The sequence below is a fragment of the Schistocerca piceifrons genome, chromosome 8 (assembly GCF_021461385.2).
Source record: "Schistocerca piceifrons isolate TAMUIC-IGC-003096 chromosome 8, iqSchPice1.1, whole genome shotgun sequence".
NCBI classification, from domain to species: domain Eukaryota; kingdom Metazoa; phylum Arthropoda; class Insecta; order Orthoptera; family Acrididae; genus Schistocerca; species Schistocerca piceifrons.
In genome coordinates, this window is record NC_060145.1 from 205438793 (window position 1) to 205510881 (window position 72089).

General features: G+C 43.2%; 1 protein-coding gene across 1 annotated transcript; it reads right to left on the reverse strand.

Annotated features, from left to right (window-relative positions):
• Positions 1–24135: 24135 nt before the first annotated feature.
• LOC124712051 lies at positions 24136–56765 on the reverse strand. The gene is made up of 5 exons (XM_047242343.1): positions 56713–56765; positions 48405–48623; positions 42896–42928; positions 37578–37811; positions 24136–24329 (listed from the first exon to the last, which is right to left on the reverse strand). The coding sequence occupies exons 1-5, from the start codon at positions 56758–56760 to the stop codon at positions 24231–24233; spliced, it is 633 nt and encodes a 210-aa protein (XP_047098299.1). The 5' UTR covers positions 56761–56765; the 3' UTR covers positions 24136–24230.
• Between the last annotated feature and the right edge of the window lie 15324 nt (positions 56766–72089).

Here is a 72089-nt window from a genome sequence, read left to right on the forward strand (position 1 = left end):
AGCGTTTGACTTTGTCATTGGGTGTCAGGGCTTGTAGCAATTGTAAACGGTAAGGCTTCTGCTTTAGCCTTTTCCGTAAGATTTTCCAAACCGTCGGCTGTGGTACGTTTAGCTCCCTGCTTGCTTTATCGTCGACTTCCGCGGGCTACGTGTGAAACTTGCCCGCACGCGTTCAACAGTTTCTTCGCTCACTGCAGGCTGACCCGTTGATTTCCCCTTACAGAGGCATCCAGAAGCTTTAAACTGCGCATACTATCGCCGAATGGAGTTAGCAGTTGGTGGATCTTTGTTGAACTTCGTCCTGAAGTGTCGTTGCACTGTTATGACTGACTGATGTGAGTGCATTTCAATCACGACATACGCTTTCTCGGCTCCTGTCGCCATTTTGTCTCACTGCGCTCTCGAGCGCTCTGGCGGCAGAAACCTGAAGTGCGGCTTCAGCCGAACAAAACTTTATGAGTTTTTCTACGTATCTGTAGTGTGTCGTGACCATATGTCAATGAATGGAGCTACAGTGAATTTGTGAAATCGCTTCAATCATTTGTAATAGTCCTGTATATAGAGGATTCGGAGGAGGGTTGTGAGTTTTGGAGAATTCAGTACAGCTATAGTCTATGTCGAATCTCTGTCAGTCCACGAGGCTACCCTGAATAGTTCATATAGCGAAAACATTATCTACGAAGTACAAGGGACCAGGTAATTGCTTTCCACCGTCACATAGGTACAATCTGTCAGAGCGAATACACCTATGCTTTTAATACACATCCTCCTCGTAACTTAATTCATTTATCGCAATAAGGATGTTTCTTTCAGCAATTAAATATCTAAGATATCTTTCTCATTCGAAGAAAAACGTAGAAAATTTTGGGGGTAACAGTTAAGGTACCATCTCATCTGTTTGTTTCAAGTTGATTGGTAAAATGACAGAAAACTTGAAAGTGATTAACTGATGGGAATTTGCAAGTCCTCCGTATCAGTTTGAGTCTAGGAACTTAGCCACTGTGCCGTCTCATTCGGTCTATGATAAAAAATGTTTTTTCAGAAACAGATTGTCAGAAAAATCTCTACGCATCCTAATTGTATTGTATACCATAATCTAACACATTGGTTCTCAGTCTTTCTGAGATCATATAGACACCAATACACCCCCTCCCCCTAAGAGAGTTTATACTAGAAAGAAGTTGTTTGAACTTTCCTGTTTTTAATATTACAAGAAAATACAAAATTTTCACAAGTTTTTGCAGTTGTTATATTAAAACAAGAAATAACGAAAATCAGTGACATTGTTGGTTCCAACAATCTTTTTTATATCGGTTTCGACAACGCACATCGCAAGTCATGTTTCAAGTTCAATCGCTTCCTTGCGTTCGTTTTCATTACCACCTTAGGTGTAAATCCACATCACACCTATAAGTTATGGCCACTACCATCAGTATTCTTAAGACTTTTCCTGAAAATAATTGATACTCTTAGTCAATCTTTCTTCTAGCTACTGCTAGTTTCGAGAAAACTGTTTCCTGTCCTCATGTAGTCCAAGAAATACTGCACCGACTTGAACTTCACTATTCGAAAATAGTCCTTCATTCACCGAAAACGGTCTTAAAGCCCAGCCATCTACTTACCGAGTCTCCAGTTCATAAAAACAGTTACTGATAGAATTTATTCCTACTGATAAGAGCTGAATCGCTTCTTGTATGAATGTGCATCTTTCACTGATGGTGTCGTGCGCCTGTGAAACTTGCAAATGTCTTGAATTTCAGTTCCGTGATGGTAAATCTCTAATCCACAAAGAAAACTATCAATTTTGTCTTTTGCAGCCGAAATATTCACAATATTTCCTTGCAAGACGAGGTTAAGCTCATTTATTTCTAGATAGAAATTCGCAAGTTATACCACTTTGTAAATAAATACATAATCTGTTGTTTGGCATGTAAGTCTTTGTTGTCCTCTATCCTCGTCCTTTCCAGTGACAAAGCAGTTTGTTGTCGAATCTCGACCATTGTATGCAACATGTTGCCACGTGGTCGCCATCGTACTTCTGTCTGCAATAATAGCACAGAAAATTTGAATAGCTCAGAAAATTTGGTTCCAACCTCTTTGCACAACTCTTTGATAAGTTTTTGTTCCACTATCTGGGATGCGTTTTATATTCTTCACTACCTGCGTGAGAAAATGCCACAAAATCAGGTGGAAGTGTTTTCATTGCCAAAGCATAATGGTGCTTAGTGCATTGGCTAGATGCAACTTCTATCACCATTGTGAGAGATTCAGAGCGAACGCCCATCGTGGAAGGTGCTCCCTCTGTGCAGACGTAACCAGCTTCGACCAAGACATGTCTTGGTTTTTTAACAAAATTCTTCTCTGACTCAAAAATATCTTCACCGAATGTTGTAGTGTCTAGTACTTTAAGAACAGAAACTTTCATCTTTTATGTATCGAATGTAGTCAAGCAACTGGGAACAAGAAGTAACATGTCTATTCAACTAACTGCAATGCAAAGAAATGATTTCATCTAGTTACGTTGAGTACAGTGTCCAAAAATCCAGACTCATCCCCCCGAAACGATTTCTGGTGGAGTTGTTAGGAAGAGATATCTTGTTTATCTTTTCCACATGTTGCTCTCCGTGAACTAACTTCACCACATCTAGTAAGCAAATCTCGATGGGCTCCGACCCTATTTAAGCGAAGTTTCTTGGTTTCAGCGATTCGGAGAGTCATTTGGTATGAACCTTCTAAATCAGTTTCTGTTGACTAGAGAAAGTAGCATGTTTTATCCTTACGTGGACTTCTCAGAGCAGCTTCTTTGCGTTTGAAGAATTCAATGTCTCTTCCAGCGAACTCTGCATGACTTCTTTCAAAAGCAGCCATTTAATTTGCTGGGTTTTGTAATCTCTGCTGTTAGCACTGTTCTGCGCAGAGCGTGCTTTGGTTTAGCTTCATCAGCTACCTGGTTGTCAACAATGTATTGCTTGGCAAAGGAAAGAGAACACCTGGCTAGGGTAGCAGGACCTTGTTTGCTTACGAGAAAGAAAGAGATAGATACAATAAAGCGTAGACTTCCGCCTGGGACGCATAGCTGCAATTCTTTGTCGCAGAGCTGCGTCTGAACTACAACTCATTCTAGTCTCTCATTACGTTCATATTATACCCAGGTGGTGGTGAACACAGTCCTTCAGGGTGTTATATTTTTTCCGGCAGTGTATATACTCGATCAGGCTTTCAGTAAAGGGGGTTGCAGTGACAGCATTTATGCAGGAAAATACGTGTAAAGGCTTTCATTTCGTCATTTCGATTTTTTGCATATGTTGTTAGTACTAATGACATGTGTAAGAACGACTAGGGATCGTGATGACATACTGTTGTAGGGAATGGATTGCAGACGCGAAGGTTTAAGAAGTTTTGATCCAAGAAAGGGATGCATAAACGCGGCTCGCACCGCACCGTTCGTTCGTGTATTCTTTTTTTACTTATCCTTGATTCGCTACTACAAAGGAGAGAGCGACACTTGTAGAAATTAATTCTTTTGAGAATACATTGTCGTTACTGCTGTTATAAAATAAAGTGAATATTTGTGAAACAAGTGATGTAACTAATTTTAGCGTTGTGCAATCTAGGATTGTGGGTCCGCCTTGTTGCAAAACACTTTTGTTTACATTCTTGTTCAAGCTATGCAACAATATCACTCTCATCAGTCGGTCTTTTTCTTTATTTAAATCATGTGCAGTTAGCAACGTTACAAAACATTACAAAATGTTATTAAATGTGTATTGTTTGCTTCCAGATACTGTTTTATGAGTAGTTTTTATAATACTAACTTTTTTACTTTCGAGTCACTGCATGTTTTCTGTGTTTGTTGCGTTTTTTAGGCATACAGCATGCAGACTGTAATTATGTTTCAGAGTGTGAGTGATGTTTGAAGGGTTGGTGGTTTTTATGTGTTAAGAGTTCTGAGAAAGCAAAATATTTGCTGTTACTCTTCACAGCTTTCATGTGCTCTATGTGCCTTGTTTGGAAGTTTCTGCTAGTTTGTCCTACGTACTGGGATTGACCAGAGTTCCCTATTAGTTGGTATATTCCCGCTTTGCTGAATTTGTCTCACGGTTTCCTTCCTGATCTCATCCTTCGTAGTACAGTGCTGTTTGTTCTGAATGCTATTCAGAACCCTTGCATCATCAATATATTTCCAATTCTATACGCTATTTTATTATTTGCTTCTTTTTTCTTGTATGTGCTGTGTATTCTGCTTCTGTGTTTTCAGATGCTTCGGTTGTGCACTTGATTGAGTGGCCACGATCAATATTTTTAATTTTTATTTTTACCTTGTTGATTTTTTATGGTGTCTATTTTGTACTCATTTTCAACAATTTCTCTGATTATCTTCATTTTACGTGTGTAGTTTTCAGATTTAAAATCTGTTCTATTTATCCTGTGTTGCATGCATGTGAAACTGGCATACTTACAAGTTGCTGGGTGGTTGGAGGTGCTATGGATAGCACTACTTCTGGGTGTATGTTTTCTGTAGGTGAAAAATTCTTGTTGATTGTTGTTTCTTGTAATTGTAAGGTCCAGGAAATGTAGTTTCTTATTTTCTTCGATTACCATTGTGGAGTGTATTTTTGGATGTACTACGTTGACGTTACTGTGAGGCTCTTCTCTCCTACTTTGTGTTTCAGCTATGAGACAGATTGTCATCCATATATCAGTACCAATGTATTACTTTTTACCCTGCTGTTCCATGTTGCTGTTAAACATTATGTTCTCCATATGATCCAAGAAAATCTTGCCTGGAGTGCCATTGATGGAGGACTCATGTGCAGGCCCTCTTGTTGAAAATAGAAGTTGTTAGTGAAAGTGAAATGATTTTGTTCTGTGATTAGCCTTCAGCTGGGTGAGATTTCATTTATTTGTATGTTTGGCAATTACTTGCGAAAGTTGTTCTCCAATGCTTATAGTTTCTCCTGTAAGTATATGTGGGTACATGGATGTAATAACAAAAAATAACAGTGTTGCTTTTGACAGGATGTTGATATTCTTAATTTTCGCAATTATTTCTCATGTCTTTTTGAAACTTCTGTTGTTAGTTATTTGTACTTATTCTATAGGAATGTGTGCATGTGTGTCTTTAGTAAGTAAGATGGGACCTTTCTGAAATGAGCCACTGGTCTGACGAGTATGAGCTTTGTGCCTCTTTAGAAGGCTTGTTGAGAGTGGAGCTTTAGGATTCCTTTCAGTCATTCTTTTTCTCTGGTTTTTTTTTGTGAGAGTGTGAGTGATGATTTCTAAGAGCCTTCAGGTTTTTTGGTAACTTTATGTTGGTTATTTCATTTTCTTTGAAGAATTTTTCTGTTTTCTCAATGTGTTCTTTTTCTGTAATTAAAACCAAAGAGTTCCCTTTGTCTGGCTTGGTGAAGAGTACATTATGTTGGTTTTTACGTGTACTGTTAATGGTTTTCTTGCCATATGTTTTTGTATTTGTTTTTACGGTTTGTTTGTTCTTTCTTATTATTTGTTTCATTTCTACCATCACTAGTTGTTTTGTTAGACCTGGGTTGAAGTCTGTTAACTTTTTGATGTTGTCCTATGATGCTTTCAGTAGTAAGACTTTGTATGGTCCTATGTGCTGCGTGGATGTTCAACTTGTATTTGGGGCCTTCCTCAAGTAATTGCTGTTCTTTTTTTATGAGTCTTATCTCAGTAAAATTAATCAAGCGTTTTGTGTGTGTGTGTGTGTGTGTGTGTGTGTGTGTGTGTATGTGTGTGTGTGTGTGTGTGTGCGTGTGTGTGTGTCTTAGTTTCAGATTATTTTTGTTCATGACCTTTTTTATTACTCCCGTTTCTGCTATTTTTTCTCATTGTCGATTCTGTGTGGCGATTTATTTTGTCTATTATGTCATACAGTATTGAGGAGCAAGTAGTTTTACTGGCTAGTTATAAGTGCAATTTGTATAATTTGACATTCAGTTCTTTTTTTTTTCACCTCAGGAACAAATTTCATTTTTCAGTCAGGATCTATCGTCTGTGAGCTTGGATACTGTGCTGAAAATGACATGTTTCTTTACATTAATTTTAATATAATTAGGGATGGTTTTGTTGAAGTTGATGTTCACGTTTGGTTGGTGTAGTTTCACCTGTGTTTTCTTAAGTTTAGTGAACAGCTTTGCAGGGAATTACTGGCAGAGCACAGACCAACAGAAGAGTTTCCAAAATACATTGGTTATAATGTGTTAGGTATATGATTTTTTTGTGCTTGTGGCCCTCATGTAGTCTCAGTGAGAGGTTTAAGCACTATGGTACTATAAAATCTGCACACCCCTGGTCTAGGACAAGAATTCTTGATGAAGAGAGGCAGCATCATGCGTTCTCCAGTGTTCTATATTAGTCTGACACTCTTCTCATTGGATGTTGATGACACGAGCTAAATTGTGCCCCACTGCCCCACTGCTGATGATCTTCATACATAATGAGTTATTGATAAATCCTTGTCGGGTGTGAGAAGAGGGCTGTACAAAAATTACAAGACAAATGGAGAAATGGCACATGTCAATGTATGGTGCACCTCTCCAGGGACCAATGACCTCAGCAGTTTGGTCCCATAAGACCTTACAACAAATTTCCAAATTTCCCAAATTTCCAAATTTCCCAATGAACCTCACCAAGTTTCTGTTCGTTATACAAGTCATGGTGTAGCTGTAGACCACACCACTAGGAGGACACGCATCTTAGAACATAGGGTATAATGGAGCAATGCATACGTTTTGTGTTATTTAATTCACGAACTGTTAGTCAATCAGTAGCAATTAGTACCAAATACCAGGTAATTTCTCCAACATACAAAAAGGTTCTGTGGGTGGTACAATATATTTCGTGAGACTGTATGTGTATGTGGTGCAAACTAAAAATGCCGACCAAAGCCGTCAGTAGAGAAAGTAGAGAGCATGTGGGAATCCTTCGCCAGGGGAAACTGATGATAGGTGCGAGCAGAGAACTGCAGATAACGCATTCAATTGTCTGGTGCATTCTACGCAAAAGTATGGATACAGTATGGATATAATACCATACCGGCTGCACTTTTACATGTGGTGACTCTAAGGACTAAGAACTTCGTTCTGACTTTTGCAGTGACTTACAGCGTCTACTGGAGGAATACGGTTTTTCACAGAAGTTTGTTTTTATTTGTGTCTAGAAAGATGACAATTACAGCAATACAGTGGAGACTTCATTTTCCTACGGAATAGTGCTCCACTAGATTTTCTGTCATATGTTCGTGTTTACCTTAATGCAGAGCTGCCCCAGCGTTGCACTGGAATTGCTTCCTCCTCCAGTGGTCCCCCATGGTCACTCTGACATCATTAGGTTTCTTCTTAGGGGATTATGTCAATTATCGTGTGTTTCTTCCTCCACTGCCGTTTAATTTGGAAGAGTTGCAAGGAATGACATTAATTCAATCGCATATATGTATGGCAAGAGTCTGACTATCGTATTTCCCTTACTGAGCACCTATCGCATGAGTTAAAAACTTTGAGAGATGTTCTGTCCATTGGTATGTGCCTGTTTTCTGTGCGACGTGCAGTTTACACGCTTTTGTTCTCTGAAACCCCGGAGCTGCTTACGAATAGCCCTACAGTTAAACAACAAAATTAGCTAGAATACTGCTGTCGAGAATGTCAATACCGACGTTGTGTATTAGCACAGAATACAGAGTTAAAACTCAGAAGCCATCCAGATGCTAAGCAGTCCACGCTAGTCATTCTAGGACTATTAAAGTGGAATTATCGTAATACATTCCAGCTTTAGTCATAAATGGGGCTTACATTAATATCAAAACCTCTTCCCCGTGCACCTGAGAAAGCTAGTTGTTCAAACGCTTGTAATTTCCATTGTCGATTACCGTTATTATATCCTGCAAGTGCTATCTCAGAAAAGTTTACCACGATGAATCCGTACATACGATACATACCTATGACATTCGTCATTTTGATTATATTTTACACAATATCAAGAGTTGTATCATATCTCTAACAATAAAACAAAATTAATGACCTGCCTCTTAAGCAACGACACTACCTGCTCATTTGTTTCAATACATTCTTTCTCCCATTACAACTGATTAACCTCCTTTCCCAGAAAATCTCTTCCATATTAAAAGGTTCTCATCTCAAGCACTTTAACAGAATTTCCCTTGGTTGGAACTCATCATGAGTTAATGTATCACTTTTCTGCCCGTACACACTTCCTAATAATCATTGTTGTGATTATTACTATTATTATTACTAGTATCAGTAATACAGCTACTACTACTAGTACTGCTACTATTACTAGTAGTACTGACGTTGAATATATACATCTATGTTTTTAAGTTATCCTTTCACTTCTGCTACCGTCTTTATTATTATTATTTATAATACATTGCGTTATTTAACTGAAGTATTATGAAAACTTTTTGTATACGTAAAATCGTGTTTCGATGTAATATAAGATGTAATAAAGATTACCTGTTTTATTGTTGTGAAGAAGATTTTTTGATATTGTGCCTTTTTTTATGTTTCCTTGACTGCAGAACATTTCTGATTACACGTTTTTGTTACGTTTGTATGCAACATGTCTTTTGGTGAAACGTTACCTTATTCTACAAGCCTTTTGAGTTCCTGTCCAGGTAATATGCCCTCATTTCATGAATATTGTTCAGTTTTCGACACTAATGTAGCTACATATTTCATATATCAAATGCCGTACCGACATTGAAGAAGTCAATTTACAGCTGATTAAAAAATTAGTTTCATGATGATACACACTGCACGTTTTGAGACTACATTACGTGGCAAAAGAAGTGAAGCACCCATCCTTTCTGACAAGAAAATCTTATACGGAACTGAGCAGCACTCACACTGCGAGTCCAAAAACGTGTTAACTCGAAAATTCACGACGAAAACACAGGGCGGTTTCATCACACAGAAGCGTACAGCACGTAAGTTTTCGCCTCATTTCACGTTTTAATAACTTTTAAAACTTTTTCATAAATGTTTTGGTAAAGGTCATAAGAGATAAATCTATCGAAAACTGTACCACATTTGTTAACAAAAACCTTTCTGTCTGTCCAGGGCAGCAAACCAATAACCGTTACAAAACGAGGCCCCAGCAAGGAAACAAAAAAGAAGCGTGTAACAACTATCTGAAGACGGATTTGTAAAAAATCAGAAACAGGTCACGGTATGATCCAAGTAAACCTTGATGAACCGTACTTGTGGCTAGTTGCCGTTTCAGCTATAAACCTCATCAATAATGTGAACCTCCATCTCCAGGCTGAGATACAATAAACTTTTGCATTTTCCCCGCTTTCTGCATTGCACTCCAGAAAACTTGGTTGGCAGCATTGAAAATCCTTCCCTACGCTATCAGGGCTATTTTAAGAATCGAGCTATGATAGAATGTCGGCCAGAGTTTGCACGTACCTTCTCGACTCTGTCTCCAGTAAACACATGTCACTTTGGAGATTTTGAGTGTTTGTATGAGGACGTCCTGGATTTTACCGTCTCCCTCCCGAGGTGAAGGATCTCAGAACATGTTATCTGCAACTACACCCCCCCCTTCCCCACCCCCCACCCCCTCCCCTCGCTACAACTGTGGAAAACTACGACCACTGGCCGCTATCAAAACTTTGCTCTCAGAGCTCGATCTTTGTCTCTTCAATAGTGGTGCGCCCACACATTTCAGAATGGTATATGGATAACAGTTACCGTTAATCTTTCCATTTTCAGCCCTGTTCTTCTCCCCTTCATCCACTGGAGAGTCCGTGGTAACTTGTGTGACAGCGATCATTTTCCCATCGTCCTCTCCCTTCCCTAGCATCATTCGCCTGGGCCCTCAACAATGCTGATAGGGGCAGCTTTGTCTCTACTGTCGCCGAAAGCACCCAACCATGTGGAAGTGTCGATGCGGCTGTCCAAAACAGAACTGCGTCCATTGTATTACCAGCAGAATTCCGAAATCGCCATGGGCACTAGAAATTGCAGACAGGCTCTCTGACGCCATAAGCAACATCCAACGACGGTGCGCCTCTGATGCGCCTCATGGCTTTTAAAATACTTCACCCCCAGGTCCAATACCCAATAAAAGGACAGAAACAAGAATGCTGTGAACAGTCTGTTACTACCATTGAACCGTATATTCCTCTTTCGCATTAGGTAGAGCGAATTCACATGCCTTTCACCACGTATCATAAGGATGTATATAATGCTCTGTTGAGTGGGTGGGAATTCTGCAGTAACCCAGCTCTTTGCCCTCACACGGCTCTCCGGCGACAGAACATACCCACAAGAAAATGCTCAAACAGATTTTGGTAAATTTCCAACGTTACATTCCCATCTCAGTCACGAAAGAACCTGTAAACCCTCCCTTGAGATGGACAGCTATCATCAAGTTAGTCTCATTAATGTTCTTTGTAAGTTAGTCGAACATGTGGAGAATCAACAGCTGTGCTAGTACCTTGATTCTTGGGGCTTTTTGGCTCCGTCCAAGGCCTGCCTGGCAGTTTTGTCTGCCTGAAGTCTGCTACTCAGTCAGCTTTTGCCCATTATCGCTGTCTTCATTGACATGCAAAAGACTTGTGACACCACATGCCCATGATCATATCCTAGTTATCCTACATGAGTAGGATCTCTGGGATCTGCTCCCAGTTGCTATCCAGAACTTCTCCAGTTTCAAGTTGGCCCTCGCCGCAGTACTAACATACACAAGATGATGGGGTCTGACAGGGCTCTGTATTGAGTGTGCTTATATTCCTAGTGCCTATCAATGGTCTGGCTGCAGCTGTGGGGTCTACAGTGTCGCTCCCCCTGTATCCTGATGATGTGCGCATTTAATATTGGCTCTCTTACAGTGGGTGTTGCTGAACGCCAACTGCAGATTGCCATTCAAGAGGTGCCATCGTCAGTTCTCCCATGGCTACTGGTTTTCAGCCAATGAGACTTGCATCATGCTCTTCTGTCGCCATCATACTTTCATTCTCAAAAATGGTTCAAATGGCTCTGAGCACTATGGGACTTAACTGCTGAGGTCATCAGTCCCCTAGAACTTAGAACTACTTAAACCTAACCAACCTAAGGACATCACACACATCCATGCCCGAGGCAGGATTCGAACCTGCGACCGTAGCGGTCGCGCGCTTCCAGACTGTAGCGCCTAGAACCGCTCGGCCACCTCGGCCGGCCTCTTTCATTCTCAACTTGAACTCTACCTCGACGATCAACTACTCATTGTGGTGGAGACTTATCACTTTCTTGGTATGATCTAAATGTCCAATTGACGTGGCTTCTCCATCTTCGCTATCTTAAGTGAATGTGCCTCAGTAACATCAGCTGGTGTGCACGCCCCTCTACATTTTTGCTACTCTACGATATTCTGAACCTGCCCCATCTTGATTATCGGAGTCTGACATATGACTAAGTATCGCCTTACGTATTGTGGATGTTGGACCAATAACAGCGTTGTTGGTCCTACTTGTGACAGATACTTTTCGGATGAGCACTCTGAACAGCCTACTCACAGAGGCTGGGGTCGCTCCACTACAAATCAGTCACCAACAACTGCTGCTCAGCTGTGTAATAAACCTGTGCTGTTCCCCTGAGCATCCATACTACTGTGTCCTTTCTCCTGGTAGGGAGAGCCACCTCCCACAACAGCAGCCTAGGATTGGCGTCACGATTGTAGCTCGCAGTCTCTGCTCTGAACTCCAACTTTCCCGAGTGTTGCCTCTTGTCAGGCACCAATCGTGTATGCCTTCATGGTGTGTAGCTCATTAACGGGCCTGTCTCGACCTATCCTTTGGACCGAAATCCTCCATTGATGCCAAGGTTTTTCGACGACTGTTCATGGCTGTCCTTGACGCATTTCTGAGTTGGATTCATCAGGATTCTCGCTTACATTAGCGTTTGTCAGGACTTGTCTTTTGCTCCCTTCTCTCTAAGGAGTCTTCCTAGCTTGGCAGATATAGAATGGGGGGACTGATTACCTCGTATTTTTGTCTCTTTAACCTCATCAATCTAATCCCATTTTTCACATCTGCGCATCATCCGAGATCAGGTGATGGACTCCCTGCCATCTTCTGTATCATCCCCCAGCACTGTGTGGGTGCTAGCAGCAGTTGGACTAGAGAATTACAGTCCCACGTGTAGGCTGCCGTTAACACCGCAACACAAGCGGCTGCATATAAAGTGGTTATGTGACCAGGAAGCATAGACTGCTCGTGAATAGTGTCGCATTGTTTTCAGCGATGAATCATAGTCGGCGACTGTGGGGCGACATGGGGAGGTCTCATTTATCCAATGTTTTTGAGTGCCACAGTAGTGATGCTCTTTGTGTCGTCATGTGGGGAGTCATCAGATGCTGAAAAACCCTGTAGATAGGCAGACTGCACATAGTACATTGCCGTTTGGAAAAAATTGTACCCCTTTTAAGGATCAGCATGGCGTGCTTAGAATGGAAATGTCACAATGAAACGTCCAGTTTCACAAAACTCATTGCTGTATACTTGCCTATGTAGTTGTGGCTTATCGATGGTCCAAGTTTGGATAAAGAAAAAAAAAATCTGCTCTCTGTAGGAGATTTTGTTGTAAAGCCGAAGTCATTCGAAAAGTTGGATTATTTAATTCAAGTGTTCCATCTCGTTCTAATTTTGTCATAACTACTTAACTACTACAGGGAGCATCCTCGTCAATGTATTTATCATATTCTAATCTTTGTCTGTTCAGTTTTCTTTTCAACTTCTGTCGCTATCAAACTTTACTATTTCTGAACTGGATACTAATCTGTAAGCAGTTTACACAGTCTTCTTTCTTCATCTGTTCTTTGTGGTAACTGTACTTCTAACACATTTTCATAGTCTCTTCGCATAGTCCTTCAATAGCACCACATTTAAAATGTTTTGCCGTCGTCCTTGTCTCATTGTGTTTCAGAGATACAGTTCACATACTTCTCTCTCAGCTTCAGTCACATGTGTTTTGGTGTTGCAACTGTTACTTTCTGTTGTGTTTCTATGTCGCACAGGTGATGAATCTGCTCAGTATTTGGTAAACATGTTGAAACACGTATGTTGTGTGGCGGCGATGGTGAGGCATTGCAGAGTCTCTGACCAGAGAGCCATTTATCGTGGCTAGTCTGCGCTTGACCGCGCGAGAGTTGCGAGCGGTACTCAGTCAGTAGTAGTCGTGCAGTACAGTTGCGAGCAGTGTCTGTCAGTAGCAGTAGGGCAGAGCAGTATGTCGGTAGTAGCAGCCCAGTGCAGTTGTGTGTGAGGAGTCGGCGGGCGTCGACATGGCACTCTGGTCAAGATTCAGGATGAGGTATATTATTTTTAAATGTGCTCAGCTAATAATGTAAATTAACTGTAACTAATTTGTGCAATAATCGCCCCAATAATAATTTTGGTTTTCAAAGTAATTTTTAACAAAGAATTCTTTAATGAAAGAAATATCCCCTTGATATTCCTTAAAGAAAAGCTTCCCTTAAATCCAAAATTTCTGCAATCAATTTCCTCCAAGCTATGGCAAAAATAAATAAGAGCAGATGCAGTTTAACTAAGGTAAGAATTTCAGTTTAATTAATGAACAGGGCCTAAGATCGACATTTCGAGCTGTTCGTGTTTTCATTGTCACTGAGATTTTATTATCACTGAATTGACTTTCATTTTTTTGTGAGAAACTTATACTTGGGTCAGATTGCTAATTTTTGTTTAATTGTCATTGTCATTGAATTTATTTGCTGGGAGGTTACGTTAGGTTGTATTCTTGTTAACATTCAACTATTGTGTTTCAAAATTTCTCTGGGGAGTTTACACTTAGCTCAATGTGCATTAGCATTTAAAATAAAATATCTTTAAAGTTTCTCTGGAGAGGTTACACTTGGCGACACGCAGTCCAGGATCGTATTTCGTTGAGAATCCTTTGAAAAACAGTCAGATATCTGCTCTTATTTGCTTAGATATAATTAGAATTTGGCGCAACGCTTTTACTAATATTGTGACTTTCTTTCTACAGGTCAACGGCAATTCGTTGCTCTGTTGTATTTGTTTGTTGCCTTTTTGCATTTGTGCTTATTTGTTTTGTGAATATTTATGACTATTGTAAAAATGCCGCGAAAGACTGTGAATAGTGTATCGCGAGGTATTGTGAACGAAATTACCGACTTAAACAACTTTACTGATAGTACTTGTGACACGCAGTGTAATGATGACAATCCTGCGTTCACTGACAATCAATGTGTTCCAACCACTAATGATGACTCGGTTACGTCCTCTGTTGATTTGACGACAATCGATGACGCGGGACGCTCTATTGTCATGAGCGCTGCCCAGCCTAACACAACCGGTTTACTAAATTTACGTGATGAACACACAAATTTGTCTAATGAAAATGAACAGGATACACAAAGTACGACGGATTTATTTAATTCCGAAATAGTGTCTGACAGTGTACATCCGACTGATAATCCTTTTTGTAAATTGCAGAATGACCAAATGGTCACACAAAGCGCGACAATTGCAGGTACACCACTAAACAGCACTGAGAATAGAAATGCTAATTTTGGCTCGGATCAAATTATGTCACTATTGCTGCAACGAGTTAACCAAATTATTGAAAAACAAGACAACATTAGTGAGAGTAACAAACAACTTAGTGAACAGAACAAACAGCTTAATGAAAAATTAGACAACAGTTCCAAACAGCTTAATGAAAAATTAGACAATAGTTCCAAACAGCTTAACGAAAAATTAGACAACAGTTCCAAACAGCTAAATGATAAATTAGACAACAGTTCCAGGCAGCTTAGTGAACAAATTAGAGCCGTTGCCGCGCAGTGTCATGACACTAAGGAACAGTTATACGAGGAAATTGAGGCTTGTTCAAAGAAAAATAGCGAAGAAATTAGATCTGTTGCTCAAGAATTAAGTGAAATGCAAACAGCCGCAGCAGAAACACTTAGAGCGGAAATTAGTACAGTCGCTAAACAATGCTCTGAAAAGGCTACACAATTACGTGACGAGTTTAAAACAATGACAGCAGAACTTTCGCGCGCAATGGATGAAAGGATAGACGCGAAATTCGACCAACAGAACTCTCAAATTGACGAACGCTTTAATCTTCACATACAAAATAGTGATACGCGTTTCCGCAAATTTATTCAGGACCAAAATAAAGTCAAACGTCAAGTCATGGAAACAATCACTGCTCAAAGACAAGAAGACAAACGTAAAATGAATATTACTACAGTGTCCGACAAAATTAATACCTTCGAACAGTTGAACGCGGAATTACGTGATGAAATTTCTGATCTTAAATCAAAAACAGATACACACACAGTAGATATTCAAACAGTGACAGACAGATTCGAACAATTAGAACTAACACAGGATTGCGATGTCATCAAAGCTGATGTTAAAAAACTGAGCGAAACTACACGTAAGTTGCAAAAACAGATTAATGCGTCCGATTCTAAAACCGATGATCAGGCAAAAATACTGACTGACAAATATGATGAATTAGCCAGTCGTATTGATGCTACTGAAAGTAATAATGATAATAAATCAGACGATACTGCACCGATTTCATTTAACCAAACACCTGAATTTCAAAATTTACAGCAGACAATTAATGAGATCGACTCATCTAACAACACCTTGCGTAGAAAATTGTCAAGCTTACAGCAAGAGGTAACAGAGATGAAAAATATTTCAGTTAATAATACATCACAGCAGACGCCACTTTGCGAGCATTTGTCAGACTCGCGCAGCGGGTATAATTTGGGTAATCTACAGAGAGTACGGGACTTAGATTCCGAACAATCACAGTTCAATAGATTTTCTTACAATCCTGATCCTGTTCCATCATACAGAGATGATAGTTTTGATTACAAACATTTTCTGTCAGTGAGAAAGTTTAAAGTGTTTAAAAACGACAGAACACAGATTCACCCACTGGATTGGATACAACAGTTTAGCTTTGCTTTTCCACCGACTTGGCCCGTAACACACAAACTTGAATTTATTTGCAGCTTCTTGGAAGGCGAACCGGCAACTCGTATGAGACCGATCGCGAGGCAATGTTACTCGGTAGAAGAATTTCAGAATGCCTTTCTGTCAGCGTACTGGTCGAAGACGACACAGCGCGGAATTACAGATCAATTAATTAGTTTACCAAATTATGAAAACACAAATTTTCCCAATGTGACGCAATTTTTTGAGCACATGGTCCAGCAAAATCAGTATTTAAGTGAACCGTACAGTGAATCTGCACTTATACAATTATGCATTTCCAAATTACCACGGTCATTAAGAGTGTCACTTTTAACAGGTCAGCAAAAAGAAAATATTTCAGCATTCAGAGATTTGTTACAGCTCTTGGAAGTACAACAATCTGATTATTCTTTTGTAAACAAAAATTTTTCTTATAATAACCAAGGTCAACAAAAGTACAGCAATTATGATCAGACACGTAATTTCAATAGGAAAGATAACAGACGCTTTAGGAATGACAACCACCAAAACTTTAATAACAGACAAAATACCAATTATCAATACCGACAAAATTTTGAGCAACAGGAATCACATTTTGGTAACAATAGAGGTTTTCCACCACAACAGCATGAAAATCAGCCGATTGAAATACATAACCAACAATGTAATGCACAAGGTCAACCAGGCTTTAATGTTTCGCCGCGTGCACGTATAGTCCCAGATCCAACAAATAGTAATGCACGGCAGCAAGGAAATAACTACGTACAGAAAACTCAGTATTTCAATTCCTATCGCGATGCACCGTATAGAAATGACTATTACGACAGACGTAAAAATAATGAGCACAATTATCAGCATACATTTAGTAACAGTCTATCTTATCAGCAGCAAGAACATTAACAACTACAAATAATCATGAATGAACCAGGCAATAGGTGTCATCTATAGCGTAACACGTCAGTAAGAAATAACAGAGCAGTTCAAATAGTCGAAATGCCACAGCATCCTCCCGTAAATAATAGCACGTACGACAGAATTTGACCAGACACAGTACAGGTTGCATATTCCAGTAACGTAAGCAATAATTTAGACACGCAGAATCTTGTTCACGAAAATGTTATTAATTTTGATGCCATCTGACACACGTTTGCATTAAAGACAGAATCACGACGTACGTAGACGACATTCCTATCGCAGAAGCTAACTGGTCTGAACACAATATGATTCTTGAACAACTGTTGCAAACTTTTCATGCTCAAGGACTCACAGTTAATCTCAGTAAATCGCACTTTGGCAAAACTTCCATAAAATTTCTTGGACACATAATTTCAGCAGAAGGCATTGCGCCTGATCCGGAAAAACTTCAAGCTCTACGTGACATTACTATTCCTACAACGAAAAAGCAATTACGCAGTTTTTTGGGTTTAATTAATTTTTTTCGTAAATTTATTCATCACTCCGCTTTAGACACGCCTAGGTTATGCCAATTAACAGGTAAAAACAGTATTTGGTCTTGGGATAAGCAAGCACATTCTGAATTTGTGAACCTGAAACATGCTTTGTTGAATGCTCCACTTTTGTCGCACCCAGATCTTACTAGAAATTTTTCCATTGCCACTGACGGTTCCAACACCGCTTTAGGCGTACATATTTTCCAGGAAATTGAAGAAGATGTTCAACAGTAATTAAAAACATCGCATTTGCAAGTCGCATTCTGTCACCTGCTGAACGAAATTATTCCGTTACAGAATTGGAAACATTATGTGTTGTATGGGCTTTTACGAGATTTCGGCACTTTCTTTATGGGAAACACACTACAGTTTACACAGATCACAGAGCTATACAATTTTTACTTTCGGCTAAATTCACACACGATAGATTGAGTAGATGGAAGCTATATTTACAGGAATTTAATTTTACAATTGTTCACATTCCCGGCACACAAAATGTTATAGCAGACGCACTATCGCGTTCTCTGAGCAACAATCAGCAAGACGTAGCAACCAACTTCTGCAAAGCAAATTTCAGCGTTATGTACATCCAACAAGTAGCATTTGAAAATTTTATTTCGTCGTCATTACAGGACATAGCACAAGAACAAAATAAAGGCAACGTGTGGAAAGAAATTAAACACCTTTGGCAAGATAGGAATAATGTTACGATTAGAAACCATTACACTGTACGCAATGACATTCTGTTTCGCCGCTCTCATCCTGACAGCAACAACTGGTTATTATGCATTCCTGACGAACTGGTTAACAAATTAATCTGGTACACTCATTTAAGTTACGCACATTACGGAGCACGAAAATGTTTTCTTATACTGAGACAGAACTGTTATTTTACCAACATGGAAAAACGTATACGACGAGTTTTAGCGTCTTGTAAAATTTGCCAGAAAGCTAAGTCAGACACCACTTCACATATTCCTCCTTTATATCCCATTATACCTGTTAAATTAAGACACATGGCCGCAGTAGACATTTTTGGTCCGATTCCGAGGATTAACAGAGGTTTTGCTACATCTTTGTCGCTGTTGAACTCACTTCAAAATTTGTTACTTTCACTCCGTTACGCAAAGCTACTGCTAAAGCCGTTTCGAGAGCATTTGTAAAACATTTTCTATTTCGTGTAGGGCATGTGATGAAAGTAATTTCTGACAATGGATCACAATTTCGTTCTGCTATATGGACACGCATGTTACGAGCTAGAAACATTTCTCCGATTTACATATCCAAGTACCATGCTTCTTCGAACCCCTGTGAAAGATTAATGAAAGAAATTGGTAAACTGTGTAGAATATACTGCCACAAAAGACACATTGATTGGGACACACACATATTCTCATTCCAAAATGTAATTAATTCCATTCCAAATGAATCCACTACGCTATCTCCGTCTGTTGTACTGAAAAACGTTGAACCACCAAACAAAATTAAAGAATTAGTAAGCTTCCCTAAATGTCGTCGCCTACGACACCATGAAATAATTGATATTGCGCTGAACAACATCAAACGTGCCGCAGAGCGCCGGAGAAGACAGCAAAAACAGGTTTGTACACGCCGCGACTTTCACATTGGACAGAAGATATTAGTGCGTACACACTATTTATCCAACAAAATAAAGGGTAAGTGCAGTAAATTTGAACTTCTATACGCAGGTCCATTTCGGATTCGCAGCATCCCTCACCCCAATGTTGTACACGTCGAAACTTTGAGAACCAGAAAATCGAAAGGCAACCACCATTGGTCAAATATTAAACCCTTTATTGAATGAAAACACTTTATGATTCAACACACTATGATGCCATTTACTAATGCAATTATATTCACATGACTAATTACTGATAATCATCGTATTTTTTCTTGGCAAGTGCCCGGCAAGGTAAGGTTAGCAAGTCGCTTTTCTTGTCGTTACACATCTGACTGTGCACATTTTTTCCAGAGACACTCACGTATTTTATGAATAATTATGCAATGTTATCTAATGACATGTTAATTTCGTTACATTTTTCTCCATTAAAGTCTTTAATTCTCGCCTCTATTAACTACACCACATACAAACTGAACACAATGAACGTCACATTTTTCTTTCTTATGTATGTACGATTGTTTTCATGTTTTGTTTATGTGCACTGTGAAATAGTTAAGGCATAACACACCAGTTGATTTTGACATTCTTTTTGCCCTATGACATCCCAAGATCGTGACTGTTTTACGTTTTTTGCTGCTGCATTGTATTATTCTGTGTACATTTTGGCATCTGAACACTGTCAATGTCTTTGACATATTACATTTTCTGTCATGTTATGCTGTATGGTTAATTATGTCACCTTAAACCAGTCATTATTTAGTGGGTATATGATTTAAATGCAAGACATTAATCTTTGTTCATCAATTTCAGAAAGAAATGATGCGTGTAAGAAATAAATTCAACAGAAATGGGAATTTCACCTACGGAATAAACGAAAGAAGATGCAATAACTTTATGAGGAAGAGTAAATGGATCAGGATTAACAAGCATTAACAAGAATATACTATACTCATCGTAGAATAGCAGTCTTAACTAATTTTTTCTTTCAGAATACAAGGTGATTGATGCAGGCTGTCAGACAGAACTACACATCTTAGTTTTAGTGATGAAATATGCTAGAGATAAGGAATAGTTGTGTAATGAGTAATGAAGTGATATTTTGCAGATGATAATGAATGCTGATGAATAATGATGAAGAATATGCTGCTATGAATAATGAAGGTTTTCTTTACAGGTGATGATGATAATGGAGTTTTTGATGATATGGATAACGAAGTTTTTTTCTTTGCAGATGAGGATAATGTTGAAGTTATATTTAGGCTATGTAGTTATTTAAGTATTTGTTGCAGTTCGTTTTGACAGCCAGTGTTATATTGCACAGTATAATGACTGAAGGGTTTGGAAAGGACAGCTATGGAACACATTTTTATACACATTTCACTACCTGTTAATTCGAAGTTCACTACTTTTCAGCATAAAATGCATTTCTCTTTTCAGCTTAATAATCCATTTTTATATTTTTTTTGCAGGAGAAATTATTTATGAGATTAATGTGCTATAAGCAGTTGTTCATTAAATCTATGAATGTGGTTACATATACTCTACTTGTTTCATAATCTTGCCACAGCTGACTTATGACGAATGACGTTACACATTTTTCATTTATACCAATAACCCAGAAGCAAATTCTTCTATCTTGCTTTCCCCTATAATTACCCTAAGCAATGCATTGCTAACAAAAAAAATGTATTACCAGTCCCAAAGACTAGTTTAAGAGAATTCTGAATAATACTGATCAGCTCTGAATAGTATGTCACTTCAGTAATGACTTCTTAATGATACAAAAAAAAATACAATAATGCTTTGTAACTGGCAAATAACTGCCACTGTTTATTGTAATGAGACTACTTATAATGCCCATGATTATTAATGCTATGACTGTAATTAACTGATTTTTAATCATGACTTGTTAATGGTGTGTATCACCAGTTTCAAATAATGCTACTCATTTAAGAAAGTTCTGAATAATACTGAATGATGAACAATGTTTTATAATATTCAATACTTACTGGCCACTGAGTGCCAATAATTAATCTAATTAAATGAATTATGACCTTTCATGTTTTGGTAACTGGCCAATGAGTGCCAATAATTAATGTCACTAAAAGAATTACGTTAATAATTATGCCATTAATTAGCTCCTGTTTTCAATTATGACTTTTCATGTTCTATAACTGGCCACTGAGTGCCAATAATTAATGGCACTAAATGAATTATGTTATTAATTATGCCATTAATTAGCTCTTGTTTTCAATGTTTACTTTTCATGTTTTGGTAAATGGCCAATGAGTGCCAATAATTTGTATCACTCAATGTATTATGTTAATGCTAGGCCAATAATTGACTCTTTTTTTTTTCAATGAAGACTTCTGATGAACATTATTCTGTCATACTAAATATGCTTTGTAACTGGCCAAGGACTGCCACTGTTTATTGTAATACGATTACCCATGATGCCAATAATTTAATTTTATGAACATTATTCTGTAATACTACATACTTGGTACAGAAATGTTCAATAACTGGGCTATGAATGCCGCAAACTACTACTGTAATTCTCAATGAAGCCTATTATGTGACTTAATGTCCTTCACCTTATGAGCTAATTACTCTGAATTACTGCAATATCCATTTCTCCTGACATCCTCATGATCATGGAGCACTATATTTGGTTTTTGCACTAATTCTACGTTGATGTGCCTTGTAAGAGCGTGGTGTTGACACGACATGCTGTCCACCACCGTGACCGATGAAGACGTTATTATGGTCCCACTGTTTGGTGTACCTAATGTACTGCCAAAATGAAAACATGGAACATTACTACGACAGTTCAGTGTCTTGGCTACGCTGATAAATTCTGATGGGAAATGAACTTCAAATTGTGTCACTTGGTGTTGTCCTTCTGTGGAAAGATATGGACTTTCAGAGCAGCTATGTGCAATCTAAAGTGCTACAACCATGATGCAATCCTTCCCTTTCCTATCCTAATAGTGAAGATCATTTTTTTTGGCTAACATCATTTATGTTCATGGGATATACATTTTCTCGATTTGCTGAACTCCAATGCGAGTACACTTATGTCACTTGTCGACATGATTTTTTTTTTGCCACTATGTTTATTTGTTGTGAAAATGCTAAAGACATTTTTTCGAGTTGTTCTGAAGTACAGTATATGTGCACTCTTGTCTTTTATATTGTATATACATTTTTATTTTGATGATATGTTCTGAACTACAGTGCATGTGCACTTATGTTATGTGTTAATATGTTTTCTACTGAACTTCAGTGCCTGTGCACTTTTCTCATTTTTCAATATGATTTGTACTCATTCTGTATGTTCAATACTTCGGTGCGTTTGCACTTATGTCATTTGTTACTCATTGTATATACATTTCGTCATTTGCTGATATGTTCTGAACTGCAGTGCATGTACACTCATGTCACTTGTCAACATGATTTTTTGCCATTCTGTTTATTTGTTCTGAAAATGCTAAAGAAATTTTTCAGTGCGTGTACACTTTGTTATCTGTCAAATAATTTGTATATACAGTTTTCTGATTTGCTACTATGTTTTGTACTCACATTTTGCCTTTGTCTGAAATGTTTTGTACTCGTTGCATGTGCACAACATTTAATTCATGTATCTAAATATTCTGTAAATTCTAGAGATTGGTTAATTAAAGAAAAAATTTGACGTGCTTGGCAAGTCCAAATGACTCACCATCGCTGCCAAATTTCCCCTCCCCCCCCCCCCCCCCCCCAGTAGAGGGTTATGAAACACGTACGTTGTGTGGCGGCGATGGCGAGGCATTGCAGAGTCTCTGACCAGAGAGCCATTTATCGTGGCTAGTCTGCGCTTGACCGCGCGAGAGTTGCGAGCGGTACTCAGTCAGTAGTAGTCGTGCAGTACAGTTGCGAGCAGTGTCTGTCAGTAGCAGTAGGGCAGAGCAGTATGTCGGTAGTAGCAGCCCAGTGCAGTTGTGTGTGAGGAGTCGGCGGGCGTCGACATGGCACTCTGGTCAAGATTCAGGATGAGGTATATTATTTTTAAATGCGCTCAGCTAATAATGTAAATTAACTGTAACTAATTTGTGCAATAATCGCCCCAATAATAATTTTGGTTTTCAAAGTAATTTTTAACAAAGAATTCTTTAATGAAAGAAATATTCCCTTGATATTCCTTAAAGAAAAGCTTCCCTTAAATCCAAAATTTCTGCAGTCAATTTCCTCCAAGCTATGGCAAAAATAAATAAGAGCAGATGCAGTTTAACTAAGGTAAGAATTTCAGTTTAATTAATGAACAGGGCCTAAGATCGACATTTCGATCTGTTCGTGTTTTCATTGTCACTGAGATTGTATTATCACTGAATTGACTTTCATTTTTTTGTGAGGAACTTATACTTGGGTCAGATTGCTAATTTTTGTTTAATTGTCTTTGTCATTGAATTTATTTGCTGGGAGGTTACGTTAGGTTGTATTCTTGTTAACATTCAACTATTGTGTTTCAAAATTTCTCTGGGGAGTTTACACTTAGCTCAATGTGCATTAGCATTTAAAATAAAATATCTTTAAAGTTTCTCTGGGGAGGTTACAAGGTTTCAAATGGCTCTGAGCACTATGGGACATAACTTCTGAGGTCATCAGTCCCCTAGAACTTAGAACTACTTAAACCTAACTAACCTAAGGACATCACACACATCCATGCCAGAGGCAGGATTCGAACCTGCGACTGTAGCGGTCGCGCGGTTCCAGACTGTAGCGCCTAGAACCGCTCGGCCACTCCGGCCGGCCGTAAACAGGTTTAGAAAAGGTCCTAGAGGCTGAATAAAGTCGGGGAGCGCAGATTGTTAAAAGGAAAAAAACGAAGCCTCACAGACTTGTGTAGCGAGTCAGCGCTCAAGAGATTACGCTGTACGAAAATATCTCGATTGAAGATGTAGCTGTGATCAATTCTTCGTGAAGTAAAGAGATAGCTTTCGGCTCAGACAAAGGAGGGACTGAAGGAAGGGGAATGCAGAAAAATAGAGAAGAAAAGCTGATTGCTGAAAACTTTTAATCGATGAATACAGTGAGCGACTGAAAATCAATGGAGTGCGGCCGTTGCTATGGACACGTTTGCAGCTGCTGGACCTCACGCCGCGTTGTCGGAAGCGGCAGTGGTGGCGTCACCGCTTCCGTCGTCGCCAGCGGGCAGCAGGCCCTTCACCAGGTCCAGCACTCCCTCCACCGTCTGAAACAGAGCAGCCGAGGCTCTCAGTCCACACTCCGAAACAAGAAGTCAGCAGTCTACGCTTCTCAAGCATCTATACACCGGAAACAACGTCGGCTGCAAAAAATAAAATAAAATAAAATAAAAAATAAAAAAAGCGCATTCTGCATTTCAGGGAAAAGAAAAAGGTACCTGCTGTGGCGACACGGGCCATTCATGATCGTCACCCAAGTTATTGTGGAGTCTCAGCTACTGATTTTCTAACAAGATTTACATCTACAGCAAAGTAAGTCCGGAACAAAGAAAGGCAGCGGTCACCCAGAAAGGGCTAGTCTGAGAAAATTTTCGCAAGCGAGCGACTTACTTGGTTAGCAATTGTCGAAGACGAACGGAGAAAATCGCGAAGAATGTTCTGGATCCATCGATGGCTTGAACAGCGAATTATTTCTGGCAGAGGAACACTGCTCATTGCTGTCCAACGATCTGAGATACACTGTGTGACCAAAAGTGTCCGGACACCTGGCTGGAAATGACTTACAAGTTCGTAGCGCTCTCCACCGGTAACGCTAAGATTCAAAATGGTGTTGGCCCACCCTTAGCCTTGATGACAGCTTCCAGTCTCGCAGGCATACGTTCAATCAGATGCTGGAAGGTTTCTTGGAGAATGATAGCCCATTCTTCACGGAGTGCTGCACTGAGAAGAGGTATCGATGTCGGTCGGTGAGGCCTGGCAAGAGGTCGGCGCTCCAAAACATCCCACATGTGTTCTATAGGATTCATGTCAGGACTCTGTGCAGGCCAGTCCACTACAGGGATGTTATTGTCGTGTAACCACTACACCACAAAATGGTTCAAATGGCTCTGAGCACTACTGTGGTTATCAGTCCCCTAGAACTTAGAACTACTTAAACCCAACTAACCTAAGGACATCAAACACATCCATGCCCGAGGCAGGATTCGAACCTGCGACCGTAGCGGTCACGCGGCTCCAGACTGTAGCGCCTAGAACCGCACGGCCACTCCGGCCGGCCACTACACCACAGGCCGTGCATTATGAACATGTGTTCCATCGTGTTGAAAACTGCCATCACCATTTCCGAATTGCTCTTCAACAGTGGGAAGCACGAAGGTGCTTAAAACATCAATGTAGTCCTGTGCTGTGATAGTGCCACTCTATACAACAAGGGGTGCAAGCCCCTCCATGACAAACACGACCACATTATAACAGCACCGCCTCCGAATTTTACTGTTGGCACGCCACACGCTGGTAGATGACGTTCATCGGGCATTCGCCATACCCACACAATTCCATCAGATCGCCACGTTGTGTGCCGAGTTCGTCAGTCCACACAACGCTTTTCCACTGTTCAATCGCCCAATGTTTACACTCCTTAGACCAAGCGACGCGTCGTTTGGCATTTACCGGCGTGATGTGTGACTTACGAGCAGCCGCTCGACCATGAAATCCAAGTTTTCTCACCTCCCGCCTAACTGTCATAGTACTTGCAGTGAATCCTGATGCAGTTTGGAATTCCTATCTGATTGTCTGCATAGATGTCTGCCTATAACAAGCTATGACCTTTTTCAACTGTCGGCGGTCTCTGTCAGTCAACAGACGAGGTCGGCCTGTACGCTTTTGTACTATACCTGTTCCCTCACATTTCCACTTCACTATCACGTCGAAAACAGTGGATCTAGGGATGTTTAGGAGTGTGCAAATCTCGCGTACAGACCTGTGACACAAGCGACACCCAACCACCTGACCACGTTCCAAGTCCGTGAGTTCTGCGGAGCGCCCCATTCTGCTCTTTCACGATGTCTAATGACTACTGAGGTCGCTTATATGGAGTACCTGGCGGTAGGTGGCAGCACAATGCACCTATTATGAAAAAGGTATGTTTATGGGGGTGTCTGGATACTTTCGATCACATAGTGTACCTACTAGTAGATGATATTCGTTACGTCTGTTGAAGTTAGATCCAGTTTTCGGTTTTAAATTAAATACAGTTCAGGTGTACTGACTGTCAGTTTGTGCATGCATAGTATTCATATTCTCGACGTTGCATTCAATACCAACACTCCGAAGTAACGTATTAGATCATATAGATTTCAAGATCGAGATTCGTTTAATAATTTCATTCGAGCGGGAGAGAAGATACTTTAGAAGCTCATCACCATCATTTAGAAAGATATTTACCGTCAAGAAACAAACATGAGCCAGTTCGTAAATCCAGAGATAGGTATGTAAATATTACATAGAGTTTCATAATAGCAGGAACATCCAGTGTGTAACTTGTATTTACTTTCAAACGTAGATTGGCAGTCACGTTAAGATTTCTTGTCACTGGGAAAACATTCCAGCCGTTAGTCTTTGCAACCAAACTAGCAGCAAATATATTATTTACAATAAAGAACTTAGACTTTTGGGAGAACACTACTACTAAATGAATAAAAAACACGGCGAATCATTTAAGAAAAAAGTGAAAAAATAGGAATGAACTGCACATGAACCTGCTACATTTCTTTTCACATCTTGCGAGTACACGACGCTATAATCCGCGCTGCAGCTTCGACATACCATACCACCGTCCGTATGTGGCACAGACTGTATAAAGAATTTGTCTACAAATGTCATTATTTGATACTTAATATGGAAATTGTAAAAAAGGAAGACGAGCTTTTGAGAGGTCATCATCGTGCCGTAGCATTCAAACGGTGTACTTTCGTAGTACACACCTCACAACACTAAAAACACCAACTATAGGAAGATCTTACCTACCGATTTTGTTATAACGAATCACAACTACGACTCTCCATTTGCTGGTGCTTCGAAACACCTTATGTTCATACCATGTACTTTGTGAGCCTCGCCGGCCGGGGTAGCCGAGAGGTACTAGGTGCTACACTCGGGAACCGCGCGATCACTGCGGTCGCAGTTTCGAATCCTGCCTCGGCCATGGATGTGTGTGATGTCCTTAGATTAGTTAGGTTTAAGTAGTTCTAAGTTCTAGGGGACTGATGACCTCAGAAGTTAAGTCCCATAGTGCTCAGAGCCATTTGCACCATTTTTTATGAGCCTCGTGATGCCAATTGTGAAGCTACTCGACCGAATAGTAGCGGCTCCCGTCAAAGAAAACCATCATAACGACCGGAAGTGCGGTGTGCTGACCGCACGCCACTCCTATCCGCATCCTCAGCTGAGGATGACACGGCGGTCGGATGTCCCGATGGGCCACTGTGGCCTGAAGACGGAGTGCTTTTTCATGTACTTTATGAGAAAAAAACCTACCAAATACAATGCTTAACGCCGTACAATATGGCGGCTCCTATGTTCTGCTTGTAATGTAGAACGATGTCCCATCTCATTGGTCACGTTGCTCCCCGAAGCTAAAAGCTGACATGCCATATTCTTTATTTCACGCTCCTCAGTGTCGTGGAACGTGAAATTCCACGCTGTCACGTCGCCAGCTCCTCGCCCACGTGCGATTCCACGCCTCGTGAGAACGACGGCTTTATAGTCGTGGCTTCTCTGACCCCCTCCCTCCTCCCGTCTTTCGCAGCTTGGCGACCCAAGTGGTGGCTTGTATCGCTTGCGCCTTAAACCGACCCTGCTTCCAAAAAATTGGTGAGTTTTGGAGCAACCATGGGGGGCAGTCTGGTGAAACGACGAAAGGGTTAAGATAACATGTTTACGAAAATGACGCTTTACTGAGTACCTCTGCCAACATGTAGTGACCTCAATCAGCTAGCCACGTTTGTCAATTCCGAACATTTGATCTTGCCAGTCGTTTAGGTCGCCACAGACAAAACTGTGTTGTGGAGCCCAGCGCGTATAAGATTACTCGCCTCTTCGTAAGCAACAGCGCGTGTGTAACCAGTATCTCTACTACTTCATGTGTTATTCATGATTTAGCGCTAAAATCTGACTGACTTACACGTTTTACTTTTTTAATAATATCTATGATCTCCTAGAATGTTGTTTGAATTAAAAATGCAGAAGTCTTCTAAGATGATGGAGGGTAAAATGATGATTGCCGACTACCCACTCGACTTTTTTCGTGATTCGTCAGCTTACCCGTCAATTCATTAATACCCTCGGAGTTTTTACAGTTAATGTAGTGCCTTTTTATTGCATTAGAACTGAAATTTCAAATGCCTTAATAACTGCACATAAGTCAGTATAATGACAAGAACATTTAATAAGGCTAAGATTGAGTCCCAGTGCTCCTGTTCTACTGATTCATTCACTCATACCGGGGTGTTTCCGGTATGAGTGAATGAGCCTTTTCTACCCTGAAGTATAGAAACTGTTCCTAGCGATATAATAATGTTGATATTTAACTACGTTTTCAATCCTGCCAATTTACTATATTGCTGCTGTTCTTTTCTAGGTCATTGTAAGTTAGTGAAATTGAAAACTTAATATTATTCGTGAAGCAAGTTCTTGTCTTAGTTCTTCGTCTTACACGAATGTTTTCATCAGTTATCAGCACATTTTTTTTACTAATGAGTGACCCCTTTCCGTGCTGTGTATGATAATTGAGTGGAGGTGATTACAGTGGATGTGTGTATGAGTCGATAACGATAATATTGCCAGCCGGCCGGGGTGGCCGAGCGTTTCTAGGCGCTACAGTCTGGAACCGCGCGGCCGCTACGGTCGCAGGTTCGAATCCTGCCTCGGGCATGGATGTGTGTGATGTCCTTCGATTAGTTAGGTTTAAGTAGTTCTAAGTTTTAGAGGACTGATGACCTCAGAAGTTAAGTCCCATAGTGCTCAGAGCCATTTTGATAATATTTCCCCCGGGAATGAGAGCGTGTCGGCAGGTAATCGGGGTGCGGAGTGGAGATTGGTTGGTTGGGTGGGTCGACTGGACCAAACAGCGAGATCATCGGTCCCATCGAATTAGACAAGGATGGGGAAGGAAGTCGGCCGTGCCCTTTCAAAAGAACCATCCCGGCACTGGCCTGAAGCGATTTAGGGAAATCACGGAAAACCTAAATCAGAATGGTGGACGTAGGTTTGAACCGTCGTCCTGCTGAATGCGAGTCCAGTGTGCTAACCAATGCGCCAACTCGCTCGGTGCAGAGTGAAGGATGGAGTATAAGATTGCACTGAGCTTGGTGATTAGTTATGAAGTGGATGGTCAATCACAACAGGGGTAGAGGCCAATTTCATCTGCTATATGTCGCTTCCATTGGAATCCGTAGCAGTTTCATCCGCTCTGTCAGTTTCCATAGCACTGTCTTCGTCAAGGGCTGCACATCCGTCTTCACTCTCCAGACCAACGCTGATTATTATATTCCCTGTTGCTTCTTCCATTAACCCATCTGTGCAGCGCCAAAATTTATTTGCAATTCCTATGACATGTTCGCATGCTTTTAACGATTCTGCAGCAGCTTTCTTCAAATGATAACAGAAAACGAATGCTGTCCGCATAAAACTAGACGTGTTTACGGGTTTGAAACAGATACCGATGCATGGAATTTGGGTTACTGTCTGTTGACATTAGTCGTCAGCCGTTACAGGAAGCAGATGGCGCTGCAGACATGGTCTCTCGGTCCCGTAGCTAACGGCTAGAATCATCTATCCGGGAATTCAGGTTTCATTCTTCTGCACCTGGTATCGTCCACTGCTACCTGTTCACTTTGAGAACTAATTCGGGAATGATATGTTTCCGTTACTGATTTCCTCAAGAGGGAAAACCCACCTGGGCAGGTGAGAATCGATTGAATACGAGACCCTGCTTCTAGACTGCACGAGTAAACGGGTATACTTGCCGGCCGACCAAAATCCACTTCTTAGGAACGAGTACGCAACACCATATTCTTAACAAGCTACACAACAGGAATGTGACTGAAAAAAATTTCAATTTTTTGTCATTTATTTATTGTTTTTCGAATACGGGACACAAAAAACCGCAATGTTAGCCGCTGTGACAAAGCTTCAACTTGTGTCCTCGGAGTCTTTCGCGACGGTATACATGAATAAAACGTTCTCGGTTTTCAAGCCGCGTCCGAGGATCAGAGGGCTGGATCCCCTCATTCGAAGGCGTCAGATTGCAAAGCCTGGGCTACTCTCAGGTTGGAATCTCTGTCTTCGAAGATTGTGTCTGTCTGTCTGTCTGTCTGTCTGCCCGTCTGCCCGCCGCTTACTGCTGTAGCTGTTCGTTCGTCCTTCCGTCCGTCCGTCCGTCCGCCTGTCTGCTCGCTGTCCATCACCGCCGCTACCGCTGCTGCCTGCTGTCCGTCCGTCCGTCCGTACGTCTGTTCGCCGCCGCCACCGCCGTCGCCGTCGCCGTCCGACCCTGGTCTTTGGCCGTCTTCGTCTTCCTCCGTCCTCGTCTTCCTCCGTCTTTGTCTTCGTCTGTCCCCTGTTTGCGTCCTTTCCTTTTCGTTGTGTGCGTTATTGTTTCTCCCTGCCGTCATGTCCACCCCCACCACCACCGCCACCGCTACCACCACCGCCATAGTTTACACTTCCCCTTCTGCCGCCTCGACCACTATAACGTGGTGTGCCCAGTCCCACCCCCCTCCTTCCATCCCACCTCTTCGCACTCTCCCTTCGCCCTCGCTCTTTGTCGCCCCCTCTCCAGCTTCTTCCTCCCACTCCTCTCGATCTGATCCTTTCCCCCCACTCCCCCAGCCTGTCACTGCAGCTCCGGCTAGGGTGGTGGCCTGTCGGGCCACTGTCCATGCCCAGCTCTCCCTGTCGCCTTCGCCATCACCGCCGTCGCCGTCACCGTCACTGTCACCGTCACCGTCTCTGGGGCCGGCTGCTGCGTCCGCGCTGGGACCTGTCCCTTCCCACCACCTCCCTATAGCTCCCGTCCCTCTTGTCACCACCCGCCCTTCTGCCGCCGTTAAGTGCCCTAGTGGCACCACCACCTCCTCCGCCCCCAAAAAGGCCCCGCCCCGTCCTCCTTCCCCCCCCTTCCAGGGTGCCATGGATGTCTCCCCACCTGGCTCTGCTCCCTCCGCCTCTTCCTCCTCCTTCCCCCCCTCTTTCTACAAATACCTCCTCTCCCGTCCCGATCCTTCCCTTCTTGAGGCCCGGAATCTCTCCCTCCTCCTCCGCCAACACTTCCCTGGTGCACCTATCTCTCTCCTCACTCCCAGACGGGATTCCATTCTCATCTCCTCCCCCAGCCCCCCCCCCTCCATACTGAATTCCTCTCCCGCCTCCCCATCACTCGTTTTGGCCCCAACGCCTCCCTCACCCCTGCTCCTTCCCCATCTCCTACCCGCCAACCCCAACCCCCGCGTCGCCCACCGACCCTCACCACCGTGATCACTTGGCTCAATCCATCGATCACGGAGGAGGAGGTGTTGGCGGAGCTCAAGGCGCATCCCATGCTGGGGGTGCGGGCGGTCCGCCGGATTTTCAACTCGGCCGGCCCCACCTGCCTTATGCGGGTTTTCTCCGAGGACGCCCCCTCCATTGACCGTCTCCTGAAGGAGGGTGCCCTCCTCTTCAACCAGCGTTACAAGGTCGACCCCTCCCGTTCCCCTCCTCAATCCCTGCGCTGCCAGAGGTGTCTGCGCTACTGCGCTATAATGCGCACCCCACAGCTGAGTGCCGCGAGGCCCCCACCTGCCCCCATTGTAGGCAGGCGCACTTCCTCAGGCAGTGCCCTAACCTCCAATCCCCTCCTTCCTGCAATACCTGCAATCTCCCCCATCCCACCTACTCCCAAAAGTGTAAAGCCCGACCCCCTCCGACAACTCCTGAACTCACCGTCCCAGTCCGTCCTCTGGACGCCCCCACCCCTCCTGGAAATTCCCTTCGTCCCCCCCCCCCCCACCGCTGAGGACATCATCCGGTTCCTCACCATCGTCCTCCAGAATGTCCATCCCTTTCAGCGCCCCCACACCCTCCAACAGGTATCCCTCGCCGCCCGTTCCATTTTCCACCTCAAAATGTACGCCACCTATGCCAACAAGCAGGCCCATTTCACCTTCTCCCGCCTTGACACCCTCGTCTAAATCACTGTCATGGTGCGACAGCAATGTATCCTTTTCAACAACATCCGCTCCCTTCCCACCAACAAGAACCTCTTCCTGCACACCCTTGCCACCCACCGCGTGGATGCCTTCCTCCTTAATGAAACCTTCCTCCAACCCCACCACTCCATCCACACTTCGCCCCATCTCCTCCACCGCTCCGATAATCCCCTCCCAATTGCGCGTGGCGGAGTAGCCATTGGTCACCACCGCCAGATCCCCATTCGGCTCCAACCTCCCCTTCCTGACCCCACCGAACACCTGATCCTTAGTCTCTTCTTCCCCGGCCTTACCGTTACCTGGGCCACCATCTATGTCCGCCCCAACGCCCTCTTCCCTTCGACTTCCTCTCCCACATCGACCGTACCTTCTCCTCTTACGTGATCGCCGCCGACCTCAACATCCATAGTCGTTCCGCCGCCCAGTTACAGCGGTGGCATCGGTTCCTCTCCTCTCTTCAAGGCGACCTAATCCCCATCCCCCAGCACACCCGTCCCGAATCCAATTCCGATCCTGATGTTATCCTCTCCTCCCCCAACCTCCTTGGCCGCATAATGGTGGATGTCCTGGAGCCTATTGGTAGCGACCATGTCCCTGTCCTCCTCACCGTTTCAGACGGTCGTCGCCCCCGCCCCGACCCTCGTCATGACCCTCCCCCTAAGTATGTCCATGACTATTCCCGTGCCGACTGGAATGCCTACCGGGATACCCTTTCCACCCAGGTTGATAGCCACCCCTTCACCTACCACCACCCTGACGATGTCACCCATGCCGCCTCCTTTCTCCAGCAGACCTTGTCTGAGGCCATGGAGGCCCACGTCCTACCTTACCCCCACAGGCCGTCCTCCTCCTCTGTGAATCCCGTCGTCTCTACCGTGCCTTCCTCCGCACGCGTGACCCGGACACACTACGACGCCACCGGCAACTCCAGCGACACATTCGTAATTTGCTCGCAGCTAAGAAACGCCGGGACTGGCGACAGACATGCACCCATTTAAATGCTACCCTACCAATAAACTCGTCCAAGTTCTGGTCGGCCTTCCGTCGCCTTACCGGAACTAAACCCTCCCCCTATTATGCTCATCTCCATGATGATCACCCTTTCCCTGACACCCTTAGTAAGGCCAACCACTTTGCCTCCTACCACTCCGATGTATTTTCCATCCCCGATGATCCCCAATTTGATTACTCCCTCTTCCCGGATATCCGTGATCGAACTGACACCTCTGTCCCTCCCCTCGTTCCTGGTTTCCAGTACTTGGACAACATTGCACACACGGAACTCAATGCCCCTATCACTACATAGGATCTCATTGATACACTCCGCACAAAACGCAACACCGTTCCTGGTCACGATCGTGTCACCTACCGTCACCTTCGTGAAACTCCTGTCTCTTTCCTCTCCACCCTGGCCAGGCTCTACAATGTAGTCCTGTCCACCGGTTACTACCCCAACCTGTGGAAAACCTCCCGTATCCTCATGTTCCTTAAACCTGGCAAACCGCCGTCCGCCGTCTCCTCCTACCGTCCCATCAGCCTTACCTCGGTCTTCAGCAAGGTCCTGGAATCTATCCTCACCCGACGCCTCCACCAGCATCTCCGCCAGCACCGCATCCTTCCCGTTACCCAGTGTGGCTTTCGGCCGTCCTTCTCTTCCGACGACCTTCTCCACCTCACTCATCTCCTTTCCGAACAGCTAAATTCCCGTCGCTCCGCAATCTTCCACTCCCTGGACCTCGAACGTGCATATGACCGCGTATGGCATTCCAGTCTCCTCTTCAAGCTCCAAACCTTCGCCCTTCCCATTAACTACGTCCATCTGATCGGCTCCTTTCTCTCCCGCCGTCCTTCCTATGTCACCATCCATAACACGGATTCCTACACCTTTTTCCCCTCTGCTGGTGTGCCCCAAGGCTCCGTCCTCTCCCCCCTTCTGTACCTTTTGTACACGGCGGACATGCCGCCGCCGTCAGCCCCCGTCCACCTTCTCCAGTTATGACACCGCAGTCCTTGCCCTTGCCCCCACCCTCCAGCACTCCCAACACCTTCTCCAATCCCATCTTGACCGGTTCACCGCTTGATGCAACCAGTGGTTGCTCAAGGTCAATCCCTCCAAAACCCAGGCGATCATTGTAGGCAAAACCACCCCTTCCTTCTGCCTCCTTGATTTCTAACTCACCATCTATGGCCATTCTATCGCCCTCACTCCCACCCTTAAGTACCTTGGCGTCACCCTCGACCGTCGCCTCTCCTGGACTCCCCACCTCCGGACAATCCAAGCCAAGGCACGCTCCCGACTCAGTCTCCTCAAGCTCCTCTCTGGCCGTACATGGGGTCTGGACCCCTCCACCATCCTCCACACCTATAAGTCCCTCCTCTGCCCTATCCTTTGTTATGCCCATCCGGCTTGGTTCCCCGCCCCCCCTACCTTTTATAATTCCCTCCAAATCCTTGAACGTCATGCTCTCCGCCTCGCCTATCGCATCCGTCTCCCCTCCCCCATGCGGATCCTGTACAATCTCATCCCATTCCCACACCTCCTCCTTTTCCTTGAAAGGATACGGATCCTGTACACCTCCCACAAACTCGATCCTCCTCACCCGCTCGTCTCCCCGATCCTCTCCCACCCCCGCCCGCTGCCGCACCTGTTTTCGTACGTCCCACCCGGTCTCCATCTCTCCACCCTCCTTACCCTCTCCCAAGGTGGCTTCCGCCAGCTCCCCTTCCCTGATGATGTCCTCCTCCCCTGCATCTACCCCTCCTATCAACTTTGATCCTCCCCCCCACCTCCTGTGTCCTTTCCTTTAGGCACCCTCCCTCCCTCCCTCCCTTCCCTTCCCTTCCCTTCCCTTCCCTTTCCTTTCCCCCCTCCCTCCTCCCCTCTCCCCTGGGCTTCCCCTCCCCCTTCCTCCCTCCCCCTCTCTCCTTTGTCCATGGCATCTCTGCTCTCAACCTCTCCCATTCCCCTTCCTCTTCTTCCTCCTCCACCTCCTGTCTTGGGAGGTCCCCGGACTCGTACACGCTCAGTGAACATTCGCACGCCGGAGATCATCGCCGTCAGTGTTTCGTGTGTGTGCCTTCGTTTGTGTGTAGTGTTGTTCGCCGTCACGCCACCACCGTTCACGTGCCGTCGCCATCATCCATGTTATTTTCACCGTGTCGCCTCGTGTTAGTGATGTTTCTCGTCCAGCGTGAACGGCTCCATGTTTTTTCGATTTTTAGTGTCTACATTTTTTGCCCACCGTTTTTACTGTCTACTCTGTGCCACCTATATGTACTACTTGTTGTCAAACTCAAGGCTGAAGAGCGGCGTATTGTGCTGCTGACAGCCCGCCTTTGTATAAGGTGTTTAAAATCACAATAAGGAAAAAAACAAGCCGCGTCAGTTCAAATAAAATCCTCGAACTTTCGATGACCATCTCCGCCATCGTCGTCAGGAGTTCACTGACTGCCGGGACTTCTACGGTTTCTCGCTTATATAGGCATGATGACCTCAGCAGCAGTCAACAATGTGGCGCGCCCGCGTGAGTCGACCCGGGCAGCTAGCGGAGCTATTGCCCGTGGCAGCACCGGTGACGTCAGCTGGCGCCAGGGGCAGACGTCACATTTGAAACTGCCGCTCCCGCGTCGCGCATCCTTCTTTGCTTTCTTTCGATGTCCAACGTCCGCCCCCATGCCCTGATGAGTGTGTACCCCTGGTCTCTGTTGAAATTGTAGTTGTTCAAACGAATCTCGGCCGCTTCCTTTATAACGGAGTCCCAATATGTAGATGCATGAGACAACAGTTTTGTATTTTCGAACTATACTTTATGTCCGTTTTCTAGGCAGTGCTCCAATATGGCTGACTTGCCAAGCTCCCTTTGTTTTATATGGCGCTTGTGCTCAGTAGAAGGCTCCGCAATCGTGCAAATTGTTTGTGCGGTATACATGCTGCCACATTCACAGGGTACACCATACACACCAGACACTCGAAGAGCAATGTCGTCCTTAACAGGGCGCAACATATCTCGTGTCTTGGGGGCGGGCCGGAACACTGGTCTTAGCCCATGTTTCTGTTGCAGACGTCCTAATTTGTTGCTATTTGCTCGACAATATGACAGGAATGCAGTCCGTTTGGCACCTTCTGCTGATTCACCAGGTATCTTTCGTCGGCGGCCCTTGAAAGCGTTTGCGATGTCTCTTTTGCTGTATCCATTTTCCCCGAAAACACATTTTAAGTTCTGCAATTCAGACTGTCGGTGGTCGTCATCAGAGATAATCTTGGCTCTATGAACCAACGTGTTCAAGACCGCTTTCTTGTGTACAGGCTGGTGGAAACTATTGGCGTTCAAGTACCGAACAGTGTGTGTTGGTTTCCGGTAGGCCGGCCGCGGTGATCTCGCGGTTAAGGCGCTCAGTCCGGAACCGCGCGACTGCTACGGTCGCAGGTTCGACTCCTGCCTCGGGCATGGATGTGTGTGATGTCCTTAGGTTAGTTAGGTTTAAGTAGTTCTAAGTTCTAGGGGACTGATGACCACAGAAGTTAAGTCCCATAGTGCTCAGAGCCATTTGAACCATTTTTTTGTTTCCGGTACACTGAATGACCAATCTGGTCTCCTGCCTTCCGCTAAACCAAAACATCCAAGGATGGTAGCTTGCCGTGCTTCTCCATCTCGACAGTAAATTTAATGTTGGGATGGACACCGTGTCATCGTGCCTATATAAGCGAGAAACCGTGGCAGCCCCGGCCGTCAGTGAACTCCTGACGACGATGGCGGAGATGGTCATCTAAAGCTCGAGGATTTTATTCGAGCTGACGTGACTTGAAACCCGAGAACGTTTTATTCAAGCTTCAACTTACGTGATTACGTGCTGAACGGCGTATTAAGTATCTCAAAAACTTTGACAGTCGTTTTCTCGGAAATGGTTGAGTATCTACAGACAAGCAGAGACGCGTGTCAGCTTAAATTGACCCCTCTTCCAGCGAGTGAAGTTTCTGAGACAACTGGTTGTGGCACTTGCCGTGTTCTGCTCGTAAGTTTGTCCCCATATGACGGACTGATCGCTATCAACGTTGCCAAACGCGCTCGCTTGATGTGAAACAGATTCTTAATCCAGGACGTCCGGCCAGACACCTACGGTTAAAATTTCCTCCACCACCGGGATTCGAACCGGGTCCATCCAAATCGAGCGCCAGCACAAAGGCCTGTGTCAGCGACGCCTGCTTCGGACGCGGGTGCACTGCAGTTACCCGCTCATCTCTCAACTGCCCCATCAACTGCTTCTCACCCCTTTGACGGTGGCGACCACGGCGTCGAGAGCGCCGGACCCGATCTCGCCGGCGACCGCCTGCAGCTCGTTGAGCAGAGTGACCACCTCGTCGGCTAGCTGGCGCACTTCGTCCAGCGTGGAGTTGGTGACGCCGCTGGCGATGTTGAGCAGCAGCTGCACGTCGTTCTGGATGGCGTCGATCAGCTGCGTCACCTGCTCCAGCGCCTCCGACGTCAGCTCGCCGGTCAGGTTCTGCGGGAGGACGAGATCAACTGTAATGGCTACAGTGAAAGCCTGCACTGATTGAGACTACGGATAATCTGAACTATTAAGGGGAGACGAAAGGCAATTTTTGCCCCTATTCTGCCTATTCTGCCAATGCTATTTTACCCTTTGAATAGGTACACTTTTCAAAAGAACTATAAGTGATAAAACAATGAAATTTTTACTGCATATATATATAACATATATGCCTCAATTTCCAAGTAAAATGAACATAATACCTCTTATGGTTTTGAATTTTAAAAAATTATTCTTTCACTAGTAAAATTTAACTTTTTTGTACATTAATAAATATAAAACAGTTTCTGATTGTTTGGTGGTTCTCAATTTACTTGTAATACCTTATTACCATCTGCAGTACAAATTGGCCAAATTTCATGTTTCTAACCCCATTAGTTTATCAAGTACCTGAAAGTAAAAAAATTTGAAGTTTAATATTGTAATTCTAGTATAGTTATTGATTAGAATTCTGACCACTAATAGTTTCCTGCACAATACTGAGCATCATCTGAATCATACTGATCTTCTTTTCTTCTCTTGGTCCCTCTTCTTTTCTGTCTGGCTTCGTTTGTGCATTTTAAATTAGCAATATCTGCTTTGTGGATATCTCTTTATCTATTTGCACCAAGGATTTTGTAGTATTTTTACTAGATTTTGTGCCCAATAATTCCAAAACATCCAGTTTTATAAGTACACAATCATTGAAGCATAAAATAGCATAATAAACACCAAATTTGAGGGCTGTACGCTGAACAAATACAGTTTTCGGTAACCGGAACCAAATGACAGAATTCACACATACATTTAAATTTTGGGTTTTCCCATGAAGACATTTCTTCATCAAGGTATCTTTACAAAGGTCTCTAAATATGGGTTTAATTTCATTCATTACTGATGCAGGTAAAGAATGTTTGTGGTCATATCTGGCACTTCTCCTGTACTTGCACCAAGTATCAGGATTATTCCAGCAAAGACTGTGCGTCAGAAAAACCATCTTATCTCACAAAAAATTGTCGTACTTATAGAAAACAAAAACTGTTTCACGCAAGAAAGATCAGGCATTTCAAATATGCTAAAATCTAAAAATCGAATTTTTTAAGCCCACTTGCCTTCCGTCTCCCCTTAGATACAGGTAATATGTTACGAAGTTCTAGTTCCAATCAGGTTACAGCCTCCAAAAACATATATTTAATAGGTTCCAAGAATACTGAAAGCGGAGAAATACTGCGAATTACTGTAGCATTTTCTCAGGGACTAAATTAATTTATCGTTGGATGCCTTCGCTCCACATGCTTGCAAAAGATATTCACAGTCGTTTTGAAACATAATGTTAGACCTCAAATATCTCACTGAGCAATTTAGTTACCCTCGTCTCTCGCAGAAAAATATCCCTACAAATAACTGCACTGACAAGTTGAGTGACATAAGCGAAAGTTGGTAGACATGTTTCTACATCCGAAAAATAACGTCTGTTCAACATTCGCACCAGTCGCGCCGCTATAACGATGCAAATCAGGTTTGGTTTAAATACAGTTGTAACGGTCGCGAGCGTTAGATAGCTTAGAGATTGCACATGGTGAGTTGGTGTTAGTCAAGAACGCCTTTAAGGCACCAAAGGCGCCATTATCAACATTTGAACGAGGTCACGTAACAGTGCGGCGAGAAGCTGGATGTTACTTGTGCGATAAAGCAGAAAGATATGGCAGCAATGTAGCCGCTGTACGTGATTGGTGACAACATTGGTCACGAGAATGTACGGTCGCAAGAAGACCGGGCTCCGGACGGCCACGCGACACTACCGTGAGGGAAGCAGCAGTTTGAGCAGAAGTTTCCACCACAGTGACACGACGAAGTGTTGCAAATCGGTTACTTCAAGGACAGCTCCGAATCAGTTGCCCAGTAGCGTGCATTGCACTGACGTCCAAACCACCGTCATTAGCGACTTCAGTGATGTCAAGTGAGAGCTGATTGGAGGTTTGTTGCGTTTTCTGATGAAAGTTGGTTCTGCCTCGGTGCCACTGATGTTCGTGTGTTGGTTAGAAGGTCAATTGACGATCCGCAAGCAACCTGTGTAGACACGCTGCACCTACACCAGGAGTTATGGTCTGGCGTGCGATTTCGTATGAGAGGAGGAGCATTGCCGTGATTATGACTGCAAAACTGTATGTCAGTCTGATGATTCGACCTGTTGTGCTGCCATTCATGAACAGCATTCCAGGGCGTGCTTTCCAACAGGATAACGATCACCGACATACCGATGTTGGGACGCAATATGCTCTACGAAGTATCGACATGTTGCGTGACTCCAATCGGGCACATACGAGACATTATCGGACGACAACTCCAGCGTCATCCACAAACAGCATTAACCGTCTCTGTATTTACCGACCAAGTGCAATAACAGCCATGGCACTCCGTCCCACACATTGACATCCGGCACCTGTACAACACAATGCATGCACGTTTGCGTGGTTGCTTTCAACAATCTGACGGGTACATCGGTTGTTAATGTACCACCATATCACATTTACAATGGCTTATCACGAGCTTACATTAATCTGTCGTCTTTCGGTGTTAATCGCTTAAATATGTTACATAGGCAAATGTATTCCCGAAGTTTCATTATTCCACGTTAGTTATTTTTTGGCGTTGGGATTATCTTCCGTCAGTGTGCTTAAATAAAACTGAATTCTTCTATTGACTCTTTTAAATTGGACTAAAAAGTATAGAATAATTTCTTCTAGTCCCATACACATTCTTAACCATTGAAAATTTGTGATTGTGAATTTTTAATACCTATGAAAGTGCTTGTAAGATTTAACAAAAATAAATGTGGCACGCATGCAACAGATAACGGTAAGGAAGCGAACTACTAATGCATCAATATCAGTAATAACAAGAAGGTGAATTATTCATGCGTCAGTTACAAATTGCGTATCCCCCACGTTATTCATTTTGAATCTTAAAAGTATTTTCATAGCTATTAAAGATTCGCAGTCACAACTTTTCTGGACTGACTGTATGGAGTTAGGTATCTATTTGGAGATGGAATAAATTATTTTATACTTTTCAGTCCGATTTAAAAGTTGTGCAGTGAAACCACTTGAGCAATTAGGAGGCATTAATGATTAGGAGGCTCAGGTCAAGAGATTTGGCAATCTGTATTGCCTACAATTATAGCTTTAGCCTTAAAGATGCTGACTGCTACTTGACAAGCAAAAGATTAAAGTCAAAAATGTTGGTTTAAAATATGCAAAATGAATCAGTCAATGAAACCTCGGAGAGCCAAAATGCTCACCTAATTGGAAAATTACTAACTCCTCGTTGACGAAAGACGCCAGATACCCTTTTCCTAAAATTTCGCTTAAATGTGCTTTCTCGCGAGGTGTATTTTCGCTCCACATCAAACTGCACATATTTCATTATTGCTATCGGCTCCACAAAATGTTAAGTGATAGTGTAGTCAATAGACATCGGATCTTTTCGTCTATGTATAAGAAGTACATTACATTTGCTTTGTTGAGTGTCAGTTGCCATCCGTATCCTACGATGAAAAAAAAGAAGCTAAGCTTCAATAATACAAGATTAGTACAACGCAAATGATACCTGGATTTATTGTATAGTAACGGAACAAGCGAGTATTGTCTATTGTAGAGTCACAATACATAATAATTTGTGAAATCTCCATCCACATCCCTCATTAAGAAACGTTAATGGAAGAAAGAGGTTACACTCAGTGATGCGTATTACAGAGCTTGTATTTGCTCCGGACATCCTGTCTCCCCTTACAGCCACCATCCCCCCCCCCCCCCCCGCCTCCCCCACTGACACCCTCCCCCTAAATCTCTCTTTTGTACGCGTGGATGTATAGGTCGACCACTCGAGTACTGTACGTGCGCACAAGTGAGGCAAAGGAGCTATAGACACCCTGCTATACATGATTTAGAGAACATGATTTATTGCGGCACAAAAAATGTTTCAGAAAACTGATCAGATGGCATTTTTCTTAGGACGTAGGAATTTGATTTCTACAGTCTCAACGATCGAGCTCCATGTAGATTGGTGAACAATAATTAAAAACAAGTGTACTGGTGACTCCAAATGGTGTACTGAGTTGGTGATTTCCGAGTCCGACAACTGGATTTTACTCGTAGTTCACAGTTAATTTGAGGGCTGAAATGTTTTCAGGAAAACTGGGTTTCGTTTCACAGCGTATCGATCACTTGACTTATTTTCGCGACGTGGTTCCGACATGTTAATTGTGTAATTTTTGAGTTGTATGCTTTCGATTTGTTCATGTATATTTTCTAAAAGCAAGTGTTACAGAAATTACAAATACGTGTGGTTCTATCGCACTCTGGCCATTGCACTGTAAAGTTCCCATAGCAGTAACATGTATTTTTAAATTTGTAACACAATATATTTAGTAGGAAGTTATGCAATCATTATATTAAAACCCAAAAATATTTCTCTACTCAAGCATGTTGAAAAGAATGCGTATGCAACTGTTTATTTGTGGTTTTCGCGCCCTCTTTAGCGGTCACTTGCTTTCTGTGCGGTAGGAGCTGTGCAACAAGTTGGGTTGTGGCTAGAAGAAATGTATAATGACGAAAACATTAAATCGGAATTTATGCTTACCTCTTAAATCTGAAATATTTGCTCAGCATGATGTTTGTGAATTTAACAAAGAACTTGAGATACCGAAATAATGCGTTCAGCAACTGGTTACAGTGAATTATCGGCAGCAACAAGATGAACCACACAGGTGAAAATCTAATTGCACTGCTTATTCTCAATTATTTCTTAGAATGTGCGTAACATTCGTAAAGTTGGAATTAAATGCACTTAGGAATTCACGACTTCTACACGGTTAGGAGAGCACGAGTATGGTTACAGAGCTGGTAGAGGCACATACATGATACTACAATTGTCAGATCATAAAAATAATAGAATTTAATACACTATCAACAACAGTCAAGCGAATCTGGTCATTATTATGATAGTCTTGTCAATTATTTAAAAATTATTACTGTAAATGTGATTCGCTTTCTTACCTGAACTCCAGACTGCACTTCCTGAATACCATCCTGAAAGGAAAAGAAAGGTTTCTTATGAATATGGCAGTTACAGAAGATAATGAACACATACACGAACAGAGACCGCATTCTGGCGTATTTTAAATTTATCCATAAATCTATTATCATTAACATTCCTTTCATGTTAACATTCCTTTCATGGTGGATATCTGTTAAAAAAAATCGTCGTGTTCCGCATCATCCTGCTACGTAATCTTTCAGATATTTTCAATGTGGTTTCATTTACTTATTTCCGAAATGTTCTTTTTATCGAATCTGTAATATAAGTTTTAAGTTGCAAATATTTTGTAGGATTAGGAATTAAATCAATACTTATCAGGTTCTAAAATTATCCTCTGGAATGAACATGACTGGCCAGAAGTCATGCAGAAGCAACAGATACGATATCACTCGTCGGCTGCTGAGGTCTCTGATGTTGTGGTCTTCAGTCCGAAGACAAGTTTGATGCAGCTCTCCATTCTGGTCTATCCTGTGCAAGCCTCTTCATCTCCGAGTAGCTACTGTAACTCACATCTTTCTAGATTTGATTATTGTACTCATCTCTTGGTCTTCCTCTACGATTTCAACCCCTTACCCCCCCTCCCCCCCCCCCCCCCCCACACACACACACTCCCCTACGTTAGAAAACTGGTGTACCTTGATATTCACATCTCATAATATGTCCTACCAACCGATTCCTTCTTTTAGTAAAGCTGTACCTCAAATTTCCTGTCTCCTCAAGTCTATTACCTCCTCATTAGTTACGCAATTTACCCATCCAACCTTCAATATTTTTCTGTAGCACCATATTTCAAAAGCACCTATTCTCTTCTTGCCTAACGGTTTATCGTCTATGTATCACTTCCATACATGGATACATTCCAACCAAAACCTACAAAAAAAGCTTTATAACGTTTAAATCCGTATTCGATATCAAAAAATTTCTCTTCCTCAGAAATGTTTTTCTTGCCATTGCCAGTCTACATTTTATACCGTTTCCACTTTCTCCATTATAAGTTATTTTGCTGCCCAACAGCGGAACTCATATGCTACGTTTAGTGTGTCGTTTCCTAATCTAATTACCTCAGCATCGTCTCATTTAATTCTACTGCATTCCATTACCCTTGTTTTGCTTTTGTTAATGTTTATCTTACATCCTCCGTTCAAGACAGCGTCCATTCCGTTCAACTGCTCTTCCAAGTCCTTTACCATCTTTCAAAGATTTACAGCGCCATCGACATATCTCAAAGTTATTATTTCTTCTTGCTGAACTTTAGTTCCTACTCCAAATTATTCTTTGATTTCCTTCACTGCTTGCTCTGTGTACAAATTGAATAATACATGCGATAGGCTACATCCCAGTCTTTCTCCCTTCTGAACCACTGCTTCACTTTCATGCCCCTCGACTGTTATACCTGCCGTTTGGTTTCTTAACAACTTGTAAAAAGCCTTTCACTCCCTGTATTTTACCTCTGATACCTTCAATATTTGAAAGAGAGTATTCCAGTCGGCATTGTCAAAAGCCTTCTCTAAGTCTACAACATCGTAAACATAGGTTTACCTTCCTTAACCTATCTTCTAAGAGAAGTCGTAGGGTCAGCACTACCTCGCATGTTCCTACATTTTCCCGGAATCCAAATTGTTTTTCCCCGAAGTCGGCTACTACCGGCTTTCCACTCATCTATAAATAATTCGTGTTAGTATTTTCCAACGGTGACTTATTAAACTGATAGTTCGGTAATATTCACACCTGTCAACACTTGCTTCCTTTGAAATTGGAGCTACTACATTCTCCTTGAAATCTCAGTGTATTTCCCCTGAGTAATACATTTTGCGCACGAAATGGAACAGTTTTGTCGCGGCTGGCTCTTTCAAGGATAGAAGTTCTGACGAATGGCATCTGCCCGCGGGAACATAGTTCAACTTAGGTCTTTCAGTGCTCTGTCAAAGTCCGCTTCAAGAATTTTAAAGCTGCAGTACACAGGGGTTGGACAAAAATATGGAAACGTTGCAAGAAATGGGTGCTTGAACATAAATACCGATGCTAGCCAAGCCCGCAGTTTGCACTGTTGTACCTGAACACAAACGGCACCTGTGCGATGTCCTCAATACGTCACAAGTGTCAGTTGTGATCAGAGCAGTCTTCTGTGTAGTTGTGAGTGCAGTATGTTGGACCTAAATGGTTCTGAACATGGGTAAATTGTTGGTGCTGGTATGGTGGATACGTCCGCGACCAAGGCTTCCAAAATGTTTGGTGCTTCAAGAGGCATCGTATTGAAGATTTGTACTGCATACAGGAAAAGCGAACAAACATCATCTACTATGTCACAACGCGGACGGAACTGTGCCGAGTGATAGTGATACACGTCCACTGAAGAGGGTGGTGACGAAAAATAAAAGGAAAGCAACTGCTTAACTCTCTGCAGAACTGAACGTCTCACTTGCGAACCCAGTCAGCACCAAAACTACTAGAAGGGAGCTCCATAGGCTGGGAATTGTAGGGCGAGGTGGATTTACATACCAGCACGTCAATCATGCACATTCCCGGAACGAGAAATTGTCTGGCTAAAGCCATATAACCTGGACTATGGAGCAATAGAAGAAAGTCATTTGGTCGAATGACTCTTGTTTCACAATGTTTCCAACTTATGGCCGAGTTTACATCTGGCGTACTCCGAGCTAGGACTAGATATAGTCTGCTTGCTACCAATAGTGAGGCATGGCGTGGATCCGGTGATGATTTGTGTATCCAAATGGTCAGCCCATTGTTCATCAGCAAAGTCACATTACTGCCAAGGATTATGTGACCATTTTGGGTGATTAGATCAGTCTCATGGTACAGTAGTTGTTCCCCAATCTGGATGTTGTGTTCCAAGGCGACAGGTCCCTGTTCGCACAACTGACATTGTCCAGGACTGGTTTTGAGAGCACGAGGATGAATTTTCGCATCTCTCCTGGACACACCAGTCACCAGATCTCATTATTGTATTGGGCTTTCGTAGTCTACTTTCGAGAGAAGGGAGACTGATCGTTATCCACCTCCATTATCGTTACGAGACTTGCCACTATTTTGCAGGAAGTGTTGTATGAGATTCCCCTGAAAATCGCCTCGCAGGGTGGCCGTGCGGTCTTGGGCGCCTTGCCACGGTTGGCGCTGCTGCCCCGTCGGAGGTTCGAGTCCTCCCTTGGGCATGGGTGTGTGTGTTGTCCTTAGCATAAGTTAGATTAAGTAGTCTGTAAGCCTAGGGACCGATGACCTCAGCAGTTTGGTCCCATAGGAACTTATAATGCTTTGAATCAAGGATAGGAAAGAATTATTTTCTATGTGGTGATACAGAAGGGTGTCCAAAATTAAGTGACTAATAAATAAAGCAAATGTTTTCCGCACAATCGACAAAGAATGAGATCTATCGAAAGCATTAGCTACAAGAAGGGACAGGATTGTTGGTCGTGTGTAAGGTAACAACTTACATGGCACTCGAGAGAGCTGTAGAGGACGAACATTGAAGGGGAACACAGAGATTTGAATTATGTTAGTCTATTCCGTGTGACATTCTCCTTATCTCCACATAATAACTGGAAACTACGTCCACTTACACATGATTCTTGTATTCAAGCCTCCCTCTGCGCTTCCCTTCATTACCAAATTAAATATTTCTTGATGCCTCGTGCTTTTTCCTATCAACATATCCCTTCGTTTAATCAATTTGTGCCATAAATCCCCCCCCCCCCCCCAATTCGCTACATTGCTTCTTCTTTGGTTACTCGATCTAGCCATTTAATCTTCAGTGTTCTTCTGTAGCATCAAATTTCAAATGCTTGTATTCTCTTCTCATCAGTACTGTTACAACAAATAATTTAGGACGGTGCGTATAAATGCTGCCCAGAGGTTAAGAGACTGTCAGAGTTGAGAAAATTTTGGCTGACTGCATATTAGTCTGCAACTGGGAACAGGATATCGTTCTATACATCAAAGAAGGAAAAAAGTTGTTTCTTTATCCTGGTATGCAAACCGATAACGATAACGAACATTTTAATACGCATAGGTTTAAATAAAACCTTGTTCCGATGCCTTAAACAATTTATCAGGTGTCAGTGAACACCGTAAGTGTCACACTCCATTCGAGTACACAGAAAGAACGAAACAAGTGAATCCAGCTTTGGAGAATGTATGTACTTACTAGCAATATCGAATTAAGAGAGCAGAGAGCTGGCGTACATCTTCGTCAAACGGCTCCCTTTCTAGTGTGACCAGAAGGATTGATGTAGAGCCAAGCGCAGTCGCATAAGAGGCCCCAAACGAAGAGGAAACGTGAAAACAATTACCAGCACACCTCAGCGAAGTCAAAAGGTGTGGTATTAACAGGCGGCTGAGTTCGATCAGAGTAGAATGACATCTCTGCAGGAAACGTGTTTATCAGACTGTGATATTTCGGCTCGTATGGGACATGACGCTACGGCAGTGACATTGCTGCGGACTGTATAACTATTGTATATAACAGGTCCGTACACAACGGTTTATGGACATTGGATCACTCATTGTGGGTACAGGTTGGGATGACAGCCATCACGTCCACATGACCATACGTTACCGTGTCTACTATACAACGGTGGTCCGCAGATGGAGTACCGCAGTTAGTGTGAACCTGTCTGCGTCGGATCCCACGAACCACTCGGGGTACACAGCTTGTGTGCTGAGTGGGAAAATGCAGTGTTTTCGGAGTCGTAGCTCCAGCATCAGCCTAACCTAAAGTATTGACTGAATATGCGTACTGTATTCGTTGGCTGCAATCTGCTGGTCTCTATTGTTGGCCAGGCTGACGAGGAGGTGTCAAATGTTAGTGTCTTATGTGCCGTTTGAAACAAAATGAAATATCGGGCCTAATGGACTGACGGATCATAACTGCAATCGTTACGTCAGGCACGTGTTAGACGCCGTACTACTACCCCCTACCCCCACCTACCCATCTCCCCTCCCCATTGGACATTTCCAAATACTAAAATCAGTATGACAGCGCCTGGTCAAAAAGTGAAGTATGTACAAGACTGTCCGACACGTCCGTTGAATACATATCTATCACTATCTTACATTGATTCTTTGCGAACCCACAAACAAACTGCGTGGAGACGGACGCCGTAGCAAAATAACGTATTCCTGTATGATTTCATGTCATCACAACGTGCTGAATAGTCTGAGATGATACACAGTTCTGTGTACCTAAGCCTTCGTGTACCGTCACGGAACTAAGCTGTTCAGCAAACTCAATGTCAGTCACATATGTTTTTCTTAGTGAGCCATTTTCACAAACGGAAATATAGATGTAGATTACTCCAAATTTAGGATACGCCAGTGTCAGAGATAGACGAGTCTGCTGACGGAATGTGTGTTTTTAACCTCCACTGAAAGATTGTCCCATGAAAGTGGAGAAGGATTCATCACGGTTTAGCTCCGAAGTTCCAGCGATCTACTGAGTCGTCTCAGACTTACCTGGATGTTGTCGAGAGCATCAGATGTAACGTTGACGATTCCACCGACAATTGATTCTCCAGCTCCGATTACATCATCGACAGCGTCACCGATGCCACCGATAATTGTCTCTCCTGCATCGATCACATCGGATGTAATATTAGTAACGGTGTCGATGACGTCGCCAATGATGTCACCGATACCAAACAACGGTTCGGGAGCAGGTGCTGCGATGACACCCTGCAACATAGAGCAATCAGTGAACTATCCATTAGCCACATATCTCGAGGATCAACATACGCTTCAGCTTAAGTTGACCCGTAAATGCAGACTTCGAAGCAACATTAAGTTCGATTAAACACAGAAAATTAAACTGTTAATATAAAAATAATATTATAAGAACTGGGTGGTACAAACTAAACGAGAGGTTTTAAGAAACATGCAAAATAAAAAACAATGTAAACATTTGGTGACAGCAATTGATCTACTACAACTCTTCTTTAGTTTGTAACGGGACATCCTCCTCTAGCATTACTTTTCCTCAACAGTAGTTGTCGATAACAGTAACACACTTAAAAATTATATTATTAGTTATGCGGTCCTGTACTGTTTACTACATTAATTTCTGGATTTATTTATGAAATAATAATCGAAATTAAAGCTAGTAGAAATTCATTTGTTAAAGAAAATTGTAAACCGTTTCGAATATTGTTATTTCCGCAGAGAGAGAGAGTCGTAAGCATGCCTCTGATGTGATCGGACGTAATTTTGTATTTTTGTGCCAACAATGTAAGTTCGGCTTTGTTACCGTGAAAAATCAAAAGACTGTACAATATTCTAAAATGTGAGAAAATATATTTAGGTAAAACAAAATTTGTGCACCAACAATCTTCAAATTTATTTAGTTCATTCCAATCGTGAGGACCTAAAATGTGGGATTTTCAAGAATCAGACTCCTAGACAAGAAGAACTGGAGCCATGACGAGCCAAGTAAACGTGAAAGTTTATTGTAATCTTCACTTCTCTCAAATCTTCATAAGAGACTTTAGTGTGGACGATAGATGGAAGTAAGAAGGACGGGGGAGATTACGATTAGAAAATTTCACGTTGTAGATAATATCCTACTATTCGGATGCATTCATGCAATATTCTTTTCCGGACCTCATTACTGAATACCGTGAACTTCGAGGTGAAATCGTTTGATTTCATCAACCCTCCGTGGCCATGTATTACAAGGCGAGCTTTTGACTTCATCATACAAGAAATAAGGAGAAAACTGAAGAGAAAGTTTACTGATACAGTAGGTTAGGGAATGTCACGAATTCTTGATCATTTATCTGAGAATCGGGGAGTGGCTGTCACTAACCGTCCCTGAGTGTACGAAGTAACGTAACCCTGTGAGAACCAGAGGTAGTGAAGGTACGTAAAATCGCTCATTGCAGCTGTAATAGAAGCCTGCAGCATCTAAGCGAATTACCCTAAGTGAAAGTCATCTCATCCGCTCCTCATTTTCGATAAGTTAGGTCTGATGAGCCACTGTGACGAAACCATGCACCACACCATCAGTTTATGTCACGTAGTCAGTGAGATGACTATGGTCCTCATGTGCCATCGAGCGAGTCCAGATGTTCGCTGTCCTCTATTGTGATCGTCTTCATTTGTTTCCGGATGCTAATTGGAACTGTTAATTCCACTTATTCAATTATTTTACAAATCGTCTTTTATACTAATGGGAGTTTTAATCACTGTGGATAGTCCGACGACCAGTCTCTCGAATAACGTGCCAAAAGACGTTCACCCCACTATTCTTAAGATTAAAACTCATAGTCTCTCGATGTTCTGCCTAATGATCATGCCCTTATTCGTCATCCTGACGACTTTTTTTTCGATCCAATTTCGTTTGCGATTCATGTTCCTACAGTTTTTAGGATAGCCGACTATGCTACTTTAACTGAAAAAACCTTGCAATTCCCCATGGGCCACTTCCACAATACTGTTCTCTTTTTAAAACATATCTGTGGAGAAAGAACGATGTTGCAGGTTACTAAATAACGTGGTCGTAGTTAACCGTCCCTGTTCCACAGTGCCGCTAATTACGTATGTCTATCACGACACATTTCAGAAGTATCGTATTTTTGTGTCACCTGTATACAGTTCTAGCAAATATCGTGCGCTTTTAGAGAAAGCTGTTGTACGGACGGGATAGCGAACGGATGAAGGTGAAAATAACAAGCTAAGGCAGGTTATACCGACTACGAAATAGTGTTAGGCGGTCTTTACGTCGTATCTTAGATTAAAGGAAACCCACTGAACACACCTAAGAACAAAACATTTACATATCAAAGCATAGTCAGCTCTTCTGGGGTTGGAATCCATCGCTATAACTGACTGCTTGTTATATTCTGACACGAAATTCTGTTCTGTGAGACGGTTTTAATTTTGTTGAGCCCCCAGGGCCTGCGCTAAGTCTAACGGAAGACTTTTAATTTGGGATTAGAATACTTTAAGTGTGAATTTATTTATTTGTCAGATTCTGCGGGATTATGCGAGCTAAAATTACCTGGTCATGTACCGTGTCCGTATATTTCTTAAAAATGCCAAATAGATAATGTACACAAAAAAGATCTAAAGAATTAAGAAAACATGAAAAAGTTCTGAGAAGGCACTCGAATAAGTACACATTAAGGTAAAAAACTTCTCAAGTACTTGAGAAATTACTGTACAGCAGAGAATGAGTGTGCACAGGGAAACCTTTCAATTCAGATTTGAAGACTTGGGTTTTATGACTTAGTTTCTTGAGGTACGTCGGTGCCTGTTGAAAGTGAAAGTTCTTGAACAGTTCACGCCCTTCCTTACAAAGCTTAAAGAAGTTGTTGTTGTTGTTGTTGTGGTCTTCAGTCCTGAGACTGGTTTGATGCAGCTCTCCATGCTACTCTATCCTGTGCAAGCTTCTTCATCTCCCAGTACCTACTGCAACCTACATCCTTCTGAATCTGCTTAGTGTATTGATCTCTTGGTCTCCCTCTACGATTTTTACCCTCCACGCTGCCCTCCAATGCTAAATTTGTGATCCCTTGATGCCTCAAAACATGTCCTACCAACCGATCCCTTCTTCTAGTCAAGTTGTGCCACAAACTTCTCTTCTCCCCAATCCTATTCAATACCTCCTCATTAGTTACGTGATCTACCCACCTTATCTTCAGCATTCTTCTGTAGTCTTAAAGAAGTGGAAATCGTTTTTTGGTTTAGTGTGCAGTGAACGAATTATGAATGAGTCAATATTACCAACAACAGATCCTATGATGGTGTACTCGTGTATGTAAAGGGATAACAAGTTGGAACTTCGAGACATCTAAACAACGGCCTATGCAAAGTTCGCGATTAAACACCGCAACGACTGCTCCAGAGTACACCACTGGAGATAATAGAGTGGCAAGGAAACAAAGTAAACGAACTTTCACGTTTCGGAGACAGAGGAGAATACTGTCATGCGGTGAACATAGCGAAATTTAGTTTCTGCTCAAGGTATGGAACCTCATACTTCTCAGGAAACTTTTTAATTACCCATAATCTTGATAATTTAAAATGATCGACTTCACTGACTGTTTGACAACCATGTGACAATAAAATTTCGCTTTTAAAAGAGTCTCGAACCGGAAACTGTAAGCACTGCTTTTATTTGTAGCTAAATAACTCTGAATAAACAAAGTATGAGTAATATCCAAAGTTAATACATGTGACAAATTTTGCTAAGTGTATGTGGGAGTCTCTCGCTGACACAAACGACTCTCTCTCTTTCTCTGTCTCTCTCTCTGTCTCTCTGTCTCTTTCTCTGTCCCTCTCTTACTCTCTCCCCCTGTCTGGTTAAACTGAAGTAATACATAGAAACTGACTTTTTTCCCTGCTAGACAGTAGACATACGTCGGTGCAACCCTCAAGAAAGGAGAGGAATAATTTCTTGAAAGTGGAGTTTCTAAACGCCTTGGACAAAAGTATAAAAATAAAATCTTGCGAGTGATAACAGGATGTTATTTTTGACATACTTGTATGTCTTCCCTTATTGTAAAAAGCACGTACAGTGTTTTTAACACTGATCAATAAGCCAACTTCGTCATTTACTTACGTAGAATTAAATTACGTAGAATAGACTTGATACAAAGATTCTAAGATTCTTTTTGTGCGGTACTGCTAGGCGAGTTCAGTGAGAGACAGGAAAGGGTGGTGAACTCTTTTTGTTGTCTTGCCAGTTTAATTTTCTTCGTTTGGACTTCATTCAAATGACATTAAACTCTTAAAGGCTGTAATTAGAACCACTATCATACAGAGACCAAAGTAAATTTGCTTTGACATTGGCAGTACAGGTGACATATTCTGCCGTCCAAGCCGTTAAAACAGTGTCATCTAATATTCCTCATTACTGCAACAAAGATTTTAACTTGCTGTACTTTTACTAGTACGGAATACACATGGATTACGCTTCAATTCGTAAGATGCGGTTCCAGATGAAGGAATGAAACTGATTTTTTGTTGTTGTTGCATTTAACATATTCGAGTGGTACTTGTGGGAAATTTATTTTTGCTACCAATATTTTGCCGGAAGAGGAGAGATGGTAGCGTAAATATCATAAACAAATTTATTCAAGAACGTCCAGGCTTAAAATCTAAACCTCTTATCAGCGCCTAGTAGACTGAGAGTAAGAGACAGTTTCGATGGTGTTGCGTCACTCAGATGCAAACGTAAACTCTGCGGTCCCCTAGATGCTCTTCGATAGCAGAAGGTTATGTTTAGGTACAGCTTTCAGTCTTTTTCTTGCCACTCCTATCGTCTTCAACAGAAACACAGTTTAACTTAGTGGCGGATTAAGACTGTGTGCCAGACCGAGACTCGAACTCTCGACCTTTGCCCTATGCCTTAGAAACACAATATTCGCATTCATCATAGCCTCTTACAGGAATACACATGAGACATAACACTTCCACTTCGAGATGCAAATATAACGAATGGGTGTGAGCAAAAGTTACCTCCTCAGTGCAGAGAGCAGAACGCCTACGCAATCAGTGTCATAAAACGCTTTTGCCGTTACCATAACGAGGAAAAGAACTGCGAAATATACTAAAATTCTAGAAAGAGTATACGACAGATATCACTCGTTTCAATCTTAATAAGATATCGCATAGCCTCCCTCAAAATAAAATTTATGTACATGTAGCACCAATTCTAAGACTTCAGCTGTAAAAGAAAACACCAGCTAACCTGGAAGAAAGAATGTTATTGTGCACGCGAGAAGATACAAGCAGGAAATAGATCTTTTTGCTTTTAGTGTGCGAAACACTCTTAGCTTGAAAGCCCTTCAATGTAAAGATCAAGATCTGCAGGACGATCGTTCATTCATTTGTCCACGACACATCAGAAATCATCGACAGCTACAAAGTTCGGACAGAAACAAGACTAATACATTTGGAAGTAGAGTGATTACGTGATTCATTGGATCTGTTCAAATAGAGGAGATTGGGGATATATGACAAACAAAGAAGTATAATGTTTGTTTTGTTCTGCCACTAGTCACATTTTTCTCTTTTTTTAAACTTGATACACGGATACGCGTTTCGAGCATGTTTTGCTCATCAGGCGTTTTCTATTGCTTGTTGTTGTTGTTGTTGTTGTTGTTGCTGTTGCTGTTTTTGATGTCGTCGTTGTTTTACGTTGGGCTGCATGTTGTTGGTTGTGGCATTGTTTGTGTTGGTAGCATTACGATGTTTCTGTATCAGTTAGTAACCGGTCACAAATACGGACGATTCCCAAAAAACCCTCATACGTCCAAGACAGTCAAATTCACAATCAACAAGGTACAGCGCAATATCACAACGACAATGACAGTGCATATAAAGTTTTCGCCCTCTTTCCTCTATCCTCCTAAGACACACACACACACACACACACCACACACACACACACACACACACACACATGCCGGCCGCGATGGCCGTGCGGTTCTGGCGCTGCAGTCCGGAAACGCGGGACTGCTACGGTCGCAGGTTCCTATCCTGCCTCGGGCATGGGTGTGTGTGATGTCCTTAGGTTAGTTAGGTTTAAGTAGTTCTAAGTTCTAGGGGACTTATGACCTAAGATGTTGAGTCCCATAGTGCTCAGAGCCATTTGAACCATTTGAACAAACACACACACACACAGACACTCACCACATAACTCACCCAAAAAAAAAAGACTGCGTTAAGATTACATTACGTATAGCAGTGAGATACCAGTAGAAGTGATGTTTGGAGGTCGGGTTTTGAGTCGAAGTTTTAATCTGCCAGAGAGTTTCAAAACAGCAGACGCTATGCCACACAGCGAGAAATTCAACTTGGATATGGTAGACATAGTCTGTAAATTATGAAATAATAAATTTCAGATAATTCCAGTACCTGATGTTTTCATATGCATACAATGAAGAATGCCTGTTTCTGAAGAAAGCGTTCTGGAATGTCTTAGTGAGGTATTAAATTCAAAAAATAAATGATGTTGCTGGCAGCAAATCAGACAATTAATTTATTTAAAAAAAAGTCACAATACCAACACTTAGACACTACGGCCCCAGTCAACAAAGAGGTAAATGTGATATTATGGGTAAGAAGTGCATTACAGCGATAATAAGAAGTAAATGTATACAGAAGAACGCTCATGTATCAATAATAGTGGAAAGTACAGTGTTCAGAGTTGTTATAGGGGGGACACCCGAAGAAATGCGATCATTTGGCATAGCAAGTTTACTTTGGCAAGAGGAGCAGGTGAACAGGCTAACTCAGGTAGGCGGTTCACGAGCGTGGTACTAGATATTGCGACATCAGGTACTCGTAGTTCCAGGTGTATGCAGTTCGGTAAGACAGTACGTGATCTACAGGATCCCTCATCACCGGATGACAACGATTATTAGTACCATCGTGCAAATTTCTGTGTTTAGATATCGGATTTCGCTGGTAGATGTCAACAACTGTCACTACCTCGCGGTACAAGCACATATTTTCATAAATAACGTGAACTTCTGCAGCGGTTTGTAAACTGGACTGTGTCGGGTGAATATTTCTCTACTTCCTTCACTACGTACTACACTGCGTAGCACCTTAAAGCTTCTAGTGGCTACCGAGACTAATACGTGACGATAGACCAAGTTTCCCATGATAAGGGACAATATTGTGATTACGTTAAAAGTTTATACTATTTTTGACTATGGCTGGTTGCACCACAAGAGAGACCATTATCAGCACCTTTTCATGAAATACTGAATACATTTTTTCATATATTAATAACCATTTTGTAGAAAATCCACAAATTCCGGTACTTCAAGTTCCCACCGAAACACTTACATCAAAACTAGCTACTAGAACTGAGTGCATTACATTATCACGCTGAAAATGTCGCGTTTTAACTACTTCTGCAGGTTCCTGTTTCACAAACCCCCCCAAAAAAGAAAGTGAAACAGCGTCCTTCAAAGCTCCACACTGATCGAGTTTATACAATCTTGAGTGCCTTGGTCACGTGGGTGAATCCAGTACTTCATTTGCATTCCGCCAAAAATCAAGATATCTCTTCCATTACATTTCTTCTAGGATCTCCAAAACACAACACTAATCTTCGGTATCCCTGGTACATTCACCCCCATTTACTCCCTTATATCCCATTATATCACGATGTAAAATTCTCCTTCCCCCTCCCCCCGCCCACCGACGTAACTAATCTCTGGGTCCAGGTACCTCACTAATAGTCACAAACACATCAAGACCGTAATTGTGAATTAATAAGTTATTGACAATCTTTAATATTCTACAATGGCGTCGAACATTATTGACGATTTTAGAGTAAGTATTGTATGTAAATAAGTTTGCGCCTTATAGTTTATTGTCTCCTCTTCTGTTACATGAAAAGTTGGTTCAAATGGTTCAAATGGCTCTGAGCACTATGGGACTTAACATCTGAGGTCATCAGTCCCCTAGAACTTAGAACTACTTAAACCTAACTAACCTAAGGACATCACACACACCCATGCCCGAGGCAGGATTCGAACCTGCGACCGTAGCGGTCGCGCGGTTGCAGACTATAGCGCCTAGAACCGCTCGGCCACCCCGGTCGGCTGAAGAGTTGGAACTGAAGAGCAGAAAACTATGACACTGAGGCACCTCTAGCACGCATGGCGGAAGGTCATGGCGTCTAGATGCACTAACAAGAAGGGAGAAAAAAGAAGCACTCCATCTGAGCCACTATTCAAGCTTCCTTATCCCGAAACTTCTCCCATCATGCTGATACGAAGTGCTTTCGCTGTAGACTCTCACTTACCTGCGACAACACGGCTAGCGCGACAAGGAACACTAGTTTTGACGCCATTTCGACAAGGCTTCGTATGTGGCCGTGCCGGCACAGGTTGAGCTTTTTATATTGTGTCGCACGTGCCAGAGCCGCTGTTTGCGAACAGTTTAAGCGATTTGCGCACCAACCTGTGATATAACCTGTAGCTTCCTGCCAGTCAAGGTCTTGATAAAGATGTCCTAATGTCAAGCACTTCTAGGAAAATTCCACAGCAGATAGCAGATGTGTAGAGCTGTTGACGAACCTCATTGTAGGAACTCCGGTAATCCTGCAGCTCTGCGGACCATCACCAACGAGTAAGCAGAAGTCGTTATGTGACACTGGCAGAAATTTCCTTTTCTTTCGTTTACTGTATTAAAACAGATCACAAAACATGGCCGGCCGAAGTGGCCGTGCGGTTAAAGGCGCTGCAGTCTGGAACCGCAAGACCGCTACGGTCGCAGGTTCGAATCCTGCCTCGGGCATGGATGTTTGTGATGTCCTTAGGTTAGTTAGGTTTAACTAGTTCTAAGTTCTAGGGGACTAATGACCTCAGCAGTTGAGTCCCATAGTGCTCAGAGCCATTTGAACCATTTTTTGAACAAAACATGTTTTTTTCCAGTGCACTGCATTTCAGCCTAGACTCATGATCTGACAGCATTGTATTTTGAATGCAAATGCAGAGGCCACAACGGTTCTGAACAGGCTTTCATTTAGATTTAACACCTGAAACTTCTTATTATCTGTATTTGGCGTCCAGGTGCCCATACGCTGATGGTTGGTGTACACTATGAACATCTTGACCGAATGATATCAAATTGATATTCCAGTATTTCTATTCCTGTGGAGAACGTCGATTAATATTTCATCTTATGCGAGTTTTTTTTTTTTTCAACAATTTCAGTATATTTACAGGAAAACGCCATTCCCACGGATGAAAGTGGTGCATGAGTATACAGGTGGTCCATTGATCGTGACCGGGCCAAATATCTCACGAAATAAACATCAAACGAAATAACTACAAAGAACGAAACTTGTCTAGCTTGAAGGGGGAAACCAGATGGCACTATGGTTGACCCGCTAGATGGCGCTGCAATAGTTCAAACGGATGTCAACTGCGTTTTTTTATTACGTAAAAAATATGAATGTTTTAGTTGGACCACTTTTATCGCTTTGTGATAGATGGCGCTGTAATAGTTACAAACATATGGCTCACAATTTTAGACGAACAGTTGGTAACAGGTAGGTTTTCCAAATTAAAATGCAGAACGTAGGAACGTTTGAACATTTTATTTCGGTTGTTCCAATGTGATACATGTACCTTTGTGAACTTATCATTTCTGAGAACGCATGCTGTTACAGCGTGATTACCTGTAAATACCACATTCAGGCAATAAATGCTCAAAATGATGTCCGTCAACCTCAATGCATTTGGCAATACGTGTAACGACATTCAGCCGGCCGGAGTGGCCGTGCGGTTCTAGGCGCTACAGTCTGGAGCCGAGAACCGCTACGGTCGCAGGTTCGAATCCTGCCTCGGACATGGATGTGTGTGATGTCCTTAGGTTAGTTAGGTTTATTTAGTTCTAAGTTCTAGGCGACTGATGACCTCAGAAGTTAAGTCGCATAGTGCTCAGAGCCATTTGAACCATTTTGTAACGACATTACTCTCAACAGCGAGTAGTTCGCCTTCCGTAATGTTCGCACATTGACAATGCGCTGACGCATGTTGGCAGGCGTTGTCGGTGGATCACGATGGCAAATATCCTTCAACTTTCCCCACAGAAAGAAATCCGGGGACGTCAGATCTGGTGAACATTGTACGGTGCTTCGACGACCAGTCCACCTGTCATGAAATATGCTATTGATTACCATTACCGCTTCAACCGCACGCGAGCTATGTGTCGGACATCCATCATATTGGAAGTACATTGCTTCGACGACCAGTCCACCTGTCATGAAATATGCTATTGATTACCATTACCGCTTCAACCGCACGCGAGCTGTGTGTCGGACATCCATCATATTGGAAGTACATTGCTATTCTGTCATGCAGTGAAACATCTTGCAGTAACATCGGTAGAACATTACGTAGGAAATCAGCATACATTGCACCATTTAGATTGCAATAGATAAAATGGGGGCCAATTATCCTTCCTCCCATAATGCCACACCATACATTAACCCGGCAAGGTCGCTGATGTTCCACTTGTCGCAGCCGTCGTGGATTTTCCGTTGCCCAATAGTGCATATTAAGCCGGTTTACGTTACCGCAGTTAGTGAATGACGCTTCGTCGCTAAATAGAACGCGTGCAAAATATCTGTCATCGTCCCGTAATTTCTCTTGTGCCCAGTGGCAGAACTGTGCTCGACGTTCAAAGTCGTCGCCATGCAATTCCTGGTGCATAGAAATACGGTACGGGTGCAATCGATGATGAAGTAGCATTCTCAAAACAGAAGTGCGGATTAGCTGCGACATCAGCTAAAACACCTACTTGAGCATCATCATTTGTTGCAGGTCGCGGTTGACGTTTCACATGCGGTTGAACACTTCCTGTTTCCTTAAATAACGTAACTATCCGGCGAACGGCCCGGATACTTGCATGATGTCGTCCAGGACACCGAGCAGCATACATAGCACACGCCCGTTGGGCATTTTGAGCAAAATAGCCATACATTAACACGATATCACGAAGCGAAAAAAGTGGTCCAAATAAAACATTCATATTTCTTTACGTACTACACAAATATGTAATAAAAAATGGGTGTTCCTATTTTAAAAAACGCATTTGATATCCGTTTGACCTACGGCAGCGCCATCTAGCGGGTCAACCATAGCGCCATCTAGTTTCCCCCTTCAAGCTAGACGAATTTCGTTCTTTGTAGTTTTTTCGTTTGATGCTTATTTCGTGAGATATTTGACCCGGTCACTATCAATGGACCACCCTGTACACTGTCCAATCACGAGCCTGAATAACCATCTTTTCCAGCGCGGATCGCTATGAGACGAGCAGGAAGGGAGTCACTGAGGTTCTGGAAGGTGCCGACACGTACGTGGAGCTACGCCGACTCCAGTGGCGTGACCGGCTGCGCCAGGTTTCTCAGCTGAGGATCCTTAGCGCGCACAGCCCGATCAAGGTGGTCCCACAGACCCTCGAGTGGGTCAAAGTCAGGGGTGTTTGGTGTGCGTAAACTTATTCTAGCGCTCTTACAAGGGAACCTCCCCATCGCACCCCCCTCAGATTTAGTTATAAGTTGGCACAGTGGATAGGCCTTGAAAAACGGAACACAGATCAATCGAGAAAACAGGAAGAAGTTTTGTGGAACTATGAAAAAAATTACTAAAATATACAAACTGAGTAGTCCATGCGAAGATAGGCAACATAAAGGATACTGGGCGTCAAGGAGACGAACAGTCCGCTGTTAGCAGCGGTGGGGCAAGGTCGTCGTGTGTGTGTCCCCCTGTTAGCGCACCGCGCGCGCGAGTGTTTACTGTTTACCTTCCGCTGCGGCGAGTGTCACGCGTCCGTGTCTCGGTAGTGCCATGGCGCACTCGTATCGCAAGTCCTCAATTAAGATCACATTTCAAGCGGACTACTTAAGACCTCGAGCACTTGACATTGAACGTTTCATCCGGGAAGAACTTCATATTGCACCTCAAGACATCATTGGGATCCACTTTTCTATGACACAAAGTGTCGTCTACATAAAAATGATCAATGAAAAGGCGTGCACTGATGTTGTGTGCCGACACGCTCATGGACTTAAATTTAAACATTCTGATGGTCACATAGGAACTGTCACCATCGACCACGCTGGATTAGGCCTTCGCATTCTGAGAGTCTTCGAGCTGCCATTCGAAGTCCCGCCAGATGTTGTGATGACAGCTTTCAAACCGTACGGCAACGTGCTAAGCCACTTGGCTGAAAAATGACAAACGTTTGAGACGTACCCCGTCTTAAATGGAGTGCGACAAATTAAGACTGAACTGACGAAGCATGTGCCATCCTATTTAGTAATTGGCGGCTGCAGAGTCATTGTCATGTACGACGGACAACCGCGTACTTGCGCCGGCTGTGGCCAGGAAGGACATGTTCGATCGGCCTGCATTCAACGCCAACTGACTCAGACACCGGTTGGTGAAGTTCCATCCCCGGCGACGCCTACTTCACTCCCCATCACGTATGCAGCGGCTGCAACCGCAACAGCTGTTCCTGCCCAGGATCGTAACATCATATTGCAGCCAGTGGTCGATGACAGTGTGGCGGACAGCATATCCCCCTCTACGACGTCATCGGCAGACTTTCCTCAAGACGGTGATCAATTGTACCACCAAAACGAGCCTAAATAGAAGTTGGAAGTAGAAACTGAAATTGTCCCGACCTCTGCCTTCCTACCAATGGAGACCGCATCAGATGATTGTCGCCCGCACTCTGACACAGAACAACAAGTCCGGAAACAACGGTCCCCTCGAAAACCCAAGAAACGGCGCCATACGCCATCCGATGATTGCCTGCTTCGGATGTGTGACCCGGACGAACATCCGGCGTCGGACGACACTCAGGACCCTACCACCACAACTCACCCTTCCCATCACGATGCTACGGCGGTTACAATTTCTGAGCCTCGGTCTGACAGCATCACTTCTGCTACTGAACATACGCGCGAGCGCTCTACTGACAGCACTAATCAACAATTACCAGTTGCTGCATCTGATTCTTGGGCGGATGATGTCAAGGGTGTGCCACAGCACCAGGAGGATGCCGAAGGCAGAGATGCTCCCTCGGCTGTACCCAGCACCAACCAACAACAGTGACTACAGCTGTATCGTCAGCCTCTGTGGGGCCGCCCCTGCCTCCTACACAACCCAGTTGCCGACCTGGCTGACCAAACATACCGTCTAGCGACGATTAACATCAACAACATACGTGCCCGACATAAACTAGTCATGCTACAGGATCTACTCAACGCAGCAGACATCGACATTGCGCTCCTTCAAGAGGTGTATGTCGCAAACTTCAAGGCACCTTATGGCTACAAGACTTGGGTCTCACATGCGTCTGCCAATGGCAGTGGTGTGGCGATCCTCCTCCGCCAAGGCATATCCGCAGAAGACGTCGAGTATCTCCCTGACGCCAGAGGCATGGCTCTTACTATCCAAGGAGTCAAACTTATTAACATCTATGCACCGTCAGGATCTGGTCGGCGTCGCGAACGACCCACCTTTTTCGCTCATACAATCACGCCCCTCTTTATGGGCCGTCAGGACGCCTTGATAATGGGAGGGGACTTCAACTGTAGCCAAGCACCTAAGGATCAGTTACCACATCATTCTCCCTGGACACGTGGGAACATGTTTGTGGCGATCGGCCCGGATTTACTCACTACACCAGCCATTCCTCCAGCCGCATCGACCGGATTTACATCTCGCGCTCCATAGCTGTGGGGACAAGAGCTGCCGAAGTTTGGCCCACAGCTTTTTCTGACCACGAGGCCTACATCTGCGCTATTACCCTCGGCCGCCAGAAGGTATGGCACAGCCGTGGTCCTTGGAAGTTGAACGTCGCCCACCTAGCTTCTCAGGAATGGCGCCGCCTTATAGAGAACACGTGGGACTCTTGTAGCCGCCGGCGTGGCACCTACCGGTATACACTGTCGTGGTGGTTACTCTGCGCCAAACCAGCCCTCCGGAAGACCTTGATAGGCTACGGCCGAGATGTTGCAGCATGGAAGAGACATACCATAGACTTTTACTACAGCATCTCAAGGGAATGTACAACACTGCCGTATTCACCTGCACGGCAGGTGACGGTGAACCGTGCCAAGGCACAGATCATCCGATTAACACGTTGCCACCTTGAAGGTGCGATCGTCAGAGCGCGCACTCAAGACAGAGTAGCCCAGGAGGAGCCGTCTATGTACCACGACATTGCAGAACGACGGCGCCGACGCAGGACACTGGTCCAAGCTATCACGACGGAAGATGGACGACGCCTTGATACCCAGCGCGACATAGGAAACGCCCTTCATGCTCACTACACTAGGCTGTACTCGGAACATCGACATCCCCCAGAGGTGATCGCCGAAGTCTCTCAACTCATTTATGGCTCGATCTCTCCGACAGTGGCGGCGGATTTGACTGCAGATGTAACGGAAGAGGAAATCATTGAAGCAATACAGGCTGGGGCTGCTCATAAGTCCCCGGGACCTGATGGCCTTCCTCTGGAATTTTACGGGACGTATCAACAATTGCTGGCACCAGCATGGACTGATATTTGCCGCGATCTTATGTCTCCCACGACGCAGATACCTGGGGCCTTCCTAGAAGGACTGATTGTGCCCATACACAAACCACGAGGCGGATCCAGGATCAGTGACTATCGGCCCTTGACCTTACTCAACAGTGACTTGAAGATTTTCACCCGGCTTCTGGCGGGACGCCTAAAGCGATCAGTACGATGTGTTGTGTCGTAGGACCAGGCATCGTTAGGTGGTGACCATAATATTCGCACCGCATTGTGCCGATATAGAGATATGATCGCGCTAGCCAAAGCTCGCCAACTGCCAGGAGTTTTGGCCTCACTCGACTTTAGCCAGGCCTTTGACAGAGTCGACCACACATTTTTGATGGAGGTACTGCGACACATGGGGTATCCGTTCGTCATAGTTAATGTACTGATGCGTCTCCTACGCGGCGCGACGTCCAAGGTGTTATATAATGGCCGTCTTAAGCCGACGATACAGATCCAGCGATCAGTGCGACAAGGCTGCCCTCTTTCGGCGATATTGTACGCCCTCGTCTTGGAACCACTCCTCTGCGGCCTCCGACAACGCTTGACTGGGATGTCCCTTGGTGGCCACACTTTTTGCTGCACTGCCTATGCGAATTAGCTGGTACTCCTTCGCAGTAATGACGATATTCGTGCAGCACTGGCGTGGGTGGCGACCTACGGCGCGGCATCGGGGAGCTATCTCAATCTCCACAAATCGCACGCCCTGTCTATAGGCAGAGGTCTACTCGACGAGAGCGTCGCACCGCTACGAATCAGTGACACAATCCGCTGTCTTGGCACTGAATTTGCATCTGACATGAAGCGTTCAACAGCCCTTAACTACAGGCGTTTATTGAATCAGATGAGAGCAGGAATAAGTGACCACCGTCTTAGACATCTAGACCAACTGCAACGGACACGATATGCTAACGTCTATTTGCCGTCACGTATCCCCCATTTTGCACAGATACTCCCGATATCACCTACCCTGGCTCACCGCATGTTGGCGGTTTTGGGATCCTTTGTTAATACGGGCATGTTATTTAAGATTCGTTACGAGTCCCTAACCCTCCCGAGGAGCAGAGGGGGTTTAGGCCTTTGTCATGTTCAGAACAGATCGAAGGCCCTGTTCGTCAGCTGTCACCTGCAACTGTGGCGACGAAGTCCGACGTTCCTCACAAGTCTCTTACTGGAGGCCTTACGACCAATCTCACTCGCACCCCCTGTGATGATGCGGACATCCCAGCACCTTTCTTCTACATTAGCCAATTCTTCCTTGAATTAAGCTACATCCGCACCGCACTACTACCCACACGCTTGATGATGACGAGGGCGATATATGCTGCCATGCAAATGAACAGGACGCCGAATGTGATTGAAAGCAAACACCCCACTACAAAGTGGCGCGCTGTGTGGCAGGCAGTGAATGCCACCACCCTTGATACTGACGTGCAATCTGCATGGTCCGTAACTGTTAATGGGAAACAGTTGTGCCAGTCCCGCCTACATCACATCCACCTCGCTGATTCACTCTTGTGTGCCACATGCCAAGTGATTGACACGGATGAACATCGTTTCGAATGCGGGTCGGCAAAGGACGTTTGGTATTTGGTGCGTCAGATATTGGGTTTTCTCACACGCACGCCTCCCGACAGGATAACTACCCGATCACTTCTTTTCCCCGATCAGATTTATTTCCCAAGAGCAAAAACGGTAATGGCGAGAAGACAGTACCCGATTTTTGGTATTACCTCAACGAACGACATTGTGCGATCGTCAAGAACCTTAAATATAGGCAATATTTTTCTAATCTCCTTTGGAGCGCATTCCATAATCCGCCTCGCAGCTGGATTTTCGATGACATGAGAAGATAACCATAGCACCTCTTCCCAGTTCCTTTTTTTATGAGACTGAACAAACAACGGAAACAACACAGCAACGAGAAGACAGTCATCGAAAAATTCGCAGCGGGCTATAGTATGGAGCATCCTTTGTCGTAACGGGACGACTTCCTATTATTCTGTTTATGTAGCCGAAGAGGAACGGCCTTCCTTTTATCCATTTGTATAAAAATAAAATAAAATAAAAATAAAAAAGCAGAAAAACAAACCTTCCAAAATCCTTTTTTCTTTTTTTCATTTTTGTTAAAAAAAGTGGCTAGGATAGCTGACTATTAAAAAACTGCCCATTTGTGTTACGTACGCATTTTGTTATTTTAAGTAGTGTAGGGAAAAAAAGTAGACATTGGGCACAAAATCATTTTGCCAGTTAAGCAGTAAAACAAAAAAACAAAAGAAACTAAAAAAAATAAAAAGAATAAAAGAAATGAAAAAAAGGAGCGCCGCGGTCCCGTGGTTAGCGAGAGCAGGTACGGAACGAGAGGTCCTAGGTTCAAGTCTTCCCTCGAGTGAAAAGTTTAATTTTTTATTTTCAGTTTATGTGCCAAATTCTTATGTTTTCATCACTTTTTTGGGAGTGATTATCACATCCACAAGAAAACCTAAATCGGGCAAGGTAGAAGAATCTTTTTACCCATTCGCTAAGTGTACAAGTTAGGTGGGTCGACAACATATTCCTGTCACGTGGCGCACATGCCGTCACCAGTGTCGTATAGAATATATGAGACGTGTTTTCCCGTGAAGGAATCGGTTGACCTATGACCTTGCGATCAAATGTTTTCGGTTCCCGTTTCGTCTACCAATCGCACGGTTTTGCGGTGCGGTCACAAAACACAGACACTAAACTAATTGCAGTGAACAGAGACGTCAATGAACGAACGGACAGATCATAACTTTGCCAAAATAAAGAAAGTAAAATTTTCAGTCGAGGGAAGACTTGAACCAAGGACCTCTCGTTCGGTAGCTACTCAGGCTAACCACGGGACCACGGCGCTCCTGAGCTCACATTCTCCTTGATGTTGCCTATCTTGCCCATGGACTACTCAGTTTGTATATTTTACTAATTTTTTTCACGGTTCCACACAACTTCTTCCTGTTTTCTCGATTGATCTATGTTCAATTTTTCAAGGCCTATCCACTGTGCCAACTTATAACTAAATCTGAGGGGGGGTGCGATGGGGAGGTTCCCTTGTTAGAAACATGGACGTGCAGTGCGAGCTGTGTGAAACGTTGCGATTGTCCTGCTGATAGATACCATCGCGCCGAGGAAAAACAAACCGCATATAGGGGTGGACATTGACATTGTCCACAAGGGTAGAGGTGAACTTGTGTTGATCCCGTTTGCTTTCCAGAATGACGAGATCACCCAGTAAATCCCACGAGAACATTCCCCAGACCATAACGCTCCCTTCTCCAGCCTGTACCCGTCCGATTATTGTTGCAGCGCCGCACACACCAATGGCCATCTGCCCGATGGAGCATAAAACCTGATTCATCTGAGGAGGCCACCTGTAGCCTCTCAGTGGACGACCAGTTGCAATACTGGCGTGCAAATTCCAACCGTAGTCGCCGATGAACAACAGTGAGCTTGCATTTGGAAACCAGGGACCTGCTGCAGAGTCCGGTACGCATCAACGTTCGCTGAAGTTTCGATGAGGAGACCATGCTGGTAGCCCATTGGTTCACCTGGGCGGTTAGTTGCTCAACAGTTGCCACCTCTATTAGCCTGTACTCATCTCTGCAGCCGTTGTTCAGCCCTGTCATGTATGGCCCGTGCTGCATCACAGTTACCTTGGAGCCTATTTTGGGTAGTTTCATTTTGTTACGCACGGTATACCTTAACTTATAGCGTCCCCAGTGAAATAATAAGAAAAGACTTAAAAACAGTATTTATAAAGAAGAGGCATTTAAAAATTGAATAATATACATTTTTCTCATGTATCCGGGTTATAATAATTTCTCTGAGTTAGTTTCGAGGGCAAAGAAATATAACAAAATGATCTAAAGAGACGACAAGATACGCTCTTTTCTTAATTTTTTAGTCGTCTTCAGTTCTTCTCTTTTCTTGGTTGCGTGTAGACGGACATCTTGCGAGTGCTGGCCGATGTAAGCATATTTGTACTAATTAAGCAGATAATATATTGATTTAATATTATTGTTCACTTTTAATTTGTAAGAGGTGATCCCGATTTCATGTCCGCGTTCCTTGAATTAACCTGCATTCGAGTAATTTACAGTGCAACAATCGCAGCGGCCGATGCAGCCAACGACGCCATTACGTGGCGATATTAACTTATAAAATTTAGTGGAAGCGAAAAACTCGCCCGCTATTAACATAATATACATTTTTCTCCACAACCGCCCGACGTTGCAGAAAATAGGTAGCTTTAAGATTCTTACTTTCAGTACCACAGCCGAGAGCCAGAGCCAGGATTCCGACTACAATGCAATGGTTACCGGAGGTAAGAAGAAATACTCTCGCGCGTGTGTGGGCCGTAATTGTAATTAATAACTAAAGATTTCTTGCTTTAAAGTGAACTGACTAGCCGAGGAAATTAATATGAAAAGTTTATTCCATTGTTCAAATTATATGTTCATCCTTTAAGATTCAGTGAGTCTAACATTCATTAATGTAACAAATAATTTAAGATTAATATTGTTAAAAAGGAGAACTTCACAAAAGCATTTAATTGTAAATCAAAATTGAATGAAATATCATTTTTATTAAGGCCCACCACGTAAGTCGGCAACAATCAACATTACCAATAAATAACATAATAAATTGCGACGGCCGACGAACGCGAGAAACTATAACAGTCGCGAACAGTTTACATACTTAGCCGTCTGGGAAATGCTTGCACCCTTGGCCCGCAAACCACTGATAATGCCTTTTTCGCGGTGAGATAAATCGCCCCATTTCCGCATTACGACTGTAATGTTTTCCGCCCCCCACCTCCCGCCCGATAAGCTTTATATACCCTCCACTGCAAGTGCTTGTTCAAATGTTGAAATATGTGTGAATTTCTATGGGACCACATTGCTGAGGTCATGGGTCCCTATACTTACACACTACTTAAACTAACTTGCTCTAAGAACAACACACATACCCATGCCCGAGGGAGAACTCAAACCTCCTGCGGGAGGGGCCGCACAAACCGCGCAAGTGCTGCCTTCTGTCGCCTGTGATTGGTCATTGCAACATGGACGGTGGTCACATTAATGTGACTGGACCGTGTGCTACGTCTGATTGGTGTGTCTAACGTTACTGGAACTTTTAATGTGTAGATCACAGCAGCCGGAAGCTGTGGCCGAGCTGTTCTAGGCGCTTTAGTCCGGAACCGCGCTGCTATGGTCGCAGGTTCGAATCCTGCCTCGGGCATGGATGCGTGTGATGTCCTTTAGTTAGTTATGTTTAAGTAGTTCTAAGGCTAGGGGACTGATGACCTCAGATGTTAAGTCCCATAGTGCTTAGAGCCATTTGAACCATTTTGATTTTGATACTGTGTGATCATATCTTACGTTAATATATGTCTACCAGCGCAACCGTTTTATTTTCTTTTTTTTTCGTGTTGAACAAATACGTACATCAAACTTATCCCTCGTTATTGCTTCTTATTCTTTTAATGGTCCTTAATTTTCCCTTTTCCTATTCCTCCGACATTACTGCTACCGATTCTCACGCTATTTTCTCTACTGCTCTAAATTTAGTAGCTTGTACCCGTATAGGCTTTTCCAGTTATGTTCGATCGTTTCTTATTGTTACATTTTAGTTCTTTTCTCATTTCTGTATTCCGGCTATCATTCACTGTTTGTTCCGAAAATAAAGAAAAAAGTCACAAATGATACCAACCCTCTTCCAACTATTTAAATGCCCAAAAATTTATTAACTGTCATTTTCTCATTACTTCCAATGTTGATATTTTTTTCGTACTTTGATAAATCTGGTTACTTCTCATTTTCCAGTCCTCTTTTGTTTCTCTTGAGTTTATTGTTTTTTTCTTATCTGTGTTTGTAACTCTACCAAGTGCACAGATTATCGCTACTTCAAACAACGATTTTCGTAAACAGAGCGTTAGGCTATATTTTAGGTGTAGGGAAATTATTTCAAATATGTGTATTCCTTAAGTTTAGTCAAACAGTTTCTGCGGAAACGTGCTTTTCTGATACGCAGGCTATTCGTTTGTTTAGGTTCGATTGGTCGAGAAGTGGAAACCACAGTGAAAATCAAAAATATTTTGTTTGCAACCGTTAGACACTCCTTCCAGCTACTTCTCTATATAGTCAGCGCTCAGACAGACATTTTTCGTTGTGTTCTGCCAGCATTCCAACATTCTTGTCATAGAAAGCGGCCGTCTGTGCTTTCCGCCAATTCTCTACACTGGTGTGCAGCTCATTGTCTATGGGTGTTCAAACACTTCCCATCGAAACTCTGCAGGAGCCTCATCAGTGCGTGGCATTATTGTCTTTAAGGAGGAAATGTATGGCAGTCACATTATGAGGGCTGCAGGAAATCAAGCTAACCCTCAGCAGGGACTCATGCGTGGCATGAGACACTATTTTCTAGGTATCTTTACGTGCTCCCTGTGTGCTCAGAACTGAAAAGAGCGACACGACGCGATCGACGAGAATACTACAGGCATTGCCCAATGCATCTGTAAAAAGTTTCAGTGGTTTTTCACTGTGGTTTTACTCGATGACTTTCTGTCATTTACTACGAACTGTGACCTCTCTGACAATAAATCACAAATCCAGTCACATAACTTACACCAAAATACTCAAAAAATGTCCCTGAACAATCTCTGAATTTTTGCTGGTGTAATTTGGATTCAACCTGTATAAAGGATCTCGAGGACAACTTCAGACGTTCAATGAGGCTGTTTGCAGACGATTGTGTCTGCAGCAAGTTGCAGCACCAGAAGACAAGCAAAATCTACGGTGATTTGCAGAAGCTCAACTACTGGTGCAGGGACTGAGAACTCAACCTGAGAGTAAATACGTGTAATGGATTGTGCAAAATAAGCGAAGAGGTCCGGTAAGCTTCGATTATACTATTGGCGATAAATCTCTGGAAGCAGTTACAGTCGTAAAGTATTTGGAAGTAACTGTCTGAATCTATCTAAAGTTGAATGAGTGGACGACCATGTAAGACAAGCTGTCAGGACAACCTACAACTGTTTAAACCTACTTCCTGTTTTCAACTCATGCTCTCCCTACGCAATTAAACCCGTCAGTTCCTTTCATTACCAAGTTAAAGTTTCCTTAACACCTGAGGGTACTTCCTATCAACCGATATCGTCTTTTTCTCGAGCTTTGCCATACAGTTATTTATTCCGGAATTCAATTCATTATCTATTAGTTATTCGATCGACCCATCCAGTTGGCAGTTATCTTCTGAAGCACTACATTTCTAAAGTTTCCATTGTTTTCTTGTCTGAATTGCTTACCGTCCGCGTTTCACTTTCGTACAAAGCTGTACTCCAGACGCATACCTTCAGAAAAGACTTCCTTACACTTAAATTTATATTCACTCTTAAGAAATTTGTCTCTTTCAGAAACGCTTTTGTTGCTATTGCTATCTGTATTTCATATCATTTTCGGCCATTGTCAGTTATTCTGGCGCCCACATAGGAAAACCATCGACTTATTTTGATTTCTCATTTCTTAATTCAATTCTATCAACTTCATTTGATGCGATTCAGCTACATTCCACTACCCTCGTTTTACTTTCGTTGATGTTCATTTTACAACTTCTTTTCGACACTGTCCATGCCGTTCAACTGCTCTTCCAAGCCCTTTGCTGTCTCTGACAGAATTACACAGCCATCGGCAAATCGTAAAGTTTTTGTTTCTTCTATCTGAATTTTTCTAAAATGCTCCTTGGTTTACTTTACTGCTTGCTCAGTGAACAGATTGAACAACAATTGGGAGATACTACAACCCTGTCCCACTCCTTCATCAACTGTGACTTCCTTCTCTTGTCCTTGAACTCTTCTAACTGGTTACTGTACAAGTTATAGGTAGATTTTTACTCCATGCTACCTTCACAACTTCGAAGTTGTATTGCACTCAACATTATCCAAAGCTTTCTCTGAATCTACAAATGCTGTGAACGTACGCTTGCCTTTCTACCCATCTTCTGAGACAAGTAGTAGAGTCAGTAATGTGTGTACATATTAAGCTACCGCATATAAAAATATCCGGACTTATACACGTTACAGCCTGTATTTATGATTTTTTCAGTTTAGTACCCCGCTTAGGTTCTTTTCTTTGCAAATATCTTCACAAGAATGGAAAAGCCTGTAATATTCAATCATTCTAAAATGTAATAGTCTGGTTTCTTGTCGGCACCTATGTAGATAAGCAGAGTGAACTGTTTGCCGTCGTGGAGGGAACAGCTCGGCACGGATCCGTTATGCCACTCTCTCACTGCATTCAGTGAACCAGTGAAGGCGTGCACATCGACCAACACTTCATCAGTACTCCTACATTTCTCCGGAATCAAGTCATCCCCAAGGTCGAATTCTACAAGGTTTTTTTTCCATCTTCTGCACATAATTAGTGGCAGTCTTTTGTAAGCATGCGTTAGTAAACTGGTTGTTCGGTAATAATCACGCCTTTCTGCACGTGCTGCCTTGGAATTGTAATTATTACATTCTTCTTGACATCTCAGGGTTTCCTGCCTATCTCTTACACAGGGTGGAGAAAAATTGTGTCACGAAATTTTAACCTTGGATAGCTGATGCCAGTAGGACCCAAAATTACTAGTGTCGTGTAGGTCGACAACACACAATTTTTAAACAACGGAAACTTGGCGCCACGCTCTCCGATTTGCTGCGGGACTACCTTGTTGCCGGATGCTCTGGACAACACATGACCGCGAATACTTTGCCTGCTGGAGATCGCGATGTATCCAAGGCCGGCCGCACGCTCAGTGATAGCGCGCCAGCATTGCACTCTGGGGACCTGGGAGGGAATCCGCCAGGGCCCCGGCACGTCCATTGTAGTTTCATAATAAGACATACTGGGAACAAAGTCGTCAACAGCTGTTAGTTCGCGTACAGAAACTCTTTTACAAATTGTGTCGGCCCTGAAAAGGGCCTTTTGTAGCTAGGACATAGTTTACTTTAAGCAACTGCCCGAACTAGCGACCCTCTGACGCGACACAAGCTTGATAACCTCGAGCGGTGTTTTGCCGCAA

What these genes read in the sequence shown, in the direction of transcription:
- LOC124712051 (XM_047242343.1), bottom strand. Translation starts at nt 56,760, where the DNA reads ATGGCGTCAAAACTAGTGTTCCTTGTCGCGCTAGCCGTGTTGTCGCAG. An exon ending in CGCTAGCCGTGTTGTCGCAG is followed by an intron (nt 48,624 to 56,712) that starts GTAAGTGAGAGT and finishes TCTATGTTGCAG; the next exon opens with GGTGTCATCGCAGCACCTGC. An exon ending in TGGTCGCCACCGTCAAAGGG is followed by an intron (nt 24,330 to 37,577) that starts GTGAGAAGCAGT and finishes GCTCTGTTTCAG; the next exon opens with ACGGTGGAGGGAGTGCTGGA.